Source organism: Saccostrea cucullata, unplaced genomic scaffold (genome assembly GCF_032062105.1).
Source record: "Saccostrea cucullata isolate Sc308-1 unplaced genomic scaffold, CSIRO_AGI_Scuc_v1 ctg2601, whole genome shotgun sequence".
NCBI classification, from domain to species: Eukaryota; Metazoa; Mollusca; class Bivalvia; order Ostreida; family Ostreidae; genus Saccostrea; species Saccostrea cuccullata.
Genome location: NW_026928722.1, coordinates 29,666 through 101,754, shown reverse-complemented (window position 1 = coordinate 101,754; position 72,089 = coordinate 29,666). Strand labels below are relative to the sequence as shown.

The 72,089-nt window shown below is 35.2% G+C and overlaps 2 protein-coding genes across 2 annotated transcripts; both read left to right on the top strand.

Moving 5' to 3' along the window:
* The first annotated feature begins 51,900 nt into the window (after positions 1–51,900).
* Positions 51,901–52,371, top strand: LOC134278544 (piggyBac transposable element-derived protein 4-like). The gene has a single exon (XM_062760846.1). It carries the CDS (start codon positions 51,901–51,903, stop codon positions 52,369–52,371), a length of 471 nt encoding a protein of 156 aa, XP_062616830.1.
* Positions 52,371–53,292, top strand: LOC134278543 (piggyBac transposable element-derived protein 4-like). The gene is made up of 2 exons (XM_062760845.1): positions 52,371–53,043; positions 53,133–53,292. The coding sequence occupies exons 1-2, from the start codon at positions 52,371–52,373 to the stop codon at positions 53,273–53,275; spliced, it is 816 nt and encodes a 271-aa protein (XP_062616829.1). The 3' UTR covers positions 53,276–53,292.
* Positions 53,293–72,089: the final 18,797 nt, after the last annotated feature.

The following is a 72,089-nucleotide window of genomic DNA, read 5'->3' as shown; positions in this document are numbered from 1 at the left end:
TAGTCTGATTTCAATATCACTTGGCACACAAGTAGACTACAATAAGATACATAATTCTATATATCAGTTATTGATTTCGATGAACGGTGTTGCCGTGGTTACTAAAAATAGAAATTTCTGTGAAATTCTTTCAAAATGCTACTCCTTCTACAGTTTTAGTCTGATTTCAATATATCTTGGCACACAAGTCGACTACACTAAGATACATAATTCTGTGTATCGGTTTTTGATTTCGATGAACGGTGTTGCCGTGGCTACTAAAAATAGAAATTTCTGTGAAATTCTTTCAAAATGCTACTCCTCCTACAGTTTTAGTCTGATTTCAATATAACTTGGCACACAAGTAGACTACACTAAGATAAACAGTTCTGTGTATCAGTTTTTGATTTCGATGAACGGTGTTGCCGTGGTTACTAAAAATAGAAATTTCTGTGAAATTCTTTCAAAATGCTACTCCTTCTACAGTTTTAGTCTGATTTCAATATAACTTGGCACACAAGTAGACTACAATAAGATACATAATTCTGTGTATCAGTTTTTGATTTCGATGAACGGTGTTCCTTGGTTACTAAAAATAGAAATTTCTGTGAAATTCTTTCAAAATGCTACTCCAAATACAATTTTAGTCTGATTATAATATAAATGTGGCATGCAAGTAGACTGCACTAAGAACATAAAGAGACTTAATCAAGGATCATTATTCTATTTATTGCTGTTGAAAAGTTTCAATTTCCAACTGCTTAAGTACTTTTCTCTTCCTTTGCTATAAGTACAAACCAGTAGAGCTTCAGTCTCGACAGAGACTTCTGGTTTTTAATTGTAAAGGTGTAAAGGGGGCACTAACAGTGGACAGCATTAAGCAACTTAGAATTTATCATAATACAAGAGGCCCAAGGGCCTTGAATCGCTCTTCTGATAAATTATACAATCTATCCTAAGACCCAAGATGCATCAACTGACAAAGTTTGATGATTCTTAGCCAGTTAGTGCTGAAGATATTTAAATGTAACTATAAAATACTATAAGTAGGTCATGGTGACCTACTTTTTGATTGAAATTGACAAAGATTGATAATTCTAAGCCAATAAGAACCTGAGATATTCAAAAGTGGGTCACAGTGACCTACTTATTGGTCAACATTCTCCAAAAACCCAAGGTTGTATAACTGACAAAGTCTGACAATTCTAAGCCCATAAGTAACCTAGAATACTTAAATATAGCCATAAATGTCACAAGTAGGTCACCGTGACCTATTTTACGATGATCAATCTCCAAGAACCCAAGATGCTTCAAATACAAAAGTTTGATGATTCTAAACCAATAAGTACCCGAGATACCTAAATACAGCCATAAAATGTCAAAAGTAGGTCACCTTGACCTACTTTTTGGTCGACATTCTCTGAAAACCCAAGATGCATCTACTGACAAAGTTTGACGATTCTAAGCCAATCAGTACCTGAGATATTCAAAAGTAGGTCACTGTGACCTACTTTTTGGTCAACATGCTCCGAAAACCTTAGATGCATCTACTGACAAAGTTTGATGATTCTAAGCCAATAAGTACCTGAGATACATAAACCTAGCCATAAAATATCAAAAATAGGTCACCGTGACCTACTTTTTGATTGTCGATCTCCGAAAACCTAAGATGCATCAACTGACAAAGTTTGATGATTCTAAGCCAATAAGTTATTTAAATCTAGCCATAAAATGTCAAAAGTAGGTCACCTTGACCTACTTTTTGGTCAACATTTTCTGAAGACCAAAGATGCATCAACTGACAAAATTTGATGATCATAGGTCTTATAGTATTCAAAATATGCCTTTTAAACAATTTGAAAACAAATGCCTGCAAAGTTCAAAAAGTAGGTCACAGTGACCTACTTTTTAATAAATATGTCTTAAGGCCCCAAGATGTATCAACTAACAAAATTTGGTGATTCTAAACCTCTCGGTGTCTGAAATAATAGGATTAAATGTTTTAGAAAAGATAAAATTCAAAAAGTAGGTCACGATGACCTACTTTTAAGTTGATGTTGTTTGTGGACCCAAGATGCACCAGCTGACAAAGTTTTATGATCATAAGCCTTAAAGTGTCCAAAATATGCCTCAAAATCAATTTGAAAACAAAAGCCCTTAAATTTAAAAAGTAGGTCACTGTGACCTACTTTTGTATTAACATGTTGTGAAGTCCTGATATGCATCAACTTACAAGATTTGATGCTCCTAGTCTTTATAGTTAGCAAAATATCAACGTTTTTATTAAGTGTAAATTTTGGTCAACTTTCAAGTGACCTTGAGACCACGCCCCTTGCCCCAGGGTCATGCCTTGAACAATTTTTAATCTTCAACATATCCCGACCCTTGTATGTAAGTTTGGTGAAAATCTGCCTGGTGGTTCTGGAGAAGAAGATTTTTTAGCAACCAGTACTGGTTTCATTTTCCTGATTATCTCCCCTTGTTTTAGGGTCCCACCCCTAGTTTTAGTATAAATGGTAGCCTTTGGGCCAAGGATACCCTGTAACAAATTTGACAATGATTAGCCAAGGGGTTCTTGAGTTATGGCCCATATTCTAAAAAGTTAACGCACACCGCAAGACGCACACCGCACAAATGGCCTTAGCATTAGCTCTTTGAGCCTTTGGCTCAGAAGAGCTAACAAGAAGCCCAGGGGCCACATCGCTCACCTGAGCATATCTGCTAGGAAAAAACAAATCAGATCAGAACTGAAAAGTTTATTGAAGGGGTGGGGGGGGGGGCTTGAATTCAATACTACTTTAGAATGCCTTCATATTAATACAGCATATGACTTTGCTGTTCTTGATAAAAAGATTTTTTAAAAACATTTTAATCATTGCTTTGAAGTACTTGAGAAGACGATTTCCCTATAAATTCCTACGTAAAACTTTGATCAGCCATTGTGGCCCAATTCTACCCCTGGGGGTCATGATTTGAACAAACTTGAATCTGCACTACCTGAGGATGCTTCCACATGAGTTTCATCTTTCCTGGCCCAGTGGTTCTTGAGAAGAAGATTTTTAAAGATTTTCCTTATATACTCCTATGTAAAACTTTGATCGACCATTGTGGCCCCAACCTACCCCCGGGGGTCATAATTTGAAGAAACTTGAATCTACACTACCCGAGGATGCTTCCACATGAGTTTCATCTTTCCTGGCCCAGTGGTTCTTGAGAAGAAGATTTTTATTTTCCTTATATACTCCTATGTAAAACTTTGAATGGCCATTGTGACCCCACCCTACCCCCGGGGTTCATGATTTGAACAAAATTGAATCTACACTACCTGAGGATGCTTCCACATAAGTTTCATCTTTCCAGGCCCAGTGGCTCTTGAGAAGAAGATTTTTAAAGATTTTTCCTATATACTCCTATGTAAAACTTTGAACCGCCATTGTGGCCCCACCCTACCCCCGTGGTTCATGATTTGAACAAACTTGAATCTACACTACCTGAGGATGCTTCCACATGAGTTTCATCTTTCCTGGCCCAGTGGTTCTTGAGAAGAAGATTTTTAAAGATTTTCCTATATATTCCTATGTAAACCTTTGATCGGCCATTGTGGCCCTACCCTACCCCCGGGGGTCATGATTTGAACAAACTTGAATTTACACTACCTGAGGATGCTTCCACATGAGTTTCATCTTTCCTGGCCCAGTGGTTCTTAAGAAGAAGATTTTTAAAGATTTTCCCTATATACTCCTATGTAAAACTTTGAACGGCCATTGTGGCCCCACCCTACCCCTGGGGGTCATGATTTGAACAAACTTAAATCTACACTTCCTGAGGATGCTTCCACATGAGTTTCATCTTTCTTGGCCCAGTGGTTCTTGAGAAGAAGACTTTTTAAAAATGTCATTAATTTTTCACTAATTCATAATTATCTCCCCTTAGAAAAGGGCGTGGCCCTTCATTTGAACAAACTTGAATTCCCTTCACCTAAGGATACTTTGTGGCAAGTTTGGTTGAAATTGGCCCAGTGGTTCTTGAGAAGAAGATGAAAATGTGAAAAGTTTACGACAAGGAAGACAACGACAGACAACGGACAAATTGTGATCAGAAAAGCTCACTTGAGCCTTTGGCTCAGGTGAGCTAAAAAAGGGGGTAATTTGATTGTTCAAAACTATGAAAATTCTTTCTCTCTCATACGTTTTACTGTACTTAAAAATTTCTAGTTTTCATCTGTTTTAATTAACTCATTTAATATTGAAAGTTTTCAACGTCATACCAGTTAGGTAAATACATAATTATATGAATGTTTTGAGTATAGCATAGAAATCAAGACCGGGCTAAGGGTCAGGGGAGGGGGGGGGCTAAGCCCCCCACTTATTTTGGAAAGATATATACATCGTATAAGCATTGAAAATGCAGCTTATCCTTTTGAGGTTTATTGCTCCCCTCCCCCATTTGTTACTGACACCTATGTATTGGAAGATAGGGATTTGGACAGCGGGATCTTATACCCGTCTTCTCCACTTTTCGACGGGAGTAAGTCAATTCTGTTTTTGAGGTTAGGGTTAGTTTATTGAAGGATAAATAACAAATAAAATCTTTCCATTACTAAAATATGATTTTTTTTCAAAGTGCGTTAAGTGTGTCCATGGTAAAATATATTGATGTAGACCCTTAACGCACTTTGAAAAAAATTTTCAAAGTGCGTTGAGGTGGTCCCAAATTTAACGCACTTTGAAAAAAATTTTCAAAGTGTGTTGATTTTGTCCCAATTTTAACGCACTTTGAAAATTTTTTTCAAAGTGCGTTGCCACACAGCTTTTCTTGCTCAGTAGTTCCAGAGAAGAAGATTTTTCCTACGTAGTTCCGTGTAAAACTTGGATTCCAAATTGTGGCGCCACACTACCCCCTGGGTTCATGATTTGAACAATTTAGAATCTACACCTTCCAAGGATGCTTTCACATGTTTCAATATTTTGTGACCTCGCCCAAACCCTGGGGGTCATGATTTGCACAATTTAGAATCTACATTACTTGAGGATGCTTTCACAAAAGTTTCAGCTTTTCTGGCCCAGTGGTTCTTGAGAAGATTTTTACATGTAAAGATTTATCCTGTATTGGGTGAAGAGGAATTTAAATTTTTAAAATGAAGGGCCAAGTCCCCTCACAAGGGGATATAATCAAGAAAAGACAAAAATAGGGTTGGGTCATTAAAAAATCTTCTTCTCAAGAACTACTGGACCAGAAAAGCTTAAACTTATGTGTTATGCTGCAGTATCGTCACACTGTGTAATAATGTAGTAGTGTATGAATAAAATATCATATTGAAAAATGGCACCGAACACCCTACCCCACCTTCACAAAATAATATTTTCCAGTTTTGACACTTGCTTTTCTCGTTGCTTGTTGAGTGTTTAAGGTAACACACAAAACCTGTACAATAGAATACTAGTATAAAGTAGGTATTATATACGTTTTGAAATACTCTTGGAATACGAAAATGTGTATTTTTTGGCTCAATTTCATTAAAATTCATGTAATAGCCCTTTAAAATTATCATAGTAATATAACATTTGATTCGTCATTATTACGGGCAAATGCACAGAAAAATATGAAGTTGACATCAGATTAATATTAAAATTAATCCCACCATTTGGTATGCCTCAACGAAGAGTGTACTAAAATTTCAAGCATCTACAATGAATAGTTGCTGAGAAAACTGCGACGAAAATTTGTTATGTATGAAACAGACAGACGCATAGACAAACAGGAAGTTGAGATCTGATTTGAACAAAAATGTATCACACCGTATGGCATGCCTCTTAGAAAATTGTGTTAAAATTTCAAGCATCTGCATATATTAGGAGTTTTGCTTTCTAACATTTTTACTCTGAATAAAATTATTTTTCTGGCTTAAGGTTTTAATATTTCTCATTAATACACAACAATATTGCCACGTTTCCTAAGGATTAAGAATAAGTTAAGATTTGTGAAAGTGCAAGGATGTGTCAATCAAACCCACCAAAAAAATTTAAGTTTTAATAACTTTTAAATGAAATCAGATTTTTAATTAATTTTGTGTGAAATGCTATCAAAATATATGTCGTAATATTAGAAAATATTCACTTCAAATATGTGTCCAAGTACCTTTAAGGGGGCCGACTGTAGTTTTCATTGCGCAATATTTCGCGCATCATAGTGAAATGGAGAGTATTAACTGTTTTAAAGCAACGTTTTTTACTTAATTATCAAAATTAAACAAAATTAAGAAATTACAGTATATAACTGAATTTTAAACCGATTTCGCAATTGATAGGTCAATTGACGTCGTCACAGTGTCTTTTTTATGTTATGATAAACTGGAGCTCTTAAAGAGAGGGGTAATAAAAATGTTATTAAAGAAAATAAATAAATCCTTTGTGCACTTCATACTTTGTAGTCCTCTATAAAAACAGGAAAATTCGTTAATTCTTGGCATTTTGAGATGCCCCCTCTGTAACAAGACCGTAGAATTTTGTATTTCTTACATATAATGTACAATACAGTATAATTCATCAAATATTATAGTTTGAACAAAATGTCTATTGCAGTATTTGTATTATTTGCTTTAAAGTGCTAAAAATTGGCATTTTCCTATGTAATCCTATAGTAAATGTACCTGTATTCTGAGACGGTCCCTTAAAAATATGGACGGTAGATTTTCACCAAACTTGGCATGTACACTGAATTTAATGCAAATTATATATATGGTATTAAAATGAAGAGTTTCGCTATTGTAGTTTTCACACAATAAAACCCCAGTCGGCCCCCTTAAATTGGTTTGATAAAACCAGAAGGTCTGTGGATTCAGTGCTTCTTTAAAACTCCAATGAATCAAGCTGTGGATCAAATGTTCTGACATCAAAGTATTAACAAAACAAAATATATGTGACAAAACTGTTTATTTCAAATATTTTAATTTTAATACAGATTAAATGGGAACACAAAAAATTTTGTAGAATTGTAGATTTATAATTTTATACAATGCTAGTACATGTACATTCATCATCTCTACACTTTTGTTATAATTTCAGTTCACTTTACATGTATATACATATCATTTCACTCTGGTTGTAACACCATATTTGATTAGATAAAATGAGTAGCTATTAAATTCATTCCTTAAATCAAAGTATATTCAGGTTTTTTTTAATGTAAAGGACTATATTTGGTAATGACCTATATTCCCCCCCCCCCCCCAATCAAGCTTGGAGAAATATGTAATTATGTTCTTAAGGAGATTAAAAAAAAACTTCAAAACACTGAATATTTTCATAAACCATGATGGCATATGTAAGATATGATGTCGGAAAATAATGCAATTTAAAAATTTCCATGATGGATTTCAGAAAAAGGTTTATATCATTTCAATATTTTTGAGTAAAATTCACTGAGCGTAGGTCTGCTCCAACTCAATATAATGATAAAATGTTTAGAAAGAAAAATGATATCAATGTCAGAAATATAAATATTGTTCTGGAGCAGGCCTGCGCTCTTAGTTTTATATTAAAAATTGAACAAATTTTGTCCATTTTTTTTTAAATAACAAAAATAATCCAAACAATTTGACGCTTTAAAACTATTATATTTTTTGTTTAATACTGGTAATATAGATTTCTCATACAATATGTAATTCTGCATTTCAGCACATTTAAAGAAATTTTCAAAATATGACTTTTGTAGGGGCAAAAAAAAAAGCAATATACCACATTTAGTTTTGTTACCAAAATATTCATAACTGGCTAATGATGATAAGTATAATTCACACATACTAGCTTTAGCCAATTAGATTTCAATAATCAGAAAACAAAATTGATAGGATAACTTGAATATAGCATGGAAAAAATCATTGTGCTTATGAAAACCAATAAGTATCTTTGAAGATAAAAAACAATGATATGAATAATATAACACTTTAGTACTGTCTCTTACTATATATTACTAAAATATTTTAATTGACAATGTGACAATTTCCAGTTTAGTTTGGACTTTCAGTAAAGCGTGACATTCTCGACGTTTTATAATTAGCTTCTGAAATTTACACAGCTTTCCTTCACTGTTGAAATATACGTGGGATAGAAATTCGGACAAATGACAATTAGTGTATCGAATAACCAATAACATTGTCTCCTCCAACAAAGAGGTCGAGCTTAAGTCGTCTCATCGTTGTCAACAACAATTTAAAGTCTGATGTTATTAATTTCTTAACCAATGAGAATCTATTCACCATTTCACATACGCTAATTACATAGTGCAGAGAATGCCAGGCCTTACTGAAAGTCCAAACTAAGGTGGAAATTGTCATAAATCTTTCATATTGATAGACTTATTGACAATTTAAAATTGTTAGTAAAAGATCTTGATACTATTAGTTACAATATGCAATGACCATGGTTCAAAAGATTACTGCATATGTATATTATATAAATGGTGCCTGTTTTGGAGGGTAACAGTTGAAATTGACACACCAAGGAAAATCATTGTCAACCGACGCGTCAGCGGAGGTTGACAATGGTTTTCCGAGGGGTGGCAATTTCAACTGTTACCCTCCAAAACAGGCACCATTTATTTTATTATACTGAATGTCTTCTTAAATTAAGTCAGCAAAAAAAAAAAAAAAAAAAATCGTCGATCATCTTAAAGCCATATATGGCGTAACTGATCAAAAAAATATATTTTTGAAAAATACAAAATTAAGTAAAGAAATATAGTTAATACATTTAAATTAAAGCTTTTCATACAATTCTGAACACGGAGAACACCTCGTTTCATCTAATAATACAATTTCATTTTCTCTGTAATGTGTTATTTAAATCTTTTGTATTTTCTTCCGAGTCGGAGAAAATTCCGAGAATCCAAATTAAATTGTGATATCTTTATAACGCAATTGACTTAGATTTATGGAAAAGTTCTATCTTTATATAATGTAATGATACAAATAATAAGTTATTATAATTTTAGTCTAATAATTTTCATTGTACATACGCGATATACGGCTTTAACGTTCATGTTTAGAAAGCTTTCAAACTCCTCGCTACTTCTAAAAAGATTTACTGACCTTTTTAATGTTTGTTTGATACTCTAAGAGTCTTTTATCATATAAAGTTTCGTTATTTCTGCACTCGCAAGCATGTTTCGTCTGTCGTTTGTTGTTTTCAAGTAAGCTACATCGGACGCAAGCTTTTATTGACGTCAAGTTTATTCTAGTTCTTTCAAACGCGCAACTGACGTTTTGAGAATGCTACGGTGGACCGTACACGCATAATATCCATGCATGTGGCATTACCGTTGTGTTACCCGTTGTCACATGCGTTGCTAAGGTTGAGGGTAATAGAACGGATTGTTAACTGCGTCTAAACCAATCAGATTTTAGTATTTAACATGAAAGTACATGTATAATAAAACAAATTTAACACCCTTTGCTCTAAGAAAAAAAAAAGCACTGAATTTCTTTTGAACATGTATGTATAATGTTACATTTTTCACGATCTTTTAAACTGCATGCTTATACATCTTTAATGCAGAAACAAGTTAAATCTACAAACCAACAATCCATCACTCAAAACATGAATGCATACAAATTTTAAAAGATTAAAATTTTACATACAAAACATAATCTATTTTGTTTAAATTACTAAAACTAAATTGGCAATATATATATTTGAGAATTAAATCATTATTTTTTGAAAGATTATATAGTCTCATAACTGCAACCCTATTTGCAAACAAATTAAGTAATGCATAATAGCACATTATGAAAATTTGTTTGCACACACTGTTGCAGTTATGAGACTACATCTTTCAAAAAATAATGATTCAATGCTTATATTTACATTTTTTATATTCTTTGCAATAAATATGATTTTATAATTCAAAACTCCTGTTATATCTTTAGGACAAATAGTAAATAATGGAAGAGCCATTGCAATAGCTTCTGTTTAATGTGAGCGTGAATTTTTATTTTCATGTATGACATTGCTTTTAACCAAATACACTCTGCAACGGTTTAAGTCATTATTCTTGCTTAAATTTGGTAAGCAAAATGCCTTCAACCTTTTGTACTTGATATAAAACAAAAATTGGATGAATCGTGTGAAGAATACAACACTGGCATTCCACAAAAGGCATGCAATGACAACACACCCAACCTGGCCTCATGGGCCATAAAACTTAGACAAGCTAACTTTTGTTCTCAATCTAACTTTTAAGGAAGGAATTAATAGAGGAAAAGTGAGACTGAGATCACAAGTGAGCTGTCTAAGTTTTATGGCCCCCAGGCCTGATGTTAATCAACTCAACAACCAAGGGATTTAATGCTGAGATTGGTAAAAACGTCTTGGATGAAGACCCCCTAAAAACTTTGAAAACTTTGGACAAGGAAGAACCAACATGTGCCTGAAATTTACTGCAGATGTACAATAACCAAATTGTACTTTACTGCATAGAAAACAGACTGTGGTGAGTATATATTTGCAGTATTTCTAGTTTTATCTAATGTAATTTTTTTAACATTTGTTCTATAAATTCACCTGGCATGCACTCATCGGTGACTTACCCATGTGTTCAGGTGTGTAAGTGAGAGTGTTTGAATAGGTCATCGAAAGACCTCAAAATTATTCAAATTCAATATTTATTGAATCTTTTTAAGTATTAGCATATCATGGAATAACATAGAAGTTTGCATTAATTTAAGATTTTTTTTATTGAAGTAAGGACTGCTGAAAAAAGACAAGTGTTAACAAACAAGGCTGAAAGCTTTGAGTGGTAACACAGTTGACCCTGATTCTAACACAGTTGTGTATCATCATCACTTAAGGCTCCAGGTTTGTAAACACATTAATCAAACCGAACCAAAACTAAAATGGCGGTAACAATCAAAACTATGCACTGGTGGACATAGTTACCAGCAAAACGTCATTAATCTTACTTCAAAGATTAATTCAATGACACCGGGATCTGGTTTACAGATGGTATGTAAATGTTAACAACTTAACACGCATTCAGTTTATGACCATTGGCCTTAAAAAGTATGTATGGATGTTGACCTTGAAAAGCTAGTGTGTATGGTTGGAAGTTTTATTACAATCTTTGATCATCTAATTTTTGATAGGTGCACAAACATTACGTTTTCAGAGTGCAGCATTTAATTAAGGATCCAAACAACCAAGATAAGTATTCAAAAGTGTTAGTGGACAAAAAGAAAGAACATTAGATTCTCCTTATGGCAAAGCAGTCAAAGACCCCGTGATAAATCTGATCAATAACACGTTAGGACTGGTGTTTACAGAGATGAAATTGGCATAAAGCACACGAATGGGGTTAAAGCTACACAAAGGAAATGTAGAAAAAACAGTTCTAAATTCTATTCAGTTGGAAGCAGTAAAAGAGTACCTGATTTACCAGTGTTAACATAACGAATGGGATAATGTACCACCAAGTATTTTCAATACTAGAACTGTCCAAACAGGACAAAATACCCCCCGCTGGGTTTTTCAGAAGTGCTAAATCACGAATATTTTGTGGATCTAAGATAAAAGAGAAATGCGAAACATTTTTAGTGCAAATGTAATTGATCATTATATTTTTTATAAATGACACGAAGGTGCAGGCTAATAAAAAAAAAATAGACTAAATATACGGAGCGGACACAAATTATGAACTTTTTCTGTCAGTGACCTCTACAATCCACACATCTAGTATGTGTGTTGAGAATTCTGATGACAAAGACAAGCATCAACGCAGTTATCAGAGGAAAGACAAGTACGATCGCAATATCCCTTATCATGAATTTAGACAAATCTGTAATAATTACAATTCCAACCGATGTTCAGTGCCTTACTGCAGAAGAGCCAGGTATGTTCACAATGTATGTCAACATCACATGGGAAACAGAAGTGTCCTAGTTTAAACTTTGAGAAGACCACATCCACTTATGTGATGCCAAGATTAAGACTCAATCCAGTTGTTTATTCTATTCTCAATCCACTCCAGTGCTAGTGAACATGCCTCATATTAGGCAAGCATTTCTTGCCTTCAGCTATACAGGTGCTAGTGAGATAGCTTCACATAAGCAAGACGCCCTCAGCCTGCAGGATTCGGAGTATACAACTGTTACAGTTATGTAACTAGTATGTGGTTCTGATGCTGGGAGATTGACTTAATCTATCTTGTATAAGCTCTAGTAGCCCTAAAAGCAGATGCGTAAAATATTTTAGTAGTATTGTAAATAAATGTTTTGGAACTCAATTACGGTATATTCTGTTGTGTTTGGATAAATAAACATATTCTTTTTGTTGGTGACTTACATGTACTACGAAGACTTGGAAACTCTGTGAATGGTCAACCTCCCACTGAAACGTTCAATATTAGGAACTTGGGTTTGCTTGAATTCTATGGTATTAGTGGCGGGTCAATCGGCAATCACACACACACCCGCACCATCACTGCCGCGGTTAGAGATAAGCAACCACAGTATATCATCGTAAATTTAGGAGGCAAGGATTTAGATTCCTCTGAGGACATTGACTGTATTGTAATGAGACTGGTTTCATTTATTTCACTACTTAATAGACAATTCAACCTCAGAAGTGTGGTGATTTTGAGTTTCATTCCTCGGGAACGAACAAGAAATATCAGCCCTTCAGAATACAAAAGTCGAGTGGATGAGGCTAATCGCTTGCTGAGAACCTGTGTAATACAAGACAGCATGCACTTTTGGAAACTGAAAGGCTATACTTGTAGCAGAAATAATGTTTTACGTGACGGGGTCCAATAATCTCGGCAGTACAAACTCTTAAGACAAATTAGGGGAATTCTCCTTTTTTAGCCAGGGATTACTAATTACCTTTGAAGACAGGGGCTTCTTGAGTACATATTATGTGTTCTTGTGTACATTTTTAAAGTTATATATCTTTTATTAATTTCATTATCATCATACAATATTTTTTTATAAGTCCTATAAAAGTGTATGGGTTATATTATATGATAATTTCATGAATTGTCCATTTTTTGCATCTTTTGTTAAGCAAATTCAGCAATGTTTACAATTCACTTATTTTGGTTACAGCAGAAGTTTGTGTCACAGGGTAAATCTACAACTGTGGGCTCCAATATTGTTTATATTTGACTTGTAAGAGTTTTGGCTACCTATTTCTGTATGATGGGAAATCTATTGATTTAGCCGCAGTCAATTCTTCGGTCTAAATCATTCATGTTCTAACTACATAATTATTTGGCAGTAAACAATTTGAACTTTTATTGATGCTTCAAATGGAGGCACCACAGATAGCGGCCAATGCTAATATATGAACTAAAATTAGTTCACCACACTGCATGCTTTGGCAGATTGTGGCTTTATATGATTGAACCATACAGCTTTGGCAATATGGATCATGATTTGTTACCCATACATGTTAACTCTCCCGATTTAGGCGGGAGTCTACCGCTTTTTCACTCCATCTCCCGCCTACCGATTTAATTCAGAAATCTACCGCTTTTCTACAAAAGTAGCGTCTAAAGTATTTTTGGTTTACTTGGGTATCCATTTTTGAAGCCACTCTCATAAAATCTCGTTAGATATCGCGTGATTTTGACTCGGAATCATACAAACGCTTTTTTGTACATAGATTTCAAGCACGGATTTGACAACAACAACAACACAAGACTACCAGTGATTACATTGGTTACGATAAATTAATCAACATCCCTGCCATGAAAAAGGAGATGCAGCTTTTAAGAATTAAATGAAAACATTTGACATCGTCTATAAAAGCACAGAAGCTCACAATTTTAGCAATAAAGTCAATAGAAATCACTCGATTGACCAAGCCATGTGGCACATCTCTACTTTCGTTTTCGATCATCGCGGGATTTATATAACGAAAGATAGGAACTTGTTTTAGATCTCGATTAAACCATGTCATCATTTGTTTTGTTTAAAAACTGAAAGAACATTCAGAATTATTGTTTTTAGGCTCAAAATATCACTCTTCAAAAGGCTAAGTAAAGCAGCCAATCCAAGCAAAATGATGAGCATGAAAAATATTTGAATTTGAACAATTTATGTTAAACTTAAGGTATTTCTGTCTTCTTCTTTGCAGTTGATATTTAAGATTAATTAGTGTAGGTACCTGGTTTCATTTAAGGCTATATATACATGTATATTACATGAAAGATATCGATAATCATAGCGTAAAACAACGTGCGTGCAATGCTACCGCTTTTGAGGTCTGAATCTCCCTATTTTTCATCACAATAGGTTAACATGTATGTGTTACCACATTGCTTCGGGTGATAGTGGATTGTGGTTATATATGATCCAACCCCACAGCTTCGGCAAATAATGGTGAAATATATTTTATATTATGAATTGATATCACACTGATCTAGCAGATCGTGTTTTTATATGATTCATCCACACGGCTTCTGCCGATTGTGACAATACATACACACACATGTATTTATTTTAATATATACAGTATATTATGATAATTATATTTCAAGCAGCAAACTTTAACTTGTGTTTGGGCATTTATTTTTTTATTTACCAACAGTAAAACAAAAGATATGATTCATAACCACATATGCGGTTAATGCAGGCCATATAGGTTCCAATTATAATTACATTTTCAGTAAATACTGACTGGTGGCACTCATTATCCTTGTTAGTGCTTTCTTACCACCTTATTTACAACTTATGAATTTTCTTAGGATGGTATTAATTAGACCCAAACAAAGACGGACTTCCACCAAACCTCAAGATCCTTTACCCACGAGCGACTTACCAACGTCAGAGACGAGAAGTGAGGACTTTAGCGCCATCTTTCAACAATGCATGTCCAAGATCATGCCTACAATTGAGGAAACGTTTAATACATGCATGGACAAATACTTCAAATCAAAGTCAACAGCCTCACCTCTGCCACCAAGGCCGCTAGAACCATGCACTACGGCGCCAGCACCTACACAGCTAAGCGAGATTACAGGTGAAATTTAATCTCTAGATAGTTCCAACAAAAATTGTGCAATCCATATTGTCTTTTTGTTATAAATGTATATATGCTGACATTTAGATATATGTTTTTGGATTAACAATTTTTACAATTGAGACTCTGGGACATTTTTAGTCTAACACAGGTGCTTGTTATAAATAGTATTTTTTTTCCCTTTTTTCTAGTCAGAATTGTGCACCGATCTTGCGGGCATAGCATAATATTTTTGTCCCTAGTCCTTTTAATTGATTGTATGAATGTTTACTGTTCTTCATTTATTGCACTTGTTTGAATAAATGACCATTCCTTTTCTTATTTTTACTGTTATGTTTTCCTGGAGACTGTCAAACAACATAAAGAATATATGTTAAGTATTTTTTATATATTTTTCTTTGAATCATCTACACATTTTCACCAATTGATATCATTCAAAAAACCCTGGTAATGCAAGCTGATTTTTGGTCTATAAACATCTAATATGACATTATAATCTTAAAGCTGACATGAACTCTTAAAAAGCCATCATTTTTCATCTTTGTACGACTTACTACATTCCTGTACGCCTTTGTCCGCCATATTTCTTCGATTCCGCCATATTTAATTGAAAATTTTTGGTCACCTGTAGCTGCTATATATAGCCTTGTACGATTGCTTTACTTGAGTGATTTTCTAGCCTGACTGTCGACATGTACACATCTCCGATAACAAAGTTTTTAGAAGTCCATAAACTGACCAAATACATGTTTGAAAAGTAAAAATTCAACAAAAAATAGAACTATACCGAGAATTAAATTATTTTTGAATGCATTTGCTGCAATATAGAAAATAAACTAACACGGAATACATACATGTACATCAAACACCCATGCAGGTCGAGAAAACGCGTCAAACGCAGTGATAAAAACATTTACCTGACTACTGCTATCGTTACAGGGATGTGCACATGTCGGAAGAATTATCCTATTTTACTTTTATTGAAAAATGCATCTCAGAAGTCATGTAATCCATTGCTAACTCAACAGTAAAAGATGCTTGGACACACGTGGCCCATGCCGATCATTTTATTTGGTCAGGGAAAATATCAAAGGTTGAAAGCTCAGTGGGGTTGATTGAAAAAAAAATGCAAGTAATTTTTCAAAAATAAACATTACTCTTGTCTGTACATGTTGTAAATAAAATTTACGATTAAGTACATGGTTTAACTTCATCAAATTCATTAAAAAAAGCAGGCATTATTACGAATCATTCACCTTTTGAAGATATTTTCCCGTGATATGGGGGGGGGGGGGGGTGGGGTAATAAAACATGCATAACACTCTCATAAAAAAATGTAAGAAAAACGTCTGAAACAGATTGGATTTCTTTATGATCAATTATTATCAAATAAATATTGTGTATTGGCTTTATTAGACCTAATATAATTAGATTTAAAGTTATCTATAATTTTATGCACTATGAAAGAAAAAGTGAGCACGTTCACATACCCCACGCTCCCCCAAAAGTCGAAGTAGTGCTGAAATTCCCAGAAAAAAATAAAGGAATCGTAATTTCCTTGTAATATGCACATCTATACACATCGTGTCCTAAATATCTGCAAAGTTTGACGAAATTGTGTGCAGCGGTTTATGAGGAGTTGCGCTGACAAACTGCTCACCTCTATATTCAAGATATGGCCAAAATCTAAATGTAAAAGTGAGGAAATTCCCGAAAAATAAAGAATTCGGAATTTCCTGGTGATATGCAAATCTACACACACATTGTCTCCTATAAATATCTGCAAAGTTCGACAAAGCTCTGTACAGTGGTTTATGAGAAGTTGAGCTGACCAAAAAAAAAAAAAAAAGACTGACTGACGGGTCGAAAACATTATACCTCACGCGTGGGGTATAATAAACGAGTTTGATTCTTTGGTACAATGATAATGAAAATAGAATTTAATGTGAATTAAATTTCTAGACATAAATAAGTAATGATTATTAGAAAAAGCATATAGGAAGAGAGAGTAAACTCCTCATAGAATTCCACATTTTACCTAAAACTATCTTTTTAAAAATTCTCTTGTCTGTTGTCCAAGTTCGACACATACGTTTGAGAAGGTATTCGAGAAAGTTCCCAATGTTCCCATTCCTGTGATTTATATTTCACGTTTATTATATCCCCCGCCTGAAAAGTTAGAGGTAATCGTTATGTCCGTTCGTCTGTCTGTTACGCTTTGGGGTACCCATCTCTTATCCGCAAATCCTCTTACACCACTTAGAGAAATTTAATGAAACTTTCAAAGAATCTTAAGTTTATTACAGATTACCATTATGCACCTCCTATTTTACTTTTTGATCTGACACGTATGAGTTTAGCGAAATATAGACTTTGCCATTATAACCATGGGAGGCAGGGGGTATCATTTAGTGACTTCATTGTTCATTATACATGTACGTCTAGTTTCTCTTTCAATTTGGGCGTTTGGGTTAATTTCCTGTCCAAAGTAAAATTATTATTCAATTTATGAAGTTTCGACATCCCGCCTGAAAAAAATCCTTGATCTGTCCTAAGGCATAATAAATGGTACAGCACAAAGTGCGTAGGATTTTATACCTATCATTGCCCCAACGGATGGTTACAGACAGAGAGAGAGAGAGAGAGAGAGAGAGAGAGAGAGAGAGAGAGTTCAATATACAAAAGAATAAATAATGATTATCCGTATTCAACCATTGTCAAGTATCCCTACCCTAGCTTTTAAAATTATCTCCCAAATTCACCTACAGAAATTATTTATATATATAAAAAAAATACCTAGACTATCAGGCAGGGATACTGAAATCTCGAAATACTTCCTGTAACAACATAATTATAAAACAGTTACATTCCTCAAAATGCACATACTTTGTAGTCGGAGTGACACATTTTAAAACAATCTCAAAACTGAATTCGGCAGAAATGTCTGTCTTCCAAGAATATTTAAATAACGGTCATGTCATTTATTTTTGTATGCCCCCCCCTCCCCCCGTCCAAAAAATCAAATGCCTAAATGTCAATCTGAACAGGGGATGGCCTTTCTCCGTGTGTGTATGTGTTAAAGAATGTATAAATGTACACATAATAAAAATTTGTATTCTGGTTAATTGCTTTTAAGATTTGAAGTAAATTATAGCCGTTTGTTTAGATTTGTGATTAGTACTAAAATAATCAGTTATAATTGACAAATGAATTTTGCGACGCAAACCAACTGCAGACTATATACATGACTTTGTATAGAATGTATATTTGAACTACATGTAGATTAACAATTCACAATTATAGCTTATGAACAGCAGTTATAATATCCCCTCCTTTCAGCCGCGCATATACCAAATAACTTCTCTTTCCACTTGTGATATTTTCCCTGACCAAAATCTGATCAGCACGGACTAAGTGTATCGTCGTGCTAGTGTGTACGGAGTAATGACAGTGTGTTTACTATTGAGCTTTTATGGAGTTTATTTCTTTTTTGTGATGCATATTTCAATAAATGGAATTTAGGGTATATTTCACTTGACTTGTGCACATCTTCGAACCGATGCAGTAACCTTATTACCAGATATGGGTACGTTTACAGCGTTCGAGGCGTTTTCTCGATATGCATCAATTGCATAGGACCTGCAAATCAAAGACGTTGGTTGTTTTGTTCCATTCTAATGATATAATTTCAAAATGTGTTTGCAAATTTTACTGCTTTTCATTTCAAGTTTATTCTGCATAAATTGGCGCACTGTAAAAATACGTACTCATGCATCTAAATTTCTCTTCCAAACTTGCATTTTTTCTTTTGATTCAAATCAATAATCATTCAAAAATATGATTATTATATTGTTTATTTTGTTTTTTAAATGTCTTGATCACCTCACTTTACCATCGGAGATGTGCACAAGTCGATACCCAATCCAAAAAATCATTCAAGTGTAACGAGCGCATTGGGGTATACATCGTTACAATGAGACAAGGTATCTGAAAGAAATATGGCGGAATACGGCTATAGTTGGTATGAAACAAGTCGTACATAGATGAAAATGTTGCGTATTTAAGAATTCATGTCAGCTTTAACTTAGGAATATCTTGAAAAATTATCAGTAGGTAACTTCACCAGTTCAAACTTAACCATGTCAATTGTCAAATAGTGACAATCCCAGTAACTGGACAGTCACAGAATTAAAGAAAAAGCCTTCAGATAATGGAATTAACACTAATGTGAATAATAGTCACAGTATTCTCAAAAGGATTTATTTAGACAATGTTCAATCTGTACAGGGTCAACAATTAAGGCTTATGAGAATAAGCTAGTTTATGTTGAAAAGAATACCGTAACTTTAACATCTACCAGGTTAGGTTCTGATAGTTACATTTTTAAATTTGTTCAATGATTCTGATTGGCTGTTATTTATAAACTAGTTTCAGTGGCAGAGTGGATTGTAAACAGAAGTCTAATATTTTATTGCCCGTTTTCCACAGACTTAAATTCTAATTGTGACTGTGCATTGTGTGCACATAATTATGTGAGATTTGTGAACAATTTTAATACAGAATTTGTATGTTTTCGTGATTATAAAATGTAATCGTAGTTTGGAATCCACAGACAGTTATCTCACAATGGCGGATGGTAATTCAAGACTGCGCACTCGCCAGCGTCCACTATAAAATATGTCAAGTTGATGGGACGCTACAAACGTAAACAATTGGACAACTACACAGTTTCAAGAAGAACTTCTGAAATTAAACATTCGCGTCCCTGCCAATAATGGAAAGGCGACACTTAGAAAACTCTACTTGGAAAATGTAAACAGAACCCCCGCGGTGAGAGAACGGCAGGAAAATGACTCTTCCCAAAATGTCAACCTGATGAGTTTACTAATTCCTCGACAGAAGCACCCATTGTGACACAGACTGAGGAAACTTCAAGCATCGGAACATCTACACATACCGAGTTTACCGACCAGACCGTCCAACGTTCTCAAACGCATATGAATTCGTGCTTGGAATCCTTGAATAACAGTTCCAACATGGCCGCCACTGTAAAAAATCAAGTTATCAGCGGCATGCTGAATACTATGAACACAATGCAACAAACCGTTATGAGTCTACAACAGACAGTGCTCCGACTGATGTCAGATAAGACGGGAAATACAGGAAATAGCAACAATGACAAGGGGAATTCACTGGACACGGCATATGCCATTACATGTATATTTCATTCCCAAATTGGGCAGACTCAAAATCATGTAACTTGTTTTAAATAGCTTATATTCTGTCATTTTGAGTACACAGCAATTATATCCACAAGCTCTTACATCATTGACGCAGTCTAACAAAAACAACAAAGCTAAGGACAGCCTTCAAACAGCCACTGGGGGCTGCAACTGCTTATGGTTGTATTTGGCTGTTTTGGTGTACAATTGTGACAAATTCTTTAAATATTTTCAATATTTTAACCAATATCCCCCAAGTTTTCTCCAGGGAGTTCCTGTTTTGGAAACAATCAAGCAATTTTTGAAAGAATTATGTCCATTGGACAGTTTCTCTCCCTTTTCTTTGCAGATGTTGCACATACTGATATGAAATATTTTACACAGGTTTATCTAATTAGAGTTCTGCTCTGTGTATGATTGAGCAATTTTTGACTGAGTTATGCTCCTTGGACTTATAAAAATTCCAATTAATGGGCGGGGGGGGGGGGAGGGGGGCAAAAGTGTTTCACGAATATCTCTAGATTGAAAGCCCTTTATATTCTTTTTTCCCCCTTTTTTACAGGAGGAAGAAGTGGAGAATTTATATAAGCATGTGCTTACTCAGACATTCTCCATTCAGGAGTTAAAAAACTCCTCTGTTATGGGGCACAAGAATGCCAACAAAGACAGGTGATAAGAAGGGCGTCAATGCTACAAGGAGGTCCAAAAGCGAAAGTGAGTTATTTATGTTTGGGATCCATGTGCTTATTCTTGTTATGTCTCCTGAATCAGAAATTCTGCTTTTGGGGACAACTTTAGTCATTTTTAGCCAAAGGCTCAAAGAACAATGAATTTTTCTGATCAAAATGTGTCTGTTGTTGTAATCATTCTAAACTTTTAACAATTCACCATCTTCTCAGCCAGAAGCGAAATTTTCCATGCCTGGTGGTTCTTACAGAGCTGTGGAAAACTTTTTCAGATAGCCAGTCATTCGGACCGGCAAGAAGACAAAATATGCCGGTCCGAAGTGATTTTTGCCGGTCCGAAATAATAAGTTGCAAAATTAAAAGAAAAGCTTACCATTTATTTTCTTAATTACACTTTACTTAAAAATAACATTCAGTCCCCATTTCCAAGTCCTCCTCCGTTTTCGTTTTTTTGCATTTATTATAATACTAGATTTCATAACTTTTGGGCAGGTGTCAATGATAATTCTGCATAGTAAACGTAATTTTTTAAAACATTTTCGAATTATAATTTACCTCGAAAATGAGTCTAAGAAATTCTGTACAGCGATAATTAAGATACCACATAATGAAATCGATGGAAAAAAAAAAAAAAAAAAAAAATCTGGGACAGTCGGGAACAACGGAAGTACTAGGTATACTGCTTTACTTAACTGTGTTTGATTTTTTTCTTTAGAAATGTTTTACATACCCAGGTATTTAGCCTGCCTTTATCTTTTTTTATGTTTTTTACCTAATTCTGTCCTATTTGTAAATTTAAAAGGTCACGCAAGACAATGCTGGTTTTGCTTTCATTTCCTATAGCCTCGATCTCGTGCAAAGTAAAAGTATTGCGCAATCGTATATAAGGTACAATAATTCAGCTGGGAAGTGCGCCGATGATAGGCCTGAATTAACCCTTTGACTGCTACGCGCGACTATAGTCGCGCTGTATTTACTAGGCCTCCACTGCTGAGCGCGACTTTTGTCGTTTTCATACCTGAGTAACTTTGGGGAATTTCCATTCGCTTGGGTTGTGTATGATGACTGAATAAATTTGTTACAACATTTCTGATTGGTTACTTTATTCGTTAGGAAGGTTTCTAGAGTTATTAGAGTAATATAATGGAAAATACAGAGGTTGAATGTTTACGAAAAAAAATCGATTGAAATAAAATGGCGAATGTAAACTGGAGCGACGACGAGGAAGTATTACAGTTTTTTAACGACGATAGTGACGAAGAGGCAGAGTTTGAAGGATTTGAAGTTGGAGATGTGCAATTAGGAAATAGAAATGTACTTGCACAAGTACCGATGGGTGACTTTGTACCCGACAATGACCGGGATTTACCCATAGATGTTGAAGAAGGTTGGTCTCGGGATGACGCCACGCCGATGAATGCACCCTTCATTGGAGAAGAGAAGTTAAACGTGAACATGGATGATTTTCAGCCATTAACTTTTCTTAAACTATTTGTCAATGATGATTTTATAAATTTATTGGTCGAACAAACAAATTTGTATGCCGAAAGACGAGTAGAAGCCGAAAATGTTAGCCAGCACAGTCGGCTGAAACAATGGCGTCCCGTCAACATGGCGGAGATGAAAGTTTTTCTGAGCTTGGTAATTTGCATGGGACTAGTGCAGAAGAATGACGTTCACGACTACTGGGCAACAGATGATGTTCAGGACACTCCATTCTTCCGAGAACAAATGTCCAGGGATCGTTTTTTACTCATTTTGAGTAACTTTCATGTCACAGACAATGAACTTCAGGTACCCAGAGGACAGGTGGGCTTTGATCCGTTATTCAAGGTGAGGCCGTTTGTAAACCAAGTTTTGGATGCATTTAGTGATGTGTATTCCCCTGACAAAGACTTGAGTTTTGATGAAGCAACTTGTGCTTGGAAAGGGAGGTTGAGATTTAGAGTTTACAACCCAGCAAAACCTACCAAGTTCGGCATCAAGCTCTACCAAGTTTGTGAGGCAAAGTCGGGGTACTGCATTGGCTTCGATATCTACACTGGAAGCACACCTTGCACTCAGTATGCAGATGCAATTGGTGTAGATGAAGACTACACCATGACTACAAGAACAGTGATGGGCCTACTAACAAGATGTGGACTTCTAGATCGAGGACATCACGTTTATATGGACAATTACTACACGTCACCCGAGTTGTTTGAAGAGTTACGACTTCATAACACTTATGCTTGTGGGACACTTAGGAAAAACAGAAGAGGTGTACCAGAAGCCATCAAAAGAAATGTAAGACTGAAACAATCTCAAGTTATTTTCAGAAGAAAAGAAACAACAGAAATGCTGGCTGTGAAATATCACGACAAGCGAGATGTTCACATGCTTACCACCATCCATGAAGCCAACATGTCCGTGCTCAACAAACGTGACAGAACAACCAATGAATACATTGCCAAACCAACCTGTATTGTTGAGTACATAAGTCAGATGGGAGGAGTAGACTTATCAGATCAAATAAGTCAGTATGACACTTGTCTGCGCAAAACAACGAAGTGGTACAAGAAATTATTCTTCCACTTGTTCAACCTGTGTGTCGTCAATGCGTACCTTTTGTACCGCAAATTTAACAATGATGAGAAAAAGCTAGACAGCCATGGATTTAAAATGGCTATAGCAACAGCCCTCATAGATGAAGCTCCTGATGTTCCCAAACCTAACACCAGCAAAGGAAGGAAGCATACAGGAGACAAAGCAGCCCGGCTTACAGAACGCCACTTCCCAGATCACATTCCGGCAAAGCCAGGTGCGAAACGAGCTAAGCCATGTAGGGATTGCTATGCCTGTAATCCAAAGAAATCCAACAGACAAGGGTTCAAAATGAAACAGACTACTTTCTGGTGCCCAGACTGTAAGAAACCACTGTGTGTTCCTGACTGCTTCCGAACATACCATTCTCTACAGCATTACCGAGCTGTATTGTTACCTGGCGCAGGTAATGAGGACAGCAGTGACACTGATAGTGACTGAACATTGTCATGTTTGTTGATTATGATTATGATGAATTGATGCATTGATTTCAAGTGAAAAATAACACTAAAAAGACATTCTCTATCAAATTTTATTTCATGTTCTTTGTATTTTCTTACCTTGTTTTGAATTTTGTTACCTGTTCGTCAAACATGAATCAATTTGATATAATGTTGATTTTTTTAAATTTGGATATATATGAAACATTTTCTAATTCATTGCTGGTAAATAAATATAAAAATGGTGAATAAATAAGCTTTTAATCAACACTAGTATTTATTTTTAGTATTTTTCACCCTTAAACTTACCTGTACAGGTAAATATCAAAAATTTGAGAAAAATAAAATCATGTTTGAAATCCTTGACTTTTTCTCATAAATTTTCATATAACTTTTATGTATGTAATGTGAAAAATAACTGATCTATGAGCTTTTGAAAAAGTCAAGCATTTTTCTGTGATTTATCTAAATTAATTCAGCAGTGGCAGGCTCTGTAGCTAAATTTATCTCAGCAGCCTAAGGGTTAAAATGGAAAAAAACAAAAACCTTTAACAAAGAAAGAGGTCGGTCATTTGGACCGACAGCAATAGCATTTTTACCGGTCACGGGCATTTTTTGCCGGTCTTGCCGGCATGACCGGCAGTTTTCCACTGCTCTGGTTCTTATAAACATCTTTTACTGTAGTCCCTTGCAGAAATAAATCCTGGAGGGTCAGGAGAAGTCAGGATATCCTGGGATTTTCCTGAGATATCCTGACATGTCCTGCTCTCCAAATTTTTGCTCCTGGCAATTGTCAAATCCTGAGATGTCCTGATATCAGGTTCAGGATTTTATCAGGACATGTCAGGACTTTATGTTAACTCTTTACCAGAACAGGATCTTTCCAGGATTTTTCAGGACCTTTATAAATGATCAGAGTCTTGCCATCAGGAATTCTCAGGACTCTGACATTTTCTGAATTTAAACCAACTGAATCAAGTAAGTCTTGGGAAATCTGAGATATGGGGACTGTTGAATTTTAAAGTCCTGCAATTATCCTGAAGTCAAGACTTTTTTCATTTAATATTCATTTCAAAAATATGAATATATATTTACACTGTATTGATGATGGGAGTCACCTTAAAGGGTATATGCAATGCCCACTGTAATAATTTATGTTTGTTACGATCACCACAAAATAACCACAGCAAAAAACCGCATCGAAATCCATGCAGTATTTATAGAGTTATTCCGCTTGTAAAATGTCTTTTTTTTTTACCTGCACTGGAAATCTAATTAAGAGAAAATAGTAACAGTCGAAAACAAGGCTCTGCTGTTGTGACATCAGAACGAGGACTATGGCAGCTAATACAGATAGCGATTATAGCGGTTATAGTGACAAAAACGGCGATGGGGAGGTTGGTTCATCAAGTTTTGAGGAACCGATCGATGAGATGACCAATTAGGGCACAAAATCATATCTTTTTGAGCCTGAAGCGAGTTCAGACAAGGAATCAATGGCAGGAAGTCCCTCGGAAGCCACAGATCAAGATCGACTTGAAAACAATGACTGGTACTTATCTATCCTATATTTGGTCTTAATGGGCTTTTATATTATTATTCAATACATTGAAGTAAAGCTATATGTTCATGATCAATTATATAAACAGTGTATTATTTAAAATTGGAATTATTCTGATCATTGGAATTTGGGGTTTTCAAGAAAAAATCCCTTAGTTAGACTAACTTAGACAACTAACAAGAATTTCCATTGCATTTTGTGTTAGTATTTGACTAACTTAGTTAACTAACAAGAATTTCTATTGCAAATTGTCTTAGTATTTGACTAACTTAGTTAACTAACATGAATATTTCTTATAAAATTTGGCTAAGTTTTAGAATTTAAGTTTTTTTTCTATTTATTTTATAATTATTTTGTGTTAATTTATTTTATTTGTTTCTGGAATGTTGTTTGTGCTGGTGTTCTTTTTTTTTTTCTTTGCATGCATTTTATTTTTTGGACTTAGCCTAAAGTCAAGGCTTAGTCAGATTTTTGTCAGTATCAGCAGGGTTAGTTAGCGCACGCGAAAAATGGGGTTAGTCATGCCAGGCACAACTAACCCCCTACTGCGCCTGCGCCGCTACTTTCTAATCGTAGATTATGATGAAAAAACGTTCAAATTAACATCCCATCGTGAATAATGTTCAGTAAATACTCTCAAATGATTCCAGAATCCTCACCAGCTTGCGTAAATTTCGTAACTCGCAATGTATTTCACACTCAAACGCCGAGGAAGGTCGGGTCATTTCGTTGTCTCCAATTTTTCACTAACCTTGCAGTTTCATTCGAAAAATCCCATCCTTCGCGTAAACATTACCAAGAAAATGCTGTAGTAAATAAAAATATGTTAACAAAAGGAAAACATGCTTTGAAACGCGGAGAAACACGAAGATATGTAGCCTACGTCGATCTAAACACAGCCAGTGCAGACACAGCTCGGCGTCACTTCCGCTGTGACGTCAGATTCATTCGTATTCAATCGTAGCTACTCTGCTATTTCCGAAATCCTCTTCGGGTCTTGTTCTCCTATACGGAAAAGGACGAGTTTGATCCGACCGCCCCTCCATTATATTGGGGTTTCATTCGTAATATTCTTTGGACAGTGTTATCCAATATTTTAGAAAATGTTAATTAATAAATATACATAAAGTCTTGTGACGAGATTACTTCGAAACACGTATTTATTAGATTTAATCCACAATATTAACGTACCTTTCTTTTGCAGCTTAACGTTACATCACAGGTAGGCTGGCAGGTATAACTCTGTCTCTCTAATTGTTCACAAAACTGTTTGTTCGTTTTAATGTTGAATTTAGTTTTTTTTTCTCTGGTGAAGGTAGTTTATGTTCAGATGTAATAATTATTCGAAAAAACATATTTTGATATAGGAATAAAAATCTAATAGTGTAGGAAGACACCCCTTTATGGTGGTGGACACATATAACAGAATGTTTACGATACTACAGTGTTTCAGTGCTTAAATGAAACGAAAAAGATTGAAGATCTAAGGTCCGCTTATATCATTTCACTGTCAGTTAAGAGACGCATTTTAGGGTGCAAATCTTGAGTTTGGGGCGAAAAAATGACGTATTATTGCATTGTTACGTCATAGAACATGTAGAGCTCTACAAAAGGTAAAGGCGTGAACATGTACATAATACTAATTAAATACGTGCTGACATGTTACATATGCATGCAAAACAACAGGATCATATTAACCGCCACTTGAAATGTGGAAGGGCATATAGTAATTGGGGTGTCTGTCTATTACGCTTTAGGGTACCCATATCTTATCCTTTACTCCTCCTTTACCGAATTAAATAGCTGATCCCCCCCCCCCCGTCCCTGCATTGTGTAAAATGTTGGTTTCATTTTTATATTACTTTGGTTTATCCAATTTTATGAAATTTTAATTAATAGATATACATAGACTTATGATCAGATTACCTCCAAACACGTACATATTAATTTTTATGCACAATTAAATAACGTACCTTTCTTTTACAGCTTACATCACAGGTATTTCTGTCGATCTAAGTGTTCACCATGTTCACTCCAAATCGTTTGTTTATTAGGCATTTCGTTTTTTTACGTTTAGTTTTAGTTTGTCCGGGTGATGGTTGTTTTCAATTAGATGAAACACACTAATTTAACAGTTCTGTCTTAAAAAAAGCGCTAAAAATCGTAACATTTAAAAAATAATGATCCCGCTGTACCATTTTCACCTTCTTTTTATTTATATGAGGCTAGCTGCAGAACTGTAGCTCTCTATTTTATCTCTGCGAATTTTCTCAAGCAGAGAGCTACAGTTCTACAGCTAATTTGGGAAACAATTAATTTATAGTCTATATCTTGAATTTAGGGGGAAAGGTTGATGTACAATTTAACAAAATTGTTACACATCGAACTATGCTTCTTTCAACGGTGATGTTCTATAACAAAAAATATTTTGGGAGTGACTAAAAAGGATTTATTCTAAATGGTACATACATGTACTTTTAAACTCCGTACCTCTGCAATGTTATCGTCATTTACATTATGTATAGGTCTTATACTTTTTTTTAATACAGCGTGTATTGCATTCTTTTTATTATTTTAATTCTCTCTTTAAAGAATGCCCATGTTTTTATTTTAATTTGACAGTGGATAAAGTGAATCTCAGGTGATTGCCTAAATAGAATAATCAACATGCATGGGGAGGATCCAGCAATTTTTTAAAGGGGTTTAGGTCGGTGCCCCCAGCACTTATGCATAGAATCACATCACGGCCAATTCAAGTCCGTACCAAAAAAAAAAAAAAAAAAAACCAAAAAACTATGCAACACACTTTTAAATCCCTTTGGCAGGGTGTGGGGGTGGGTGGGTAGATGGGGCTTTCTGTAATTTTTCTGTACATTACTTGCAAATGTTCGAATCTGCGTATTTTCCGGCAACAAAAAACGTGGAGGGAACTTCCAAATCAAATACATGTATTGATCAAAACCACAGCAAGAGATTATTCTCAGATAAAGGGAGCCCCCTCCATCTGCATAGTACGGGAACATAATAAACTTTTCTCTTCATTGATTAAAAAAATATTTTATGCATACTTCTAAAAGTAAGGTACTTCTGAAAATGGTCCAGAAATGGTATATATATATATGCTAGAATCTTCCCTGCATGTTACTTGTGGATGTTCGGAGCCCTTAGCCGGGGTTATGAATGTACACGACGGAATTATTTAAAGCAAATACGCGAAAATCTACAGAAGGACAGATTTTTCATATTTTCAAATTATTAGACGTATTTATGTAAATATCCATTTTATAGAAAAATATGTCTCTCTCTGTATCTCTCTCTCTTTCTATGTGTGTTTACAAATATAAAGGGGAGTCCAACCCCCCCCCCCCTTTCTGCATCCGTCAATGATCAAGGCCTTCTTGTATACATGACGAGATTTTTTCCAACATACATGTATTCTCATTAATTTTTTCTGAAATGACCTACCCATATTGATATTTTCTAACTTTAAATATACGAGCAAAGCAGATAGGAAATAGTCGTTGACTTAAACCTCTTGGGTCAGATAGGGTATAGTCGTTGACTTCTTGGGTCAGGAACCCCCGGGAATTTGCAGAGTTTTAAAATGAATATACTAAACCAAGTATTGTTGACTTCCAGAGCTTCATATAGCTATAAAATATAAATCTTTATTCCAACTTAACACAAATCGATGTTTTCTATATATAAAAAAGGGGGGTGGGGTTCACTTTTACTTGATTTAGTCTATACATTCAATAACTTCAAATTCAAGGAGTGGTTTTACTAAACCTGGACAATGTATTTACCCGTTGCACGGTTGGCGTGCGCAGAACAAGGTATTTTCCCCATGTGGAAGGGGGTATCCAAAACTGTCCAACCTATTATAAAATAAAGTACAATAGACCTTATAATATTGGGGGGGGATAAAAGGGGCTGACGTATTAATCTGACTATTTGCCTTAATTTCATATATCTCTTCATAAATATCTTGCAAATCTTCAAAATTATCTGACATTACAATCTATAGGGGTTGAGATTCCCAAGATGACGAGAAGGGGATTCGCCTAGAATATTTTTTTTCACACTGTAAAATAAATAATCCTCAAAATTAACAGAAAAGGGGGCGGAACCATGCACTCCACTAGATCTATATCCGCGTATATGGGTACATTTCTTCTTTACGAGAATAAGTGAATAATCTTGTATATAAATACCAAACACTTGCAAATTGTATCTGTACTAAATATTTCTATATATAAATTATTATTACGACACCAATTTATTCATATATATAGTACCATTCTTCAGTATCCAGAGATTTGTTCAAGCTAAGCCACTAGCACCTGACGTTACTTATTTTTCTTATATATATATAAAAAAAACATACCTAATATACATTATTAGGTACGGGGTTTATTATTTATAAAGGAAAAATAAGGACTGTGTATTAGGTATGGATTTTTAAATATATTATATAAGGAAAGCCTCGACTTGTAGCTATTCTTCAGAAAACAGCAGTAGTATAGTGTACATCTACAATTGGTCCTGAATGGTATACTAGAAGAAGAAAAAATTCCCACACAGACTTTAACGAGGCTGGGGGGTGGCAGCCATTTTTAGACTATTTCAATCTCCTTTAAAAGGAGAGCTCCATATAAAGATATACAAAAAAGATTAAATTTTAAAACTAATATCTTTGAATTTTTTCTTTGTCAAATGATTGTTGACAGCTAAATACACCATATCTAAAAAAATAAGTTAAATCCGGTGGTTAATTTGGGATTAATTTGTTGACCCACCAGCCTCCTTAAGGAGATTTTTTAGAAGAAGATGGATATCGAGGAAGAAAAGATTATTTTATCAATTAAGCTTACTACGTCTACAGGGGTGTTGAGGAATCCACAAATATCTGAAACGGGGATTTAATGAATATCATATACCAGGTATGTGCAAAACAGAACAAACTGATTGTAAAGTATAAAGTGAAATTAGTGGGAAAATCCCATATTTTCAAGAAAATTCAGATTGTGGATTTTATTCGCTCAGTGGCTCATACCGCTCCTGGATCTGAAACCCTTGACTTGGGAAAATGTGGCTCATTTTAAGGATATCGAATACTAGACGTTCATAATGTTTAAATTAACATTTTTCCAATCATCCATATTTTACCTACACATGTACGGCATCGGATATTTCCGGTTCCGTTTTCCGTACCCAATTCTTGACCTTGAAATTGGTCTTGATCATGACTAAATAAACTCAGACTTAATAATCACCAATAAATACATAAATATGAAAAAATGTATTCTGTTTCTAGTTTAAAATTTATATTTTAAGTGATTTAACATGGAAGTATTGTTTCCGTTTATTTTGAATTTTCCGAGTGGAAGTAAATACAAAATATACTATATGACACCATTGTTAAACTCATTTGCTCCAAATATATAAATGACCCCCCCCCTCCCCATCAAAGATCCTTCAACTAGTAGTAAACTAGTTCGTATATGCACGCATCTTAACAATCATTTTGTCTGTCCGTCCGCCAGCCTGTCCGATTTTTAGACATAATTATTACTAGTGTGGTTGTATGTATATACGCTTTTCAGAGAATCCATTTTGTGTTGATCAGATCATTATAGAGGCTTCTGTTTAGAGAATATTTAATCGTCCATCGAAGCTTTTTGAAGTCATTTACACAAGTGAAGATCGACCACTGCTCATGAACATGTCGAAGTCGCCTGGCTGATCCTCTGGCTTCCATGTTTTAAAATATTTGACGCCTCTGATTTCTTTGCTGCATCTCCGTTCGTAAAACTGTGACTGCCCAGGAGTACCAGCACTCTACTAACCAATCTCTCACCAGAGGGCGTTTTACGCATGTGTACAGTAAGCGGAGCGCGCCCTCTGGTGAGAGATTGTCTACTATAACTAGTGATTCCTTAAATAGAACGTGTAAAATATATAGATCGATTTAAACATATTTTATTTCTCCATTGATCACAAATGTAAATAAATTGGACAATCTTAGCATTTTTTTTCTATAGTTTAGCAATCAGTACCAATATCTATCCATCAATATTTTGTGGTCTTTGACTAGTTTGGAGGAAGAATATGGAGGGATAAGTACGATGGTCAGAATGATAACTCAGTATTTACACCTTTTGATAGTCCGAAAAATCTTACGTTTTCCTCGCTTTTTACGATTTTGCAATTTTACATGCCAGGAAAACGTCAGAACTGGCGCCATTACGAAAACTGGGAAATCGCTACCTCCAAGTGGAGGCGGCATTCTCGAGTTGATTTTAGATATTTGCGAACCGAATTAAATTTCGAAGTCACAAGCTAACAATAGTACAATACATAAAGTACTCACCAATATAGTTTTTATTGTTCATTTATAAAACATACAATCCATTGAAAAGATTTTATCACACTGTCGAGATTTGTCATCATTTCGTGCATTTTAATATCTTGCAAGTCCTTTGACGAAATGTATAGAGATATTTTCTTTACATCGATATTAGTGAGTACTAAAGGCAATGTTTTTTACATAAATTCTGATTTCGGCATTTAGTTCGGTTTGCAGGTATCAAAAAATGAACTGCGGTTGGAGACGACTAAATTTCCAGTTATCGTAATGGTGCCGATTCTGACGTTTTCCTGGCACGTAAGATATCAAAATCGTCAAACGCCTGTAAAACGTCAGGTTTTTCGGACTAACCTTTTGAATACAATTTTGTTTAAATGTTTAAAGGCAATTCTATTTTCATACATGTATAGAATAGAATCCTCAAGAGTTTGTAAGAGAGAGGGTTGAACTACGCCCAAATGTTCAATGCATAATAATATCTATCTTTGCAGAAAAGGGGGTGGGAGTGGGTGAGGGAGACTAAGTCAACCCACCTTAAAAAGAAATGGAAAGGGGGGTGGTCTTATTCATACACTAACAGCAATAGTATAAGTCGTGGTACACTTTACTTTTGGCAGCACTCGAACAACTGTTTTATAAAATACAAGGAAAGACGGCTCGTTCTTGCTTTTGGGGGCAACGATCAACATTGTGACTAAAAATGAAGGTGTCAATATAATCATACAATCGGATAGAAGTTTTACATGACTTTAAAGCTCAAGAGATGCTGGGATAGAGGGGGATGGTGTCAGACAGGGGTCATTCAACTGACCTGCACAAAGGAATTCATTTTTATATGTTTTCAGAACTTGAAATTCTTCGGCCCAATTACAAATGACCTTGATTGTATTGAAGGACTACTCATAGAAAAATATGCTTCGTCTTATTTCAAGTCTTATTTTGAATTCATAAACTTGCCTGACTTGGTCAAAGATTTTAAGCTTTGTAAACACCATGAACACATCCATGTAGAACTATACTGAAATGCAACAAGCAGTAATCTACAAATGTTTGAATTTCTTATCTAATGATTTTCAAGACTGTTAAAAGACCTCTCCCAGCTATTCAATCTAAACGTGCAAAACTGCCTACACAACAATTGCAGATTAATTTCTACGTTCATCAATATTGAGATCTGAGCGAAAAAATTATACTTTGTCACTTTTAGATGACTGTTTTGGAGGTTTTCATATGTTTGGGTCGAATTTTCTCTAACCTAGCGCAATGGAGAGCGTAACCATTGGACTTTCGATCCAAGGACTGTAATTTAATACATAGGATACTTAAAAGTCTGCCTGACAATTTGGTTCGAGGGTCGACCAAACCCATTTTGCCGTCAAACGCGGTCAATAAATGTTTTGTTATACTTTTCATTGAATGTTGTTGTTGTTGTTTTTTTGTTTTTTTTTTTGGACATACATGCATTTTGTACTGACTTCCGTGCATGTGTTGTTACTGTTGAACATCAACGAATGAAAATGAGACTAGACACCGCCCATTCTGTGACATAAGCGGTCTTACATCTCATCGAACGGTCCAACATATCACTCGGCGGTCCAACATCAATTTTTTTTTATGCCTGCTCAGCAAAACAATAGAAATGTTAGAGTTTTTTTTCGAATAGATTTAGTAGGAAAAAATTTCTAAAGGTATATTAATGTAACAATAGAAGTTAATGTTGATTATGCTATAGTCGTTACTGACTAATTGACAAAAGAATTTTCTAACCAAATATGAGGGATTGGTGTTTACTGGGAATTTGGGAGGGGGATGTACAAGGTATTACATGCATATTTTATTATCGAACACTGAATTTGAAACATTTTTCTTCATTTAAAAAAAAGACACAGACATAATGTATCATGGCTGCGGTGTTTTACATTTGAAGTAATTAAAAAAAAAAAAAGACGCTGACATTATGTGTCATGGCTGCGGTGTTTTACATTTGAAGTAAAGTGTACAATTACTGGATATACAAACCGATGGGCGGAGCCAGGAAAACATGTGCCGTGTAAATAGATTATTGAACACCAAGGCAATTTCATCATTTTAAATTACATGTATTTTGAATCTGAATTACAGAATGAAATGGGCTTTGTTATCTACAAAGGCAAAATTTCTGCAAGTGAAACATGTCTTTAACATAAATTACAGTGCGTATTTCAAACTACGAAATGCTTTTACGGAACCCTGCAAATATTCGACCAATCGCAACGAGAAATCAAGTTTTTGACATGAATTCCACACAGAAATATATTAAAATATCACACCTATTGTAATATAGCATTTTAGCAGAATAATCCATCTTTGCTGTGTTCTTTGCTCAACTAGAATAAAGTGCAGCTGTACTTCATCCAAAGGTTTAGAGTTATTGACCCTGATACAGATTTGTCGTGAATGTCACAGCTCTCGAATATGTGAAATGATCAACGGGTATCTTTTTTCTTGATTTTCGAACAACACCTGAATTTTCCTTCTACAATTTCGAATTTTTCTTCCGTGACATCCACAGTTTTTTTGTGAATTTCTTTACAATCCGTGTTTATATTAAGCTGGACTTCTGAAATCCGACGTTCTTTCTCGTGAACACACATACGTAAAATGTGTATATTTAAAATACTGTAAGGAAGGAGATGTTATCCATGCAGTCACTTGAATGACAAATACTATATGACATGAGGTTTTAATGGACATGATACAAGAAAGCTATTGAATTTTTTATTTGAATGTTTATTATGGAATGGAGTATCCTGATTTATTTGGACGAATGGCATATACTCGTGTTTCGCACTCGTCATCACATGTGCCTGGGGACGTGACCCCCCCCCCCCCCATCTTCCGTGTTCCGTACTCCAAGGGTTCTTGACTTTTCTGATTAACATATTCTTCTGTGACATATTCACAAAGCATTACTACTAAAAAATCCAAAACCAAACCTTTATTTAAAATCCGTACCCTCTGATACTAAAACAGAAAAGCTAGTTTTAGCTTAAATTTTGGAATTTTTTGTAAGTATCGTAAACATTCTGTTATATGTGTCCACTATCATAAAGGGGTGTCTCCCTACACTGCCAGATTTTTATTCCTAATCCTATATCAAAATATTTTTTTTTAATAATTATTACATCTGAACAGTGAACATAAACTACCTTCACCAAGAAAAAAACTAAATTCAACATTAAAACGAACAAACAGTTTTGTGAACAATTAGAGAGACAGAGTTATACGTGCCAGCCTACCTGTGATGTAACGTTAAGCTGCAAAAGAAAGGTACGTTAATATTGTGGATTAAATCTAATAAATACGTGTTTCGAAGTAATCTCGTCACAAGACTTTATGTATATTTATTAATTAACATTTTCTAAAATATTGGATAACACTGTCCAAAGAATATTACGAATGAAACCCCAATATTCCTTTTTACATAATGGAGGGGCGGTCGGATCAAACTCGTCCTTTTCCGTATAGGAGAACAAGACCCGAAGAGGATTTCGGAAATAGCCGAGTAGCTACGATTGAATACGAATGAATCTGACGTCACAGCGGAAGTGACGCCGAGCTGTGTCTGCACTGGCTGTGTTTAGATCGAAGGAGGCTACATATCTTCGTGTTTCTCCGCGTTTCAAAGCATGTTTTCTTTTTGTTAACATATTTTTATTTACTACAGCATTTTCTTGGTAATGTTGACTCGAAGGATGGGATTTTTCGAATGCAAACTGCAAGGTTAGTGAAAAACTGGAGACAACGAAATGACCCGACCTTCCTCGGCGTTTGAGTGTGAAATACGTTACGAGTTACGAAATTTACACAAGCTGGTGAGGATTCTGGAATCATTTGAGAGTATTTACTGAACATTATTCACGATGGGATGTTAATTTGAACGTTTTTTATCATAATCTACGATTAGAAAGTAGCGGCGCAGGCGCAGTAGGGGGGTTAGTTGTGCCTGGCATGACTAAGCCCATTTTACGCGTGCGCTAACTAACCCTACTGAAACTGACAGAAACCTGACTAAGCCTTGACTTTAGGCTAAGTCCTAAAAATAAAATGCATGCAAAGAAAAAAAAACACCAGCACACACAACATTCCAGAAACAAATAAAATAAATTAACACAAAGTAATTATAAATGAAATAGAAAAAAAACTTGAATTCTAAAACTAAATCAAGTTTTATTAGAAATATTCATGTTAGTTAACTAAGTTAGTCAAATATAAGAGAATTTGCACTAGAAATTCTTGTTAGTTAACTAAGTTAGTCAAATACTAACACAAAATGCAATGGAAATTCTTGTTAGTTGTCTAAGTTAGTCTAACTAAGGGATTTTTTCTTGAAAACCCCAAATTCCAATGATCAGAATAATTCCAATTTTAAATAATACACTGTTTATATATAAATCTCCTGTTATCTTTACTACGATGACTGTATTTATTCATTAAAACAAGGTGTGGGGTTTGATTTTACATGGCTTCCTACATGGCAATTATATCGCTAAATATAAAAAAGAGCCTAGGGAAACTCTATGTATCCGATAAAATTAAATTATCTAACGATGGTGAACTTTTCAGTGAATATTTTAACTTGCAAAAATCACAAATTCCTATTGTACATACACATATAACGCCATAACAAGACCATAGGCATACAGGTCTGTTTTGTCAGCCCTCTGTTTTACACAAACTAAAATACCGTATATACTCGCCTATAAGTTGGATATTTGGGAGTTAATCTCTTGTCCAAAACTCTATGTCCGACTTAGGCGAGCTATAAAATGAATGGTACCGTAAATCTGGAAATTTTTGCTGTAGATAAATTTTTAGCAAATTTGCAAGTTCATTGCATTAGCAAAAATATTTTTCTTAAAAATAAATTACCAATAAGAAAATGTAAGCAAAGCAGTGGTCCTTCACAAAATTTTGAAACGTAAAAATTAATCAACAGCATTTTGACCTGAATGCGCAAAATAAAATCGACGTAAAAATTTCCAGATTTACGGTATTATATGAGGTCAGTCCCTCTGATATATAAGATTATAAAATACAACCGACTAATAGGTGGACCAACTCATAGGCGAGTATATAAGGTAAGAAAACCTTTTTCTTACACTCAATTTGAATTTTGTAATACAATCTGTCTTTTAGAATTAAAAATTATTTATTGAATTTGAAATGAAGAAATTGTTTTACCAGATATCAAAAATTTTGGTCAAGTTTTTGTAAGCAAGTTCTTTTGAGAACTTGTCAGTTGTTACAAGTATGGTATGTTTACCCCCCCACCCCCCCACCCCCCAAGCTCATGACTAAACTAACTTTGATTAACATATTCAGATCACAAGTGATTTATTATTTCAAAGTTGCAACATTTACTCTCCTATTAGAATTACATGAGAATCTGAAATATTTTTAGGCGCAACTGTGGTTGTTGCCCCCCAATGACTACTATTGCCTAGTCTGTGTGCTGATATTGATCAGTGTGTGCATGATACATAGGCCAAATTTTTTTTATTAGTTGTTTTACGGATCCGCCGACCCCATTTTTCTAAGTTTTGGAAAAAAAATAAAAATTCCATTCAATCCTTTTTTTATAATCGCCGATCGAACTTTACTTCAAACATATTAAAAAAATCTGGAAATGACCGTACATTGTTTGAATTTTACTAAGTTGTGATCAGAATCATGTAAACGCTTCTACTATCAACCCTTTTAAAAAATCCCTGCAAGCGTTTTATAGTCAGAGATGAAATAAGTGTGACGGCCACATCAAACATTTTAGGTTTTTCAAAACAGAATATAAATGTTTTAAGAACAGTGGTAAATGTATGACGCTTTTTATGAGCTGATCAGGCTGGTGATTATTCTATATATGATGTTATCTGATCAGCGAATGGAGTGTGGTGGTTGAGGAAATTACAGCCAAAACCAACGAATCTGATGTCGTCACTTGCACTCCATCTCCATCCGACACCCATAACTTTTCTTTGAGGGTTTGGCGAAGTTTTGAACAGTTATATCTAATGGTTAGTTAACAGTTCATATATTATTTAAGACATTTTTAAAAGCACATGTTTGACTGTATTTTAAAAATCTGCAAGACGTGTTGTCGTCAGAGAAACAAAAGATGTGAAAGAAATGTTTCTTAAAGTTTTAAATTTTAGATTTGGAAAAGGAACTGACTCATCAGGATGTTCTTAGACAAAAAAATATTTGTATGAGAGTCATAGGAATGTGAAACCCAATGGGGATGACTTATCATTCTAGTAAGTTTATTTGTGTCCATTGATTGTGCACCGAATCACAGGTACATGGGTCGTGGTTTATAAATATTTATAATGTACCTTATTGATATGTAAATGTCAAGAAAGACATTTCTGTGCAATGTTCTGAGGTTGATTTCCCCAACTGCTTTATATGCTGCATATTAAAAGTTTTGAACATTGAACACTTCTTCTTCTTTTTTTTTTTTTTTTTTTTTTGTAGCCACCCAATGGACATTTTCCCCAAAAAAATCCGTAAAACAACTAATAAAAAAAAAATGGCCATAGTAGTTTTATTTTTTTAGACAAATCTTTTACTTCCATCAATATGTGATGGGAGTTACCACAAAAAAGGGGCAAAGAAAATGATTAGATGAAGAGAAAAAAACATTGATAGAAGGTAATTACATGTTGCAAGTTTACACGTTATTTGTTTTTACCTTGGGGTCTTCATGAATATTCAATGCACTATACAAGATAAAAATCTCTAATTTTACAGGATTGATAGCGGAATGTTTCCCTGAAGTAACCCTTACAGCAGTACACAACACCACGCAAGACAGGCTCAAATTACTCAGAAAGAGACATATTTTGACACAAGAATAAATGTTTTGACAAATTATTTTTTTTTCTTTAGTTTGAAAAGAATGGGACAAGTTCAACCCTGGTACCCTAATGTGGTTCAGAATTCCAGCAGTCAGGAGTCACTGATCTGTTGATTTCAGGAATATTTCAAGATAATTCTTAGGATTTTCATACTTCCTGAAATATTCCTGAGGTCAGGATAATGCTTGAAATTATGATCTCAGGAACATCTCAAGAAATCTAGGGATTTTTTACTCTTTAAAGTCAAGTTCCTGAGGCCAGGATTATGATCCCAGGAATTGTCAGGACATTTCAGGATTTCTATACTACTGTGAAATATTCCTGAGGTCAGCTAGGACAAGGACAGGAATTCTGCAGTCACAGGAGATCTCAGGATATTTTGCTTTGCCAGGTTGTCCTGGGAAATCCTGAGAAATCCTTGTTCAAATACCATCCTGACAATTCCTGAGGTTAGGTACCGGGATAATTCTGAGATTTCCTGGGATTTTTAACCGAGATATTTAGAGAAAATCTCAGGAAATCTTGGGATATCCAGGTCTTTTTTCATAAGGGGACTGTCAATGCCTAGCAGTTCAGGGGTATTTATCATTCATCAAAAATGATACAATTCATCACTACTTGTCCATATTTTCTTCATTGACAAGAACTCTATAAAAATGTTTGCACCATTTGATTCTAAAGTGATATATAATAGCAAGAAGTCTAGGAATTTCCCAATCCACTGTGAGCTTGATATCAAAGAACAGATTATAGATTAAAGAAGATTACCAGTCATGTGCTAATCCCAAGAGAAAACCACAAAGAAGTGGAAAATCTGCGGAAGTCTAGGGAGCGTTAAAAGAAAGATTTAAAGCAGCCATACATCGGGATATTCTGATTACGGGACCCATCCTTCAAGAAAAAGCGACAGAACTTGTGGACGTTTCAGCGTTACAGATTTCAAAGCAACAGAAGGCATGGGGAAAAGAATTAAGATGCTGACACCAACACTGCAGACAACTGGAAAGTCAACGTTCTTCCAGAAATTCTACGAGAATACAACCCAGACGAAACTGGTCTTTACTACATGTACAGAGCCATTCCAGAGGGAACCCTTACATTCAAGAATCAACAGAAACAAAACAGTTCAATCTAAGTATTGCAATGTAATCATCTGAAGCAGGAACTCCTTCCTCTCAGATTTCAGCTGTGGATTTAGTTTCACTGGAAATTCGAGCTGACATAGTTGCAGGTAAGGATGTAAACTAGATTCATATTTATCACATATTAAGGAAACAGCTAACATCTGGCCAGTATGCTTTTATGAATACCCTCAAATTTTCTCAAACAATTGTGCATCATTGTTGCTGCAGAATAACATCGAGGTCAATTGGTCAAGAGGAGATAACGAACTTAGAACATTAGTGTGTGCTGGTTCTCCCATTAAATCTTGTGACTTTTGTCATTCCAACATCCACAGTTACCTCGTGTGCCCACACAAGTCCTTCAAACGTAGTAAAAGTACAAGACACCTATGACATCTTAATTGCTCATCGCGACAAGCAGTTGACATACATGGGCGTGACATAAAACTCCATGAAGGTGAACCAATATGCAACTATTTCAATGCTACTAAGGATTGCACCAAACCTTATTGCAGATATTTACATCTTTGGAAATCATGCAAGTCCAACCACTCTAGATTAGAATGCCAACAAACTAAGACAGATACAAATAAAAACAAATCTGTCCAATTTCCTACTGCATCTAGTAAATGACTAGATTCACTGACTAACATCAACATTGACATATTTCGACTTAAATTAGCAAACCATCCTGACGTTGAGTTCATTAACTAATTGTGCTCAAGTCTAAAAAATGGATTTGATACTCTTGTGACAAATAATGAGCTTCACACGTATGAATGCATAAGGCCCTTTTTTTTTTTAAATTGGTTTATGGATCCGCCGAACCGATTTTTTGAAGCTTAAAAAAAATGGAATTCCTCTTCTTTTTACATTCCCGCCAATGTCAGATTTTGGTTTACCAAAAAAAAAAAAAAATGGGATAGACAAACCCAATTTATATACACAGCAGTCACAGAAACGTTTTTTTCCTGCATCATAAATATTTAATTTAAACACGCCTTTTTAACATTGATCATTGAGAAAACCCTTCACATGGAATGAAAGTTCAAGGACATGGAGGGGTCTGACAATAATATCTGTTTTAATGTCCAATTCAATTATATTAATGACCCCTCAAAGTCTCTTACATGTATTCTGAAATCAAAACAAGGACAATCCATCGGAGATATCATAAACGAACGCATTGAAAGCCATGACAAAGAATTTCTTGAAAACTTAGACTTCCGTGACTTCAATTTCTACAGTGAGAAAACAATTAATGTGGATCTTGAAGAACATGTAGAAATGATCATTTTGTGAAACTTTTCATCAATGATCACATCATTGAAATTATGGTTTAAGAAACCAACAAATATGCTGCAGATTTCTTAGGGTCTCTCCAAGGACAAATCTGAAACTACAGTCGAGATTCAGACAAGAGGCCCAAGGGCCTTGAATCGCTCTTCTGATAAATTGTACAATCTATCAATTCTATTAGATGCCTCCAACTCTATTAGTATCATAAGACCCAAAATGCATCAACTTACAAAGTTTGATAATATTTAGCCAGTTAAGACTGAAGATATTATAATATAATTATAAAATACCATAAATAGGTCGCAGTGACCTACCTTTTGATTGAAATTTTCTGAGGACTCAAGATACATTAATTGACAAAGACTGATGATTCTAATTAAATAAGTACCTGAGATATTCAAAAGTAGATCACCATGACCTACTTTTGGTCAACATTCTCTGAAAACCCAAGATGCATCATCTGACAAAGTTTGACGATTCTAAGCCAATTAGTACCAGAGAATTAAATATAGCCATCAAATGTCAAAAGTAGGTCACGGTGACCTACTTTTGGTCGACGTTATCCAAAAACCCAAGATGCCTAAACTGACAAAATTTGATGATTCTAAGCCAATAAGTACCTGAGATATTCAAAATTAGGTCACCGTGACCTACATCTTGTTAAACATTCATTGAAACCATAAGATGCCTCAACTGACAAAGTTTCATGATTCTGAGCCAATAAGTACCAGATATAATTAAATATAGCCATAAAATGTCAAAAGTAGGTCACAGTGACCTACTTTTTGGTTGACGTTCTCCAAAAACCCAAGGTGCCTAAACTGACAAAGTTCGATGATTCAAAGCTAATGCGTACCTGAGATATTCAAAAGTAGGTTACCGTGACCTACTTTTTTGTTGACATTCTCCGAAAACCCAAGATGCCTCAACTGAAAAAGTTTGATGATTCCAAGCAAATAAGTACAAGATATAATTAAATAAAGCCATCAAATGTCAAAAGTAGGTCACTGTGACCTACTTTTTGGTTGACAATCTCCGAAAACCCAAGATGCATCAACTGACAAAGTTTGATGATTTTAGGTCAGTAAGTACCAGAGATACATAATTATAGCCACAAAATGTCAAAAGTAGGTCACCATGACCTACTTTTTGGTCATCACTCTCCGAAAACCCAAGATGCATCAACTCACAAAGTTTGATGATTCTAAGCCAATAAGTACTGGAGATACTTAAATAAAGCCATAAAATGTCAAAAGTAGGTCACCGTGACCTACTTTTGAGTTAACCTGATGTGAAGTCCTAAGATGCATTAACTGACAAGATTTGATGATCCTCAGTGTTCTCCACATTTGAAAATTTAACCATGGAGGAAGCGGCGTGAAGACAAAATGTGACCGAAAACACGAATGCGCGTTAGACTTCCTAATCTTCATTAATCAATGACTGGTTTTGCAATTTGTAACCTTTACCATTGCAACACAAAACAATGGAATAACTAACTCTGTTTAAAGTTAAAAAAAATAAGAATTAAAATTGAAATTGAAAAGGATTTATCCTGTATTTTACCTCACAAATGTACCAGAATTTGCCCAAAACTGTAGTAATCTTCCGAAGGAATGAAAAACAAGAGGCCCAAGGGCCTTGAATCGCTCTTCTGATAAATTGTACAACCTATCACTTGTATTTGAAGCCTCTAACCCTTAGTATCCTAAAACCCAAGTTGCATCAACTGATAAAAAGTTTGATGATTCTTAGCCAAATAGGACTGAAGATATTTTAATAAAGCTATAAAAAAAAAACATGAGTAGGTCACGGTGACCTACTTTAAGATTGAAGTTTTCTGAGGACTCAAGATGCATTAATAGACAAACTAAGATTGAAGATTCTAAGCCAATATGTATTTGAGATATTCAAAAGTATGTCACCTTGACCTACTTTTTGGTCTATATTCTTGGAAAACCCAAGATGCATCAACTGACAAAGTTTGATGATTCTAAGCCAATAAGTACCAGAGAAACTTAAATATAACCATAAAATGTCAAAAGTAGGTCACCGTGACCTACTTTTTGGTCGAGATTCTCTGAAAACCCAAGAGGCATAAACTAACAAAGTTTGATGATTCTAAGCCAATAAGTACCTGAGATACTTAATATAGCCATAAAATGTCAAAAGTAGGTCATCGTGACCTACGTTTTGGTCGACATTCTCCGAAAACCCAAGATGCATCAACTGACAAAGTTTGATGATTCTAAGCCAATAAGTACTGGAGATACTTAAATATAGCCATAAAATGTTGAAAGTAGGTCACCGTGACCTAATTTTTGGTCGTCACTCTCCGAAAACCCAAGATGCATCAACTCACAAAGTTTGATGATTCTAAGCCAATAAATACCTAAGATACTGAAATATAGCCATAAAATGTCGAAAGTAGGTCACAGTGACCTAATTTTTGGTCGTCACTCTCCGAAAACCCAAGATGCATCAACTCACAAAGTTTGATGATTCTAAGCCAATAAATACCTAAGATACTGAAATATAGCCATAAAATGTCGAAAGTAGGTCACAGTGACCTACATTTTGGTCGACATTTTTCAGAGTCCCAAGATGCATCAGCTGACCAAGTTTGATGATCGTTGGTCTGAAGGTAATCAAAATATGCCTTTTAAACAATTTGAAAAAAAAATGCCTGCAAAATTCTAAAAGTAGCTCACAGTGACCTACTTTTTCTTAAATGTGTTTTAAGGTCCCAAGATGCAGCAACTTACAAGATTTGATGGTTCTAACCCTCTCAGTGTCTGAAATAATGGGATGAAATGTTTTAAAAAGGATAAGTCATAAAGTTCAAAAAGTAGGACACGGTGACCTACTTTTAAGTTGACTTTGTTTAAGGACCCAAGATGCATCAACTGACAAAGTTTGATGATCATAGGCCTTAAAGTGTCCAAAATATGCCTTCAAATTAATTTGAAAACAAATGCCCACAAAAATTAAACAAGAGGCCCATGGGCCACATCGCTCACCTGAGAAGCTTTGACCATTCTGTTCTTTACCAGATTTCCCCCTTGTTATACATAATGCATACCCACCCTACCCCACTGATCATAATTTAGACATTTTGAAATCTACACTACCCCATGATCCTTCCATGGGCACATATGTTTCGGTTTTTTTGGCCCAGTGGTTCCAGAGAAGAAGATTTTCAAAGATTTTTTCTATATATTTCTATGTAAAACTTTGATTCCCTATAATGGCCCCGCCCTTCCCCCGGGGGTCATGATTCCTACAATTTAGAATTAACACTACCCTAGAATGCTTTCACATAAGCTTCACTTTTTCTGGCCCAGTGGTTCTTGAGAAGAAGATTTTCAAAGATATTTTCTATATATTTCTATGTAAAACTTTGATTCCCTATAATGGCCCCGCCCTTCCCCCGGGGGTCATGATTCCTACAATTTAGAATTAACACTACCCCAGAATGCTTTCACATAAGCTTCACTTTTTCTGGCCCAGTGGTTCTTGAGAAGAAGATTTTCAAAGATTTTTCCTATATATTTCTATATAAAACTTTGATTCCCCATTGTGGCCCCGCCCTTCCCCCGGGGGTCATGATTTGAACAATTTAGAATCTACATTATACCAGGATGCTTCCACATAAGTTTCAGCTTTTCTGGCCCAGTGGTTCTTGAGAAGAAGATTTTCAAAGAATTTTCCTATATATTTCTATATAAAACTTCGATTCCCCATTGTGGCCCCGCCCTTCCCCCGGGGGTCATTGTATGAACAATTCAAAATCTACATTATACCAGGAAGCTTCCACATAAGTTTCAGCTTTTCTGGCCCAGTGGTTCTTGAGAGGAAGATTTTCAAAGATTTTTCCTATATATTTCTATATAAAATTTTGATTCCCCATTGTGGCCCCGCCCTTCCCCCGGGGGTCATGATTTGAACAATTTAGAATCTACACTACACCAGGATGCTTCCACATAAGTTTCAGCTTTTCTGGCCCAGTGGTTCTTGAGAAGAAGATTTTCAAAGAATTTTCCTATATATTTCTATATAAAACTTTGATTCCCCATTGTGGCCCTGCCCTTCCCCCGGGGGTCATTATTTGAACAATTTAGAATCTACATTATACCAGGATGCTTCCACATAAGTTTCAGCTTTTCTGGCCCAGTGGTTCTTGAGAAGAAGATTTTCAAAGATTTTTCCTATATATTTCTATATAAAATTTTGATTCCCCATTGTGGCCCCGCCCTTCCCCCGGGGGTCATTATTTGAACAATTTAGAATCTACATTATACCAGGATGCTTCCACATAAGTTTCAGCTTTTCTGGCCCAGTGGTTCTTGAGAAGAAGATTTTCAAAGATTTTTCCAATATATTTCTATGTTAAACTTTGATACCCCATTGTGGCCCCGCCCTTCCCCCGGGGGTCATGATTTGAACAATTTAGAATCTACACTACACCAGAATGCTTCCACATAAGTTTCAGCTTTTCTGGCATAGTGGTTCTTGAGAAGAAGATTTTCAAAGAATTTTCCTATATATTTCTATATAAAATTTTGATTCTTCATTGTGGCCCCGCCCTTCCCCCGGGGGTCATGATTTGAACAATTTAGAATCTACACTACCCCAGGATGCTTCCACATAAGTTTCAGCTTTACTGACCCAGTGGTTCTTGAGAAGAAGATTTTTTAATGACCCAACCCTATTTTTGTCTTTTCTTGATTATCTCCCCTTGCGAGGGGATATGTCCCTTCATTTTAACAATTTAAATTCCCCTTCACCCAAAGATGCTTTGTACCAAGTTTGGTCAAAATTGGCCCAGTGGTTCTTGAGAAGAAGTCTAAAATGTGAAAAGTTTACAGACGGACAGACAGACGGACGGACAGACAGACGGACAGACAGCTAGACAGACGGACGGACGACGGACAAAATGTGATCAGAAAAGCTCACTTGAGCCTTCGGCTCAGGTGAGCTAAAAAGTAGGTCACCGTGACCTACTTTTGAGTTAACATGATGTGAAGTCCTAAGATGCATCAACTTATTAGATTTGATGATCCTAGTCCTTATAGTAAGCAAAATATAGACATTTTCATTAATTGTAAATTTAGGTCAACTTTGAAGTGACCTTGAGACCACGCCCTTTGCCCCAGGGTCATGCCTTGAACAATTTTTAATCTTCAACATATTCTGATCATTGTATGTAAGTTTGGTGAAAATCTGCCTGGTGGTTCTGGAGAAGAAGATTTTTTTGCAACCAGTACTTTTGGTTTTGTTTTCCTGATTATCTCCCCTTGTTTTAGGGTCCCAACCTTTATTTTAGTATAAATGGTAGCCCTTGGGCCAAGGATACCCTGTGACAAATTTGACACTGATTGGCCAAGGGGTTCTTGAGTTATGGCCCATATTCTAAAAAGTTAACGCACACCGCACTGCACGACGCACACCGCACAAATGGCCATAGCATTAGCTCTTTGAGCCTTTGGCTCAGAAGAGCTAAATATTATTCAGAAATTAATAATTGTAAGAATTGCTGTAGCCTGTTGTATGAAATGTTTTGTTTAAATATGACTAAAACTGATGCATGGATAGTATTTTTTTAAGTCAACACACAAAGGAACAATTGGATAAGTGTCCTTTTTTTCTAAGCATTCTATTTTTCTAGATAATGCTTTTTCACCAAGTTTTGTTTACTTCTCCATGTGCCCCAGTGCTAAAAATAGGTCCACGCGACGTCTCATAACAACGGGAAGTAACTCTAAAAATAAGACGGTGATTGACACTTAGGTCCTATGCACTTTTTATCGAAAACGATAAAGTTAAAGCTTAAAAACATAGCATGGGAAATTGATTAAATACAGAGGAATATGAATTTTTTACAGAGTATTTTTGGGCTAATATCATCAAGATTGCCGACGTTAAAGAAAACTATTAAGTTTCGACTGCCCTGGCTCGGATGCGTGTCTACTACGAGACATCGTTACTATGTCTTTGAATTCTTGTAAATCTTTTAATTATTATGTAGTGAACTGAACACAGTTAGAATTCAACAAAATAACGTGTAATACAAAAATACAGAGCCCCGTTAAGAGTAGTTTATATAGTACTCGTATATAACTACTCATACTGTTAAAACAGCTGGCCGACAGACCTTCAATTCATGAATTCTCACGCTTCACGGCACATTCGCAGCTGATCGACCGTGGGTAATTAGCACTATTACCTGTCCCCGTGCGCTTGGGGGGCTCCACACCACGTTGTATAAACACAATTAACTACTCAGATAGTATATTGCAGGTGTCATCTTTGAAAATGCAAGTTTTAAATTCTAAAATTTAACCATGGCGGGCGCGGATTTTAACCATGGCGCAGCAAATTTAACCATGGCGCACACAAATTTAACCATGGCGCACCTCCATGGTAAAACCCCTTGTGGAGAACCCTGATCCTAGTCCTTATAGTAAGCAAAATATACACGTTTTTATTAATTGTAAATTTAGGTCAACTTTCAAGTGACCTTGAGACCACGCCCTTTGCCCCAGGGTAATTCCCCCTGCAAATTTTAATCTTCAACATATCCTGATCCTTGTATGTAAGTTTGGTGAAAATCTGCCAGGTGGTTATGGAGAAGAAGATTTTTTAGCAACCAGTACTTTTGGTTTTGTTTTCCTGATTATCTCCCCTTGTTTAAGGGTCCCAACCCTTATTTTAGTATAAATGGTAGCCCTTGGGCCAAGGATACCCTGTGACAAATTTGGTACTGATTGGCCAAGGGGTTCTTGAGTTATGGCTAATATTCTAAAAAGGTTACGCACACCGCACAAATGGCCATAATATTAGCTCTTTGAGCCTTTGGCTCAGAAGAGCTAAAAATGGAATGACATTTTGCAACATGATATGATAAGATTTTGGCCATAGTAATCGGTATGGGACTTGTCCAGCCCTAAGATATTCAAGATCATTGGTCAAAAGATGAGTTATTGGAAACTCCAGGCCTCAGGAAAATAATGCCAAAAAATAAATTCCTGCTGATGTTGTCTTTCATGTTTGCAACAATGACAATAACACTGAAGAGGACAGGAAAGACATGATCTTATCATCAAATTAAGAAGAATATTTGACCAGCTGAAGCAGAAATTTGCAGATATATACTCTCCTGGGGAAAATGTAGCAATAGATGAAGGAATGGTTGCATGGAGAGGCAGCCTTTCATTCAGAGTCTACATGCCAGACATGCCAGACAAATTCGGGATAAAATTCTTTATGTTGTGCGACTCGTCAAATGGCTACTGCTAACAGATTGAAATTTACACTGGTTCCTCAGATGAAACATCACCTAAAGGAAAAAATCTATGACCTGTTCAACAGACCATACCTCAACCAAGGACACAAACTGTACATGAACAATTTTTTTTATCTCACCCATCTTGTTCCATGACTTGAGACAACATGATTGGGAAATAGACAAGTGTGTAAATGGTGGAATAGGAGAAAAGTGTTGTTTATCTTCCCTTATTTGAACAAATTTATTGATACAGCAACTCCTTTAGATTATTTGAGTTTGTTCATTTTCAAAGACTTTTATCAGAAAATTGCCAACGAAACAAAAGCAATGTAGTCCTGTGCCTGCGGGAAAATGGGGTATGAGACAGAACTTGGACCCCAACTTCCGATGACCAAATTCGGGCTTACTTTGGACTTAATGTTTTGAGGTGAGATTCCCCACATCACCAGTATGAGGAATATTTAAAATACAAAATGTTTATGTCCAGAGACAGGTATGCCAAACTTACGCAATGCATTTACCTGAATGCAAAGGATGCTTGTCAGCATAGAAACAACCCCCAGCATCAACCCATACACCATGTTAAGCCTCTTTATGGCATAGCAAACAGAAACTTCAAGAAATTTTTACCAACATTCAACAGAGATTTCCATTGACGAAGCCATGAAGGGTAACACAAAGAAGGACAGAACTGAGACAATAAATGCCAGCCAAACCAAAGAAATTTGGAATAAAAGCCTGGGCCCGCTGTGATGAACGAACCTTGTACATAACGTGAATCCTGACTTTAAACATAAAAACAGACAGGACACCTATACAGGAAAAACATGGATAGGGTTACAGCCTCATGAGAGACTTAATGGGTATGAATCACCATGTATACCATGATCTTCTTTTTTTACCAGTATTTAACTTGCTAATGACCTGTTTGAGCCTTTTTGAGGATGATATCTACACCTATGGAACGGTAATTCCAAACAAGAAAGATCAACCACAAACTCTTTGTGACAAGAAATCGGTTATCAAAAGACAGCACTTCCCTTGATGCGGAATTTCTGCTGCATATGAAAAGGACAATCTAACATTAACTGAATGGAATTACACCATCATCATTTTCATCCTGCACAATAACAGTTCCAGTGACCCTGTCAGGTGTGAGCATCAGGTAGGATGCAAGTGACTACTGCATTGGTTTCAATATTTACACTGGAAGGCACACCTTGCACACAGTATGCAAATGCAATTGGAGTAGATGAAGACTACACAATGACTACTAGAACAGTGATGGTCCTACTTACAAGATGTGGACTTTTAGATCGAGGACATCACATTTACATGGACAACTACTACACGTCACCTGACTTGTTTGAGGAGTTACAACTTCACAACACCTATGCTTGTGGGACACCTCGGATAAAAGAAGAGGTGTACCAGAAGCTATCAAAAGCAATGTAGAACTGAAACATGAAAAGTTATTTTCGGATGAAAAGAACCAACAGAAATGCTAACTGTAAAATACCATAATAAGCGAGACATACACATGCTGACCACCATTCACGAAGCCAACATGCAAACCTGCCAAGTAACCAGCATTCGATAGGTCACACCTGCAAAACTGGCCTCTTACCTGCAACTCATATTGACCCACAGTGTATCTTTTTACACACAAAATCAATCATCCCCACTTTTATTGCTAAATAATCCAGAGAGATGACTTAAGGACAGATGATACAAACATTTTTTTTCTTTGAAAAAGATTTAATATCATGTCAAAAGTTTAGAAAAGTGGATGGTTCTTAGAATTTTTTCTCTGAAGAACTGGAAAATGAAATAGACTTGAAAAATATAAGTAATATTTCACAAAAAAAAAAAACACATATAGACAAATCACATTTAGTAAAGGTTTACATGTGAAAACAAATTTCAGAATATGGTACCTTGGTGCTAAAACTGTAATATAAACTTTAGAAAAATATACCAAGCTAGGTGTATTTTAAGAGGAAGATCAAAATGACAAAAAAAATAAGCAATATCACATGGGCTGATTTTTACTGTTTAGCTTTTCCTAATAAAAAATAAAAAAAATATATATATATATTTTTCTTAAGTTTATATTACACCTTTAGCACCATGGTAACATATTCTGAATTTTGTTTTCACTTGTAAACCTTTACTGAATGTGATTTGTCTATATTTGTTTTTTCATTGAAATATTACTAATATTTTCCAAATTTTTTTTCATATTCCAGTTCTTAGGAGAAAAAATTCTTAAAACCATCCACTTTTCTAAACTTATGATATGATATTAAATCTTTTTCAAAGAAAAAATTTGTTTGTATCATCTGTCCTTAAACTTTTTTTTTTTTTTGACACCAGTCGGACTGTGGAAACAGAAGTGTAAACAATACAGCCAGCTGGCTATGTTTTTTTTAAATGATTTTTTATCAGCTGTTATCACTAGAAAACAAATTATTAGTAAGTGAGTTAACAATCAGTTTAAAAATGTCTTCTGGAAGCAAAAGATAATTGTCTGGGCCCTGTATAGTAACTCCTACAAGGCGTAAAAAATACACTTGCAAGTATCAAAGTTCATGGGAAAAAGTCTTCAGTGGATATAAAAATGCAGTCTTGGAGAAGATTGGACATATTGTAAACTCTGCAAGATAAATTTTTCTGTTTCTTAGTGACATATTTATTAACCCTTGTCCTGCAGGTCGTCGATAAAGCAGCGACCCGCTAAAATGGCTATCGCTGCAGGTCGTCGATATAATGCACTGCGCCATGCTTTCCATTCAGTGCCGGTCGTCACTATTTCGACTTTAGACATGTGACGATTTCTAGCTAAAATAACCAATAAAATAGTGGGAATCCCTTCAGCCCGAACCTAATTATTAAAAATAGAATAGTTTTCCTTCAATTCTTTGTTTTCATTGGCCAGTTTTAGGGAAATACCTTTATTAAAATAGTACTTGTAAACTGAAACCGCGTCGTTTGTAAATGTTGTTGATTCAAAATGGAGGTCGTCGAAGATGTGGTAGATGGAAATGCGGTTTTACAGGATGTAGACCCTGAGAACAGAGATATAATTAGAGAAATATTCATGGCCGATGATTCAGATGAGGAATTTTTAGGATTTAATCCAGAAGATCTCGACAATGACGAAGGTACGGCTGATTTCGAGGAGGACTTCATTCAAGGAAACTTGGGCGGAGACTATGGCGTTCGCAACTTACAGTTTCGTGGCGAGAAAAAAATAAACGTAGAGCTCGATGAACACGCAGAAATGGTAGATTTCTTTAAACTGTATGTTACAGATGAATTTGTTGATGAAATTCTCGTGGTAGAAACTAACAAATATGCTCAAGATTTCCTTAATTCTGCGCAAGGCCGAAACCTCAGTCTAGATTTCACAAATGGACGGACGTTACGAAGGACGACATGACGAAGTTCATAGCAATGGTAATTGCTATGGGACTAGTCCAGCACCATGACATACAGGACTACTGGAGCAAGGATGAGATGCTGGAGACCCCTTTCTTTGGTAAAACAATGCCAAAAAACAAATTTCTATTGATATTGTCACTGTTTCATTTAAACAACAATGACAATCAGATACCACAAGGACAAGATGGATACGATCCGATATTCAATGTCAGAAGAGTCTATGAACATTTCAGGACGAAGTTCAATGAACTATATTCCCCTGGAGAAAACATCGCCATTGACGAAGGAATGATAGCTTGGAGAGGGCACCTATCATTCCGGGTCTACATGCCCGACAAACCGGATAAGTTTGGTGTGAAACTTTTCATGCTTTGCGACTCGAGCAATGGATATTGCTCACAGCTCGGCTCTATCACGGAACATCAGAAAATCCATCAGAGAAGGGGAAGATCTATGACTTGGTAATGAGGCTGATTAACCCATACCTTGGTAAAATCAAAGGTCACAAGTTATACGTTGACAACTACTACACCTCACCTATTTTATTTCATGACTTATACCAGAAAAAGACGGGGGCATGTGGAACGTTACGCACCAACAGAAGAGGCATTCCCGCGGATCTGAAGACTGTAAAACTGAAAAAAGGAGAAAGTGTGGCAATGACCAATGGAACCCTTCAGCTCCTGAAATGGAAGGACAAAAGGGACGTCCACATGTGTACAACAATACTTGATGCTTCATTTGTTGATGTACCTGGACGAGTGGACCGCACGACAGGGGAACAAATTCGAAGACCAACATGCATTGTAGCATATGACAAACACCTGGGAGCAGTTGATCGCTGTGACCAGATGATCACCTACCCGGCCTTCAAACGCAGGATGCTGAAATGGTGGAAAAAAGTGTTTTTTCATCTGCTAATGATGGCCACCCTGAATGCCTACCTGTTGTACAAGGAACATTGTGCAAAATGGAGGAAAAAACCAGTTTTGCACAGGATTTTCCGAAGGGAAGTTGTGAAGGCACTTATTGGTGAGACCAGCCTTCAACCAGTAACTGTAAGGGGGGCTGTAAATCCAAGAGACATGGAGCGGCTGACTGGGCATCACTTCCTTTCCAAGATCAAGCAGAAGGAAAGTAACAAGTCTAAGCCTCTGAGGACATGTCCAGTGTGCTCTACCACAACGGGAAAGAGGAAATCTGTTGGAGAGACGGTCGCAAAACAGTACAGTCATCCTATGAATGCAGGATATGTGATGTAGGACTGTGCGTAGATCCTTGTTTTGAATTGTACCATACCAATAAGGACTTCAAACAAGCCTACCAAAGACGTCAGGACCAAAATGTGGAGTCTGATGATTCAGATTAACTATGAATGGATGTGATAATCAGCAGTGATTAAAATTTAATTGTTTGAACAAAAGTACTTTCTTAAATGATGTAAATATTATTGCTAACATCCAGGACAAAAGTAAACAAAATGAGTGTTGAGTGCTTTGGAGGACTTTGTTTATTTGAGTGTTTATTTGAGTGTTTTTGGACATTTATATATTTTATATTGTGGTAAGATTTTGGAAATATCAGCATGTTAAATAGAAGAATGAATTTCTGTACAAAATATCAATTTTTTTCAGTCAGAATTAATTAATTAATGGCAATAATTACTGATAGTCTGGTCCGATTTATAGAAAAAAATACTTCTAACGGCAAATAATTATTATTTGGTCCAGCATAGTTTTTTAACCTATTTCGAGTATGCTGAATCCGCAAAAATATGCTGGCCTACATGAAAATGGCGTTAAAGAGGTGAAAATGGCGATTCAAAATGGCGGACATCCAATTATTCTAATTTTTTCTTAATATCGTTCAAAAAGGAGAAATAATGTGTGAATACTTCACTGAGTGTAATACAAGTATAAAATAATAATACGATGCTAACATTATTAGTTTAACTCAGAAAAATTAGTAGTTTCTACACTTAATTCGAATTTCCTTTGATTTTTTGGTCTATTGATCTATATTCCGCTTTGTTCAAGATTTTACATTTGAAAATATCCATGCACTGCAGATTTGTATTTTTTCCTCTGCATCTCACTATTCTACAACTGATGAATGATGGCGCAGTTGTAAGTTAAAAGTCAAAATGGCGATTCAAAATGGCGGATATTCATCTTTTTAAAAAATTATTTCTTAATGTCGTTTACATAGGAGAAAGGATTAGTGAATATCTTACAAAGCGCAGTACAACTTTGTAAAATGCCAAAAGAACACTAATTTAATCACTTTAAATCGGAAAATTTAGTCGTTCAAATTTGAAACGTGTTAATTAGCTCAAAATGGCGATTCAAAATGACGTCTTATACACTCGAATTCGTAGAAACTCTTAATTCTGGTTCGGTTCGCAGAAAATAAATTACAGTTTGCTTTTTATATATATATTATATAAAGTATATTGATTAGTCCATTAAATATGAACAAAATATACTTGAAAACACTTAAGATTTTCCAAATTTCCCCCTTCGTATTTTACCGTACGTGTTCCAAAGCCTTTGAGCCCCCGTCCACCTAAAATCACTCCCGAATCTTGTCATTATCAACTCGCACTTCTACCTCAACATCCCTCAGCACACCATCAAATATTACTGAAGAAATTCTTGTCCGATTTCATCGAACACTTTGTTCTTGCTTTTTAGCACTTATAAGAACTTAGTATAATCCCCTAACATCTTTTATTCCATGTGTATTTGGTATATGTTTCAGTCTGTCTTCGGAATTTTGGTATTTTCAACACTCAAGTAAAATGGTGCCCCGTGTCAAGGATGACAACCCCCTTGGCATGTAAAAGATCGTTTCTCTGGAGTTCGAAAAAGAGTAAGCTCAATGGGGGCCGGCAGAGAAACCAAAATCCTTCAAAAACCGATTATTTAAACTGATAGTTCGCCGAGACATGGCTGAAAAATTGCCGACTCGGTGTTAAACAATATACAATCAATCAACCAACACTCAAAGAACAACACATTTATGTTCAAATGTTAAAAGTCTATTTTGTTATCCAAAACCATATGCAAAATGAACTAGTGGTACTGTGAGCAATTAGCTCACTAAATGATACCCCGGTCTCCCATATGAATATAATGACAGTGTCCTTGTTTTGTTATGGGAAACCCAAATTATGTGTCGGATCAAAAGGTAAAATAGGAGGTCACAATGGCAAGGCAATATGTAATAAAGATATTGTGAAAGTTTCATCAAATTTCATTCAGTGGTATGAGAGGAGTTGCGGATAAGAGATGGGTACCCCAAAACGTAACAGACGGATGGATGGACAAATCGATTACTCTATACCCTCCCGCTTTTCCCTCCCTTTTCAAGCAGGGGTATAAAAAAACTCTGGTATTCAAGACATGTAGCTCTTTAATTTGTGACCTCGTATACATTTGTTGTCTTTTAGGGTAGAAAGGTCATCCTATTAGCAAGAAATTTCTCAAACTTGATCATCTGAAATCACATTGTGTGCATATTTTGGTGAGAAAAGTTATGCAATTTAAGAGCGCCTGCAGATTCCTCCTGATTCCTATCACTTACAAGCTTTCGTACCAATAGGCCTAAGTCATTCCTGATTTCGATCTAGTCAAACTTTTCTTGACAACAAAATTTTCTTGAACACTTCAAGAACTTGATCCACACTTCTTTGTTAGGATAGTTTAAGGTTGTATCAAGAACTGAGGGGGGATTGAACACAAACATTTTCTTCTTTCAGATTTTGTAAATTTCAATATTTTTAAATTAATTCTATAGACACTGTTCAATACAAAATTATCCATTCACAGGATGAAATATTTGAGAATCAGTTGAATTTTTGACTGAGAATAACAAAATGCAAATGTAGGGACACAGAATCAGAGCTGGACAATCAAGAAAATTTTTGGTTTACGTATATTATACTGATAATTCTTAATATATATGTTTATGTTTGGATATTATAATATATTCAGATTTATATGATGTAACAATTTCTAGCCCTATAATTGGTCGTGGTCAATCATTCTAAAAATCACACTAAGTTATGTTGCACTAGACCTTCCACATGAACATAAACATTTATTTTTTTTTTCTACGCTGGACTAAAAATAGATCAAGAATTCCCAACAACTGAATGTTCACTCGCCTTAATGTTCGAGGATACTGCTCTTGGGGTAGCTTAATTTTCATATTGTCCTCAAAACAGCAATTATTATATGATATTATTAACTTTTTATATGAAGAAGCATGGTGAGACAGGTAAAAGGTAAAATGTCTTCGGAATTGTCGTCAAACATTTATCTTAACAACAGAAGTAGTTAAACAAAATCCGTGTAATAAAAATCCTAAGTCATTAACAAAAATATCCTCCAACTTTCATTGCATATTTGAATATTCTTTCATGAATAAAAAAATTATTCAAACTGTAATTTATTTTCTGCAAAACGAACCAAAATTAAGCAGTTTGGCTATTTTACAAAATTCAAGTGTATAAGACGTCATTTGAATTGCCATTTTGAGCTATGATTAACACATTTCAAATTTATCGACTAAATTTTACGATTTAAAGTGATCAAATTAGTGTTCTATTGTCATTTTACATAGTTGTACTACGCTCAGTAAAATATTCACAAATCCTTTCTCCTATGTAAACGACATTAAGAATTAAATAAATTGAAGAAAAAGATGAATATCCACCATTTTGAATCGCCATTTTGACTTTAACTTACAGCTGCACTATCATTCAATTGTAGAATAGTGAGATGTAGAGGGAAAAATACAAATCTGCAGTGCATGGATATTTGCAAATGTAAAATCCTGAACAAAGAAGAATATAGAAACAGTAGACAAAAAAAGTCAGAGGAAATTCGAATTAAGCATAGAAACGACTAATTTTTCTGAGTTTAACTAAAAATGTTAGCATCCTTTTATAATTTTTATAGTTTTATTACACTAAGTTAGATGTTCATTCATTACTTCTCTATTTTGAACGACATTAAGAGAAAATTAGAAAAATTGGATGTCCGCCATTTTGAATCGCCATTTTGACCTCTTTAACGCCATTTTCATGAAGGCCAGCATATTTTTTCGGATTTAGCATACTCGAAATAGGTTAAAAAACTATGCTGGACCAAATAATAATTATTTGCCGTTAGAAGTTATTTCTAGCCTTCTTTTTAAAAATCAGGACCAGACTATGAAATAAAATTATTTTTGCAAATTTTGTGACTTTAATCCTGTGTAACTTTTGATTAAGGCCAGCATTTTTTTATTTTTAGGTTTACGAACATCAGAATGAAAAAGTCCCGTAGGAGGAGGAAATAAAAAAAATAATAAAATTATATTTTGGATACATTATCGACTTTTCTACATTAATTTTTGCTTATTTTAATATGCTCTCCTAACAGGCTTCTTGCCACTGGACACATAAGGGTTACAGAGGGGAAAATACAACCTTTAATTGTTTATTTCATCATCTACCAGTTGGGGGCAGTGATATAAATCTTTTGATGTTGGACAAAATACAGATTTTTTAAAAAAAAAATCAATTTTTAAAATCTCTTTTAATAGATCTTCATTTTTGTTTTTAATGTGTGTTAGGTAGAAATTATTCTAAAATATTAATATACTCGAGACCTATAAAAGTAATAATTCCTTTCATAAAACAGACAGGGAGTATTCCCAAGGAGTATTGAGGAGTAGGGTGGCATTTTTTTCAATTAAGTGTAAAATAATTTTTCTGGCTGCCATAAACGATACTACACGCCTGTATATATTTGTATATTCTTGTTTTTAAATAGTTGAAATATTTTATTTCTTTAGGCTATTGTTTATTTCTTTCTCAAATGGACTTAACTTCTCCCATAATTTTATTCATTACATCTGATGCATAAGCGACCCTTTTCTGAAGAATGATGCTAAGACTGTAAGCTATGACAGAAACCTAAACAATGTCTGACAATAGCTACCATGGGCAGTTAAACCCGTGGGAGGAAAATAATTTACAATTACATACAGTTACTTTTGAATACGGATACATAATTATCTCACCAACATGTCACTTTGCAACAAAGTCGTCAGCATTTTATTGTTCTCTGAACGGGTGAAACGTTTTGAATGGCACTCCTATCGATAAATATTTACATTAAACCAAGCTTTAGTGCTGCTATGGACTTGACACAAATCTCCCTTTATTACCCGCCATGTTCATTTAAGACCGGAAGTACGAGTTCGTAAATTTGAAATCTCGATCCCGACTCAAATTTGACATCGGAAAGAAAAAATTCTGTTTTTCTCAATTTTATTTTTTTTCTGAAAATTCAAAAACTTGAGCGGCGGGTTTGTAAACCTAAAAATAAAAAAATGCTGGCCTAAAATAATATATCAGATTTTTTTTTTCACAATATTTTTCTTTGTTTCTTCCTGAATAAAAGTTGCACAGATTGTTATTAGCAAAATAGATAAGAAAACGGTGTAAATTACAATTATCTTCAGCCAGTGTAGTTTGATAAAAGATTACAAATCAGCCTGGCACAGTCAGCGGCTGGAGCTCCTTATCAGTTCGGCAGCCACAGATGCTGTTATCTATAGAATGCCTGGCAGGACAAGGGTTAAAAAAAAAAAGATTTCCATGTTTAACTTTACTTTAAGTTGTTTTAACAACTGTGTAGTGTGTCTAGTAATTCCTATTTCAAATGCTGATTCAGACAGAATGTTTTCAATGATGAAAAAAATTGTTACTGAATTTCGATCTGAACTGAAGAATGACCCTGTATGCCGATTCCTTTGTGCTAAGCAGAACAAAGATTGTGAATGTCATGATTACTTTCCTTCTGAAACTGTTCTTAAACAAGCAAACTAGCCTGTACAGAGTACAATTTAAGTCAGAAATAAAATGTAATTTATACATGTATGTGTTTACATTGATGTCTATAAATCAGCCACTATTTTGTTAACCTCGAAAAGTGTTGTTGCGCTCTATGACCCAACATTTCATTTCTGAATGTTGGGTCATGACCTTCCACAGCACCAATTTTGGTTGGCAAGAATGAACATGTCCGTGCTCAACAAACGTGACAGGACAAGTTTTCTGAAAAACAACTAGTCACCGAGTTCTTACAAACCGTAAACAGAGCCTGTGTTCCTGGGATGTGCACTAAGCCTATGGGGAGGCCAAGCACAGCAGCAGAACCAATGACATTCCAGGGGCAGCACTTTCCCATGAAGATTGTTGGGTCGAGAAAAAAGAGGAACATTTCTCTTAGTTGCACGTATGTGTGCTCGTGTCAGGAAGACAGAGACTTGAAACCATTGGAAAGAAAAGGAAAAGGAAAATAACAGGAAAGAATTCCAGTTACTAATGTGACAAGTGTCTGACTGCCTTGTGTGTGGAGCCATGCTTCAAACTTTTCTACACACATAAGGACTACATTGCTGCTTAAAAGACACGTGTGATGATTGAAGAGTATACCTACCTGTTCAGGTGTGAAAATTACATGTGGGTACATTAAATCCATACAAATTAATATACTGTGACATTCCATGTGTTCAGTGTATTATATGTTATAAGTATATACAATTCTTGAAGCCTGAGCTATGGAAGAATGTCGTAGTGCACGGGCAGACTCCTTACGACCTAACTAGACCGAAAAATTGGACCATGACAAAACTAAGAGAAGAACTGACAAAAAACAATGTACCCTTTCTGCAATTCAACAAAAAGAGTGTCCTGATCAAAAAATTTAAAGATCTTGACCATAGTAAAGCTTCCTCAAAGGACCAGCTTGCCAAATCTAGATCGGGGCTGGAGTTCCTCAAAACCAAGATGGTGGCCATAAACACTACAAAGCACTTCTTCAATCAATATCTGTGCTTACTAATACAGTTACAAAATTGCAAGAGGAATTAAGAATCGTTTCAAATAAGGTGAATGCCCCAACAACTGCGGCAGGGAATCCAGTCCAGCCCCCTGCTCCAGAACAGACCCAAGCTGCGGACGTTGGCTTTACACTGCAGTCAGCACTACAAAGTCCTGGGCAGAGCACTGAGGGTAGGTCTAGTTTCTTATGAAAAGCTAAGTTTGGTTACGCTGTAGAATTGTTGCACTTTGTAGAAACTGTGCCGCCTTCACTAAAAAAGGTCATAATTGAAGGAAAGAATGTAAATTTAGCCTAGCTTTTAATTCAGACAACTAATGCAATCGCCATCCGGGAAAAAGAAGAGAAACACGCTGACGAGAAACCAGAAAAAGACGTACAACTGTATTAACTGTACAACATACACATTAATTAAATCAAGTATTATAAATTAAATCATAAATATTAATGTTTATGCTTGCATAAAAAGTTTGTGTCAGCAATCAACTTCGGGAATCTACAATTCCACCGCCCAGGTTCTTAACTTAGCTTCTGTATTCTGATTGGCTGATGTAAATATTCCTCTATTATGTAAGCGTCACTTGATCTGTGTACATGTTATCATTTACTCTTGTGTTTATTCATGTGGAACGTGTTTCCCATCAAACTATTTTTACTGTTTTATCATGTTCCTTGTTTATTTCTACCATACAATTAACCTTGCGGGCTTTGCAAAATTATATCGAGGACTTACAAAAAACTGTGTCGAACCAGGCTAAAAAAGATCAAGAAGATAAGACACTATACACTCTAGAAACGGCAAGAAATTCAACTACATTGGTGGAATTAGGAAACGGCGCCATTGTCCAGGAAACTTCACTAGTAGGTGGTTATTTAAGAGCAACTCCATTTGGCCTATCTGCCGAATCGAATGCTTACAACAAGATATTGAATCGGATTCTCTGAGTGAAACGAAAAATTTGAGAAAGCAAAGATGTTAACTTAGCTAATTTTCTCATTCCTAGATACAAGGTGAACAAGTCGGTGCCAGAGATCACAATGGGGCTCAATGTTTTGGAGACCATAGACCCCCGTGTTCATAAAACTCTGACAATAAGTGAATTCATAACCGCTTTTGGTAAATACAAGATTTTGTAAGTTCATAAGTTCATGGAGTTTTGAGTGAAATTTTAGAGCAAAATTTACTTTATTTTGAACATTTTGACAAGTTTATTTGTATTGGACATGCATAGAACTTTACAAAATGAAACTTTAAACAATGTTGATATAATGCAATTTGTAAAAGGGAACCATCAAAAGTTGACTGTCTATAGGAAAGGATATTGTGAAACTATTCCCCCAAAACAAAGTGTACCGGGAGTGTTCCCTGTCAGGTCCTCAAGGACAACGGAGAGGAGCGACGAAATTTGGCTGCCAACAATGCAATGCTGCTGTACATTTGGAGTGCAGTTCAAAGCATGTATTGCCAATGATAAAGGTTTGAACATTAGTGAATGTGACTTTTTTTTTAAGTTAAGAGTTAAATTAGGATTTTATTACAATATTTTATTTTATTACATATAAGGCTGAATCATTTGATTTTATTGATGAAATGCTTGTGGTGGAAACCAATAAATATGTCCAACACCTAGCTAGATTCTGCACAAGGCCGAAACCTCAAACTTTAGTCCAGATTCCACAAATGGTCGGACTTCACAAAAGACAATATGACGATGTTCATAGCAATGGTTGTTGCTATGGGACTAGTACAGGACCACGATATACAGGACTACTGAAGCAAGGATGAATTGCTGGAGACCCCTTTCTTTGGGAAAACAATGCCCAAATATAAATTCCTGTTGATATTGTCATTGTTTCATCTAAATGACAATGACAATCAGATACCCCAGGGATAGGATAGTTATGATCCGATATTTAAAATATGAACACTTCATGACAAAGTTCCATGAGATATATTCCCCTGGAGAAAATATCGCCATTGATGAAGGTATAAGAGCTTTGAGAGCTAGGGCACCTTTCATTCCTAGTCTACATCTCAGACAAACCACACAAGTTTGGCTTTAAACTTTTCATGCTGTGTGATTTGAGCAATGGATATTGCTCACAGTTTGAGTTTACCACAGAGAGTCTGAGAATCCATCGTAGAAGGGGGAAGATACAAAACCTCATGATAAGACTGATTGACCCGTACCTTGATAAAGGTCACAAGATGTATGTTGATGACTATTACACATCACCAATTTTATTCCATGACTTGTAACAGCAAAGGACAGAGGCATGTGGAATGTTACACGCTAACAGAAGAGGTCTGAAGACTGTAAAGCTGAAAAAAAGGAGAAAGTGTGGCGATGACCAATGAAACCCTTCAGCTCCTGAAATGGAAAGACAAAAGGGACGTCTACAGGTGTACCACAACACATGATTGTACCTGGACGAGTAGACCTCACAACAGGGGAACCAATTCGAAGACCAGCATGCGATGAAGGCGTTTAATCTGTTATGACATCGAGAAGGTATGAGAAAAACTACAGAATATTTTCATGCTAGTGACTGTGCAAGCGAGCCAGCAAGAGGATTCAAAAATTTTGACAAATTATTCAAGGATAGAATATCTTACAACGAAAAAAGAGAAAATTTAACAAAAATTACAATTCTAACAGAAACATGGCCATCGATAAAGATATGATTATGTAGACAGGACGACTGTCCTACAAGCAATACCTGCAATACCTGCCTGCTAAGCCCATGCGATGCGATTCTAAGAATGCATTCCTCACAGACAAAAGAAGAAGCCACTTCAAAACATGACCATGGACACGATGTCACAAAATTATCTAGAGACATCGCTGGAAAGATCTCTCACTGATATTTTGATAATCACTTCACCAGCTTCAAACACATGGAGGACTTACTCGCCAAAAAGATTTATGCTTGTGTCACCAAACAGAAGTGCATGAACAGAAGACATAACTCTGTCAAAATTGTTGCAATTGTACCCAAACAAAACTTGACCTAGACATTTTTCTGATAAATCTGTATACTAAATTTCATTTCAGTATGTGCAACCTCTGCAAAGAAAATGAATGCAAACTGCAAATAATTGGAATTTTTCTAAGGCCAAGGGGCATAACTGTCAAAAATGCCCTGATCGTACCCAAACCAGAATATCGGGCTCGAGATCAACAGATGGTTGGACCTTAAAAAAACGTGAGCACTGAAGTCTTTTTAGCATTGTCCTAGCCACATCCTTGTATAATCTGAGGACTTACCTGCAATTTTGACTCGTATTTCTATGTGTACTGCAGGTTCTACTCGATCGCTAGTTTAAATTTTTTTAACACTGTGGAATTTTAAGTAAATATTGTCTGACAGAGAGCACTGGTTCGAGCCAAAATGGCCGACATAGTAGAAATACCGCCAATTGACTCCTCATGGACCAGAATTGTAACTGAATACCCTATGACAAGCTTACCAAACAAGAGGCCCATGGGCCACATCGCTCACCTGAGAATCTTTGACCATTCTGTTCTTTACCAGATTCCCCCCTTGTAATACATATTGTGAACCCACCCTACCCCAATGATCATAATTTAGACAATTTGAAATTTACACTACCACAAGATGCTTCCACATATGTTTCAGCTTTTCAACGTAGTAATTCTAGACATTCTGTGGTTTACGACATGAACAATCCTATTAATTGGACTGTAAATAAAATTCGAGATGAACTGATGAAATGAGGCATAACTGCTCCTAGTACAAGCAGAAAATCGGAATTAATACAACTATACCATATACAAGTAAGGATAGTGCAGGGGGCTAACGGAACAGCCAAACACTGAACAGGGGGAAATCGAACCAGAAGAGAGAAATGTAAACAAAGATGGCGAAGACCTAGCAGTTATTCTGCAAGAACTTGCTGAATTACCACATGAAGTAAACAACACTAGAAAACTGACCAGTCAGCAAGGGCCCCTCCATGGGGTAGAATTATAAGGGTGCAGCTTATGGAATGATTAAAAAATATATGACGAATAAGAAACAGCAACTGTATTCTTAAAATTTCAAGATAACTCCTGAATATCCAAAAACCTGTAAATAATATCCTTGTATTTATTTTACATAAGGCAGTAAAGAACAACTCAACACCAAATGTATATCTAAACAATAATGGAGCTTGTGTTATATAAAATGCCAGCCTTCAATGAATGCAAATATATATCATGAAGGCATGACCTTAACTTCAAAACAAACAGCAATTGCAGACAAAGGTTTTCATTAATCTTAAAGCGACAGATAAAGATAAGCCTTCTAAATTTTCTGCAGCAGGCCAGATAATTAATCCCAAGGGATTAATTGTACTTCTCTCTCATCATTTTATTCTTAATTTATAATAAGAACTTTTTCAGTAATGATAGAATGAGGTTTTTATCCTACTGCCTTAAAAATTAAAAATATTCTTGAATTTTCATGAAGCCAAAAAAAAAAAAAAAAAATAATAATAAAAAAATAAATAAATAAAAAAATAAATAAAGTAGGGTATTTCAACAAAAATAAAGTAAAAACATTTATCTTCAATCCACATTTCAGAGTGTTCATAGCATTCCAAATGGACTTAACTTCAAAACAAACTTCATTTGCAGACAGAGGTGGTAATTAATCTCAATGTGACAGATAAAGATAATGCTTTGGATTTTCTTCAGGAGGAAAGCTAATTAATCCCAAGGGACTCATTCATTGCAGTATTCAGTTTACAATGGGAACATTTTCAGAAGTTATCTCTCTTTGCCAATTCATTCTTATATAAAGTTAAGGTATCTACCCCACCACCCAGCTCCAAACCAGAGGACATAGAAAAACAAACTTAGCATCAAAATGTGTCTTTTTGCCTACTGAACTACTATACCAAATTTGAACTTAATTGGACTACAATAAAAAAAGTTATTAGGAAAAAACAGAAAATTTGTGGACGGAAGAATGACAGACGGACAGACAGACAGACAGAGTGATTACTATAGGGCACCCGCAAATCCTTGCGGGGCCCTAATTAAACTGCTCAGATCCAGTAAGTTACAACAGCTACTAATGCTAGTGTTAATTAAGCAACAGCATCGGTTACTCCAAGTTCTACTTCAGCATCAAATACTTTGACTACAGCCTATGGATCGTTCAATGGTACCATGACTTCGCCTTCTAACAGCAACAGTCACAACCATGTCAGAACGAAGTATGGTTTCAGTCTAGAATCTCTTCCATATGCTGAGAGGTACAACCGAAAATAAGGCAATCCATAATTGAAGGTACAATTGGATGATGCCCATGATAGTCGTAAAGAAAAAGAGAAACGTGATCCTCGGTTGAACAGGATGTTGTCCATCGAGGAATTCATTACAGCATATGGCATTTACAAGAATATCATGTGTGAGCAATTCCCTCAGAGGCATGCTGGATACTGCATATTTAGATCTGAATGTACAACTAGGACTTGGATAATCCCTATTATCCTAAATGTACTGAAAATCACTTTTTATTTGCGAGAACTTTATTTTCGTATAATTACTCAAGACAGTGAGCTCCCAAAATTTTCATTCTCAAGTATAATAGAATTCCTTAAGATTTTATATAGAGAAATAACAACATGTGAAAAATATGTCTCACTATAAAAGAGTGAATAATTATCTCACGAAAATTCAGTGATCTCAGTACCATAATATGGGTGGCTTGGGATATAGGTCAAAAGGCTCATTTTCAGCCATATATTTGAAAAATCCTAAGATTGGATGACTTTGCTATGTAGGACAAGGCTTTGTTTATCTATTTTCTAAAGATTCTTACACAAATACTACGTATCAGAACAGGTTAACCTCTAAAATTTAATCTTTGACATCAACGTATCGAGAAAATGGTATTTTAATGAGTACAGCATTTAAATAAACTTTTATATTTCTTAAACTTGAGCCTCAAACAGGCCAATTCTGTATATTGGGCGACCCCAGCGGTTCTGAGAAAAAAGTATCGACCTATATTCCGTAAATTGCGGTAAGTATCTTACCCTTGTCTAATTGTAAATTATCCTATATCCTCTTAGTACGTACATTCAGAGCTAAATATGCAGTATCCAGCTCACATACATGCCAACTTTTGAAAATTCCCATGGGGGATTTAGCGCGTGACGACGATTTTCAAAGCTTTAAATTCGCGACATTTTGTCGTGAAATTAAATGATTATGAAATGATCTTTTTTAAATTTAAAATATTGATATCACTTATCAATACAATTTTAGGATTAATTTAACACAAAAAATAATGTTTTTCTTTCCAGAATTGCCAATCAGAAATATTTTTGCTAAAATAGGTGCCTCTCTCACTAAAGAAGGGGTATTTAGTTACATATGTAAACAACATTTTTTTTTTCTATCAGGTCACATAATTTAGTGAAAAATTGAAAATTGTACAACTTTTAAATCATTTTTTTCAAAGGCTAAAAAACATATGAGGTTTTGATACTGTAAAGTCCTGTTTCTGGAAACATTTTTGAGATTTTTTATTTATATTTCAATTAATTAGAAATTCTAATAAGATATTAAATTTACAGAAATTTATACCACCTATCCAAAAGAGAATTATTTTTTTCTAGTCATGAAATTTGTCAGGCTTGATGGTGCCATGTGGGTATTTCCGTAAGTCATGCACATACCTAACATGTATTACTTTGGGGAGAAGGGAGGGAAAAGAAATTCTAATCGACATTACACTTGATTGTTTCATCTTAATTTTTTCATAATATTTTAACTGGCAAACTTTACAATATTTTTCATTATAGGTAGATAAAATCAGCAGCTATGCTTAGTAGTTTTCTACTTTCGTTTTCAAAAAACGATCTCTTTGGATTCTGATTTTATGGTTTGATTAGTATTTTATTGTCTTTAATTCATGTTTTTAATAAAATGACTAACAATTATCACGTTAATCTATGTGTTTCACCTTGCATACCCATTAAACTGACAAGATAATCCCCTAATTGCCCCAAGCTATAAGCTACTTGTACCTGGACAAACTGCCTGCGTTCAAGCGTGAAGTGATTTCCTGTGGCAAATTTTAACACCTGGTTAAATAAACAATGAAACTTATTTGTGTGCATTGAATAAACAAGTCTGACATTGTTATCCCGATTGTCAAAATTCAGCGGTAGGGAAACTTTTAAAATCGGAAATTTTGGTGCTTTTTTGCTTCAAATCGGGAAATTAGGGCAATTTTTCTCTCCCGATCGGGAAAGCATGATGAAAGGGTAAAATCGGGAGGATCCCACCTAAATCGGGAAAGTTGGCATGTATGAGCTCATGCGCAGGTAATTACCACTTGTTCATAGAAACAAAGTTTTCCTGCCCATTCAGTGCTCGCTCAGAGAAGACAATCCGCATAGTGTAACCCAACTCTTTTTTATTTTTAATCATTTGTGAACATTTTTATCTTTTATGTTGTGTGTCATAAAATTATTATGGATGACAATCAGGAGTATATTTTAATTCAACATCGTTCAGACTCACCAAATTCGCGTTCTGTGAAAAATTCGACAGCGACAGACCAAAAGATGCTGGCGCCATTAATTAACATGGCAGGGCCTCAGAGCAGCTTACTAAAGTGCCCACAAAGGCTTCAATGCCAAACATTTGTGGTTCAGATCCCACTTTTTCTGTGGCATTGCCACAACTGAGCAATGCTAGCTCAACTAATGGAACATGTTTCTTGAAGCAACTGCAGGTTGAGGATGCGTATAATTCGATACCCCATCCATTTAGTGGACCTGCTTTGGAGCAAGGTTCACCCATTCTATGACTTCGTCACTCTTCACCCAATATGAAACCAGTATTTGCAACACCAGTTGCTCATTTTACGGAAAAGCAATCAATCAATGTTTGTGGTGCTAAAACTTTTGCGGATTCAGCTGAACAGTCTGATTTATCTTCTATCGGAAATTCAACTGACTTCACACCAAACATGATGGCGCCCATGCTTGACCAAAATACAGTTGCTTGGTTGACAAAGCCATAGGAATCGACGCAATTGTAAACTCTATCAAAGAGTTATCGTCATTGATGACAGATAATAAGCAACATGATGATAAACAAAAGGGTGAAAAAGATGACAAACAACCTTCTAAGCGAATTATAAATTATCACTGATGCCAAAACTTCTGCAGAGATAAGGCTGCAGCAGTAGCCTGCAAAGCAAGTATACAGAACTTGATGAGAAGCATCTTATATAAAGAGCTCTGAGTGGGAAAGAGTTAAAATGTAAAACAGCAAAATGATTAAAATTGAATTTATGTATTAAATGCCTTGTTTATATATTAAATACGTTGTATTTACATGCGCGTGATGGTTTATGTAATAGATATAGCAGGCTGGGATTTTAGGCCGGTGGTATGCGAAATTCCAGCCAATGATGAGCGGGCTAGGATCACGTGGTCACCTGAGCGGATCACTTGTATTTTATTTCTGCACTGTCAACAGTATTTTTGGAATCACGTATATTTTTTAAAGATATTTCCTAAAGAAATCCAAGAAATTTGCAATTTGTAAGTTACGTTACTTGAAAAATAATTGTATTATTTTAGTCAGCGTTTAGTCTGTAGTCTAGTCAAATTATCAAAATTTCCATCAAAATATGAACTAATTGCAACAGTTTCAAAACTTAGTTTTAATCAATCTATGATATGATCTGAATATATAACAAAAAGTTTAGAAAAATTTATACATGGGAAAATTGAAAAATTGAGGTCATTATTGGGACGTATTGTGTTCACTCTGATTAAGTGTTAAACGAACAACGTAAAGTAGAAACTTCTATACTGGTTTAAAAAAACATGTAAGTAGGGAAATAAACTTAACTGAATAAACTGAAGGGGAAGAATATTAAATTTTGGTTACTATGCGTGTTGGTTGCCATGGAAACAGTATAAATTGAGAATATCACCTACTTTTGATCAATGAACCTTTACAAACACAAATACAGTCACTACGTTAGTTTACACATATACTCAAAATGCATTCTTTTGCCATAAATGCTTCAAAGAAATTATTTAGAAGATTTATGTAAATAGGTGGTAACCATGGACACATTATAAATGAATTTTACATGAAAAATTTCGGTATTCAGCAATGCTAAGTATAGCACAAATATACCCAATCACCAAAAGTTAAGAAACAATAAAAATGTTTTAATTAATATGAAAGGTAATATCCGAAAATAATTAGGAACAGATTTAGAGGGGTCAGGGGACATGCCCCAATAAGAATTTTTTTTATGAAAAAGTAGCAGAAAATGCCCCCCCCCCCCCCAAAAAAAAATGAATGCCTCTTGTAACTGAAAGGTTTTCCCCGTATATGAAGAAAATTGTGGGAACATCTCATAGAACCCCATTCCTCCCCGAAATAGATTTATGTTTTTATTCTGGATTAAGTAGGTTGTTAATTTTTTTTTGTCAAAAAAATAATCTGAAATCTGAATTTTTTAATGCACAGGAAAGCTGTTCCCCATATATCACATTGTAGTTGTGTTGTCCACCCTTCAGAAAATTTTCTTTCTACATGTGACACCAGTTTTGAGTCCCTGCAATATGATTGGTTGGTAACTCGTATAAAATGCTCAGAAATTAAAAAAAAAAATACTCTGTTTACATCAGTAATTTCAGTATCATAAATTCTTGTACACTATAATGAGTATGATGGTTCTTGCTTGATCAGAACTTGAACCCACCCCACACCCGGGTAACCTACAGGGTATTTCTTGTCATGAGTTTAATAAAAATGCTATCTTACTAATATCAAGTGGATCAGTGTATTTTTTTACCCTCCATAAAATGAAACCACGCCCTCCGGTGTGATAAGAACATAGCAACATTTAATGTTGCTTCATGGATGGTGATATTCCAAAAAAAAAATTCAAGATTTTTTCAGTGTAACCCTCAACTACATTCAATAATATGAAGATAAGACACGTTTTAAGATAAAATCTGAAATTGTTATCCCTTGAAAATGATCATTGTTGACCAAGATGTAGCCGAATCAACAGTAATTACATTGCATTGAGAACAAAATATCGTGAAATGTGCGCGCAAAGGTTCTGCGCAGTTAATAATTATTATATTGTTACCCTTCTTGAATCTTAATGTATTTCAAACCGTTGCTATGTAATGTTACTTGAGGAGGGTGGGGGCAATTAAAAGCACACAGTAGATTATTTTATTCTTATTGAAAAAAAAAATCTAAAGTCAAATTAAAGCACTTACACAAATGGAATGAAGTAAAAGAGAGCAAGCCAAGTATTTGTTTCAAGGAAGAATTAATTATTAAACTCTTGGTAGATACTGGTTATCAATTTTTACTTGTTAAAATTCATATGTAAAAGTATTATTAATGTTTGTTATATTTTCCCCAAATATTTTTATCCTATTAAACAGGTATAGAAATTATAAGACTTTGGCTTTAATCTAGGAATTCACCCGCATGGTGCAGTGGTTAGAGCATCTGCTCTAGAGTTGCGAAGTAAGGAGTCGATCCTTACGTCGCGGGTTCGAATCCCATTGTGGGATGTGGAGACTGGTCGGATAAGACCGTAGAAACCGAGGTCCTGTGTTGCAGTAGGCACTGGCGCGAAAAAGATCCCTCAATGCTTAATGGCCCTAAGTGCTGAGTATAGAACAAAATGTGCAGCTCTCTACTGGCAAATGGTGGCGTCTCCATATGCATGAAAAATTCTCGAGAGGGACGTTAAACAATATACAATTATAATAGAAAGATTCATGTCCATCTACTTTTCATTTTTCAATGTTGCTCTTATCAAGAAGTGACTTTGAAAGTGTTCCAGATTGTTCACATTCTAAAGCATGCTCATAGAAACGCCGTTATCACCAGTCCCCATGAAATGGAGCTTCAATAAGTGCCGCATCAGGCATTTTACTGCTGCAAAAATGACCATATGATCTACAAGGAGAAGTGAAGTTTTTAAAAATGGGTTTTAAGATATTTTGTTAAAAAGTTACATTAAGAATTTTAAAAAAGAACATTTAAGCATTTAATTCTGTCTAAACGATTCCATTTGAATTATTTCCATCACTATAAACATAATGCAGCATTTGTACATGTATAGATGCATGGTGCAGTCTTTATAGAGAAAAAGGTAAATATCAATTGGCTTTTTATAGAAGGTTCGCTACTTTTTACTAAAGCAATAAGCAGTAAATCTGGAGAGCAAAAAAATTGTTTGAATCACACAGTTCAAATTTAAGTTCCGGAGATGCCGTAATGGAGTATTTGATTTTTTTAACTTGGAGACTTTCAAATCAAATCCTGTTCATGTGATTCCATAAATTCTGTACTCTTTATTTAAAAATGATAAATTTCTATATATATTCTAGACATTTAATCAAAATATATTCTGTGATGATGCAATTGTAACAACTCTGATATACATTGTACTTGTCTGATAAGCTTCCTTGCAGAATTCTTTAGAAAAGGCTGTTTTGACTTATTTGTATACAAACTGTGTTCCATACATTTTTGTTTCTTGAGTATAAATTCCAAAACTACTAACTGGGGTATAAATGTCCATCAGATGTTTACAAATAAAATGAAAATAAACACATTCACATTTAGGAATTTCAAATACATGTATATTGTGAATACAAACAGAATTCCATACTTTTTTGTTTACATGAATGGTAATTGCAACCATTATACATGTAGATGATATTTGGCCGGTGTGAAAGTCAAAACTTCACTTCTTTGAAAATCAAAATATATAATTTTTTTGATTTAGTTTTGATTGCATAACAAATTACAGGTTAAAACAACAACTTTTAATGCTAATTGGCTATTGTTTACAGGCTGTCTGTCATAGACAGCTCATATAGAAAAAGTACGGTGTGCAAATGGGTAATTCTAAATTCATATTGATCCCTAATTTTAATCTTTCGATTTCCCAACTTTCCCCTGAGTGAATTTTTCTAAACTTTTTATATGTGAGTTACTAATAGCTTATCTACAAATCTGCATTAAAATAAATACTGTTGCAATTAGTTCTCATTTTTCAGTAGAATGACTAGACTACTGGGATTGCGGGGATATCGTTTAAGCTCCCATACAAAGAGTTCTTTCTCTCCAGTGTGACGTTGATAAGTATGGCTTCTAGACTTAATGTGTGTATAATCAGACATTCCTACATTCACAGATTGAAGGAATATTGTTCTAGTAAGGTATAATTAATTTGCGGTTGGATGACAGT

What these genes read in the sequence shown, in the direction of transcription:
- LOC134278544 (XM_062760846.1), top strand. Translation starts at nt 51,901, where the DNA reads ATGACGAAGTTCATAGCAATGGTAATTGCTATGGGACTAGTCCAGCAC.
- LOC134278543 (XM_062760845.1), top strand. Translation starts at nt 52,371, where the DNA reads ATGAGGCTGATTAACCCATACCTTGGTAAAATCAAAGGTCACAAGTTA. An exon ending in CAAGATCAAGCAGAAGGAAA is followed by an intron (nt 53,044 to 53,132) that starts GTAACAAGTCTA and finishes GTCGCAAAACAG; the next exon opens with TACAGTCATCCTATGAATGC.